Source organism: Salvia splendens, chromosome 18 (genome assembly GCF_004379255.2).
Source record: "Salvia splendens isolate huo1 chromosome 18, SspV2, whole genome shotgun sequence".
NCBI classification, from domain to species: Eukaryota; Viridiplantae; Streptophyta; class Magnoliopsida; order Lamiales; family Lamiaceae; genus Salvia; species Salvia splendens.
The window spans coordinates 16,272,508-16,333,455 of NC_056049.1; the positions used below are offsets into that span (position 1 = coordinate 16,272,508).

The following is a 60,948-nucleotide window of genomic DNA, read 5'->3' on the forward strand; positions in this document are numbered from 1 at the left end:
GATCGATCCCGAGTCCCAGGTGACTATTATCCTTCAAAGTCTTCCCCCTAACTTCCTGCAGTTCAAGCTCAACTTCGAGATGAACAAAAGGAACTACACCTTGGCAGAGCTGTTTACTGAACCTCAGTCGGCAGAGGACCTTATGGTCCAGGCTAAGGCGACCATGATGACTTCGCCGCCTCGTTCCTCTGGCTTCAAGCCTAGCGCGGGAAAAAGGCAGGTACCGAACTCAGGACCGGCCAAGATTGCTAAGGGAAAGAAGAAGAAGAGGGCAAACAAGAAGCCCACGGGGAAGTGTTTCAAGTGCGGAGAGAAGGGGCATTGGAAGCCAGATTGTCCTAAAAAGGGCAAGGCTACAGGTATGCGGCAAGCTTTAGTAGTCGAGTCATGTTTGACTTCGAAGTCTACTTGCACTTGGGTTATTGACACTGGAGCCACTGATCATATTTGTTTCGATCCTGACTTAATGCAAGTGACAAGACGGCTACGTGATCGTGAGATCGAGGTCCAGCTGGGCGACGCTACAAAAGTGGTGGTCGTAGCAGTGGGAGACATTTATTTGCGTTTTAGTAGTGATAGATTTTTGATTTTGAAGAATGTTTTGTTGATACCTTCTTTTAGAAGAAATTTAATTTCAGTTTCTAAATTAGTTTTTTATGGATATTCGATTTCTTTTAATGACAATTGCGTTATTAAGAAAGATGGTTCTTATATCTGTCGTGGTATCATGGAAAACAATCTGTACACAATCACATCTACACAGTTTAATAATCGCAAATCAGAACTCAATACAACATCGAAAATTTCAAAGAAACGAAAGGAACCTTCAAGTTCAATGAACGAAACGTACTTATGGCACCTTAGACTTGGTCATGCCAATGAAAGGAGGATCCATTCTCTTGTCCAACAAGATCTTATTAAAGATCTAGAGGATGAACCTTTTCATAAGTGTGAGTCATGCTTAGAAGGCAAGATGACCAAGAGGCCTTTACAGGCTAAGGGCAATAGGGCCAAGGAAGTACTTGAGCTCGTTCATTCCGATGTATGTGGTCTAATGTCTACTGAGGCAAAAGGTGGTTTTCGATACTTCATCACATTTATTGATGACTTCTCGAAAATTGAATACGTCTATTTGATGCGCCACAAGTCAGAGTCTTTTGATAAGTTCAAGGACTTTAAGACTCTTGTGGAGAAGTATCATGGTAAGTGTATCAAAAGCCTACGATCTGATCGTGGAGTCGGGAATTGAATCCTAACTGACTGCGTCGAGCACGCCCCAGCAGAACGGCGTGGCTGAAAGAAAGAACAGGACCTTATTAAACATGGTCCGATCGATGATGAGTTATGCACGACTACCTACTTCGTTTTGGGGACATGCCTTGCTTTCTGCAAGCCATATTTTAGACAATTTACCATCAAAATCCGTACCTACTACTCCTTATGAGTTCTGGACAGGTCCGATCGATGATGAGTTATGCCCGGCTCATGTATTGGAAAACGATCCAACTAAGCTAGGATCAAGGACGGAGGTATGTTTGTTTATAGGGTACCCCAGAGGAATGAAAGCTTATGAATTCTTTAGTCTCCGAGATAAGAAAGTTATTGTGAGCACTTACGCCACATTCTTAGATGAAAACTATGTAATGAATCATAAACCCAACAGTGAAGTGGCTCTTGATGAGCTAACTTCTGCCACAAATTCCATTAACCAAGAACGAGTACCAAGTGTATAAACAATTCCAGAAACTTCAACTTCTATTCCAAGAATTGTAGTGCCGCGCCGCAGTGGGAGGGTCTCACATGAGCCTGAAAGATACATTGGTTTGGGGGAATCTAAGGATCACTCCTCAGACAGCAATGCATTAGATCCCTGGAACTTTGCGGAAGCGCAAGCAGATATCGATCATTGCGAATGAGTGAAAGCAATGGATTCGGAACTACAATCTATGATAGACAAAGACGTCTACGATTTGTCCATCCTACCCAGAGGCTGTACTACCATTGGGAGCAAGTGGATATATAAACGTAAACGTGGACCCGATGGACGAGTTAAAGTCTTCAAGGCAAGACCAGTGGCTAAGGGGTATACCCAAAAGGAAGGTGTCGATTACGACGAGACATTCTCCCCAGTGGCTATGCTCAAATCGATCCGGGTACTATTTTCTATAGCAGCTTATATGGATTGGGATGTATGGCAGATGGACGTTAAGACTGTGTTTCTAAATGGTGGTCTTGAGGAGGCCATCTACATGGAACAACCCGAAGGTTATGCCATAAAGGGCAAGGAACACATGGTTCGGAAGCTTAAGAAGGCCATTTATGGCCTTACGCAAGCATCTAGATCATGGAACCAGTGTTTCGATCAAACTGTTCGCAAGTTTGGATTCGAAAAATGCCCAAGTGAAAGCTGTGTGTACAAGAAGGTTGAAAAGGGGAATGTAGTGTTCTTAGTTTTATATGTAGATGACATTCTTCTAATTGGAAACAATAAAAAGATGTTGTCATCAGTACGAACATGGTTGTCAAACCAGTTCGAGATGAAGGATATGGGAGACGCGGGACACATCCACGGGATCAAGGTTCTTAGGAATCGAGAAAAGAAGATGTTGTACTTATCTCAAGAACCTTACATCGAAACAGTACTTAGTCGCTTTAGCGTGCAGGACGCCAAGAAAGGTTTCTTATCTTTTAGACATGGCATCCATCTATCTCAAGAGATGTGCCCCAAAACGCCGTCTGAGATACAAGCAATGAGAAGAATTCCATATGCTTCGGCAGTTGGAAGTCTCATGTATGCTATGCTTTGTACGAGGCCTGATATTTGCTTTGTTGTTGGCATGGTGGCAAGATATCCGTCGAATTCGGGCCAAGGACATTAGACTGCCGTAAAGAACATACTCGAGTACCTTAAACGGACTAAGGACTATGCTCTAGTTTACAATGCAGTCGAGCTCTGTCCTTTGGGATATTCTGACTCAGACTTTCAAGCTGATCAGGACTCGAGAAAATTTACTTCAGGATATGTGTTCACCTTAGGAGGTGGAGCCGTAATTTGGAAGAGTATGAAGCAGAAATGCATCACGGACTCGACCATGGAAGCCTATGTGGCCGCTTCGGAGGCTCCAAAAGAAGCAGTATGGTTCAAGAACTTCCTTATGGATTTAGGTGTGGTTGTGAATCTGCCCATGAGCATCACGGTTTATTGTGACAATTCTGGTGTTGTGGCAAATTCGAAGGAACCAAGAGCTCACAAAGCGAGCAAGCACAGAGAGCGGAAGTATCATATCATAAGGGATATAGTGCAGAAAGGAGACATACAAGTGGTCAATAATGCGTCAGAGAATAACCTGGCAGATCCTTTTACAAAGGCATTGGCAGTAAAACCGTTTGAGGGCCACGTTGAAGGGATGGGAGTTCGACTCATTCAAGACCTCAATTCGCTTTCAGTATAAGTGGGAGAAATTTGACGTGTGCACACTATTTTGTATACTCGAAACCTGTTTTGAGTATAAGTGGGAGATTGTTAAGGTTTGTATACTACAAATCACCTTTCGAGTGATTGAATACTGTAAAACTCTAATAATTATTTTTCAATGAATGCAACAGATTATTTTTGTCATAATGTTGTTATGTTTTACATTTAATGGATGTTTATTGCATATTTAAATATATAAGCGAACATAACATAAGTCTAAGTCTTTGTTCTAGTAGACCGGTTGTGGGTTGCGCTCAATTTAAGGTACGCGGTCAGTTCTGAACAAAGAAAAATAAGAATTTCACAACCTAGGTAGACCTAGACTACCTATCGTGAAAGGTTGCAATGTCAGTACGATTATTTCTAAGCCTTATAGAAATATGATGACGTTGGTGTGGTATAGCACTGAATCAATCTAACAACAAGACGAGTCTTTATGCTATCTACTGAAAGACGAGGTCTTGATAATTACTTAATCAATGTACATTAGCATTGAGTATACGATATTGAGTATCTACTACTTTGACTTACCAAAGGTGCGGGTTTTTCGTCACCCAATGATCCAGGTGTATTGGGTAGTGGTGATCATTGTCTAGCGGTGCTAGGATTGATATTATGTTGAATCGTGCGCGAGGAGAGTCTCGTTTGATAACATCCACAAGAGGAGCTCGAAACGAGGTTTTATTATTCGGAACCTAGCTAGTTGGAGTTTAATTACTCTATGAATATTAAATAAGAGTTTCTTGCTAAGTCCACTCTTGGAGAATAAAATATGTTAATTAATTAAGTCCATAGCAGACATTAATTAATTAATGGATGTTTCTATCTTAAATGCGGGAAATGAATTAAACAAATAAAAGGAAACCCGAAATACTTGTAATTTCGGATTTGGAAAGGCAGTGCAATATTACTTCTGTAGTGGCTGCTTGTAATATTCCAATATATGCTTATATTAAATTGTGGGTTCAATTTAATTAGTAAAAAGCTAATTGGGTGAGGCCATGTCCAAATTCTTCCTTAGATCCCTGACTGTGCCCAATATGTGACTTAATATAAATAGGAGAATAAAGGAGACAGAAAACATAATAATTATTGCTAGAATTTTCGCCCCCCTCTAGAAAGAGAGAGAATTCAAAAATTGCTCCCTCCGTAAGCTGAGTTCTGTCTTCGTTATTCGAGTCCTAGTATTTTGGTGAGATTTTCCCACACAAATATCAGTATACAGTCCGGGACACCAATCAAAAGATCAGAGGTCGAGTACTGAAGATCTTCAAGTGGGGACAGAGCAAGTCATCATCGATTCTTGATTGAATCAACGAGGTAAATTGGCTAATTCTGTAGTGAGCATGTTTTAGGGATTTTATATGCTAAAGCATGTTTTAATTCAAGTTATGAGCATGATACATGTGATAATTACGCGAATAGAATTTGTCTAAATAATCTGCTAAATAGATCAATTTTATGTGATCGGATTTCATGCACGCTTCCCCTGCCAACCCCTTCATCGACAACCCTGTCTGACCTAGGCATGAGTAGCGACAAGGACAAGGATACCATAGAGGAAGCAGAGCCAGTATCACTAGTTAAGTCAGAAGGAAGCCCAACAAGGATTCCCGAACACATTGAAGACGATCCGGAGATCGGGTCACTAAACGCACATGCCGATGGAGAACCCCTACAGGCTATAGTAATCACTTCAGTACAGGCCACATGTGATGTCAAGCCTCATGCTATAGCAGTTTTTCCTACATACAATGGGAAGAGGTATGAAGGACCTTACGAGTTCCTTCATGAATTCTATAAAATTTGTAAAGCGAAGAAGCGGCCAGTATGGTCGAGTGAAGATGATTACAGGTTTAAGGCCATACCGTTCGTCCTGAAGGGAGAAGCGAACACATGGTTCATGCGTCTACCACCCAACTCCATCAGAACTTGGGTTGATTTCAAGTTAGCCTTCCTGGACCAGTTCTTTCCGTCAACCAAGACGAGTGCTTCTTCAGCCGAGAAAGAGGATAAATTGGAATTGCACATGGATAAGCTGGAGAAGGCACTCTTAACGGCAGTAGAGAATCATGTACCACCTTCCCCAACTGAAAACAGGCAAGTTATTGAGCCAAGAGGCCAGGATCCTACCTACAGTCAACTAGAGGATCTGGACAACATGGCGCAAGTCAATGCAGCTGGGCACTGGAATCCAAATGGGAGTTGGAACCCAGGGAAGCAGCGAGACGCGCCATGGTGGGAGCATCCAAATTTTTGATGGGGAGATGGAAACCAAAACCAAAACCAAAACCAAAACCAAAACCAGGGCTAGAATCAGTACAACCCCCCACAAAATCAGAACCCCTACCGTGGACCTGCAAACCCAGACCATCAATCCAATTGGCCAGGACAGACCCAAATCAAACCCCGCAGAATCCAAATTCGAGTTCCCCGTATGTACCGCCCCACCAGAGGAACTACCAAGGCCATCAGAACAAAAACTCTCAACCTCCACTCCATTCTCACCAAGACAACCCAAACCACTCAAACCGGTACAGTTACTACCCACCTAACCCAATTCAGCCCTACCCTACCTATCACTCAAATAACCCAACTTACCATCATAATCCGAACAGCCAGTATAACTCTTACCACCAGCCAGGACCCAACCAGTACCAGAATCCCAACAAGCCAAGAAGGTCGATCGAGGACATGATGGGAGAGCTACTTTCCTCACAGCAAAATATGAGGAATGACTTGCAGTCCAACAATGAAGCGGTGCAAGGGATGCAGAGTGCTCAAAAGGAACACAGGGCTAATATGGATATGATGAACAAGCAACTATCCCAACTGGCAAATTCAATGAGTGAGATGAAGGGGAACTCAGGGACACTTCTGTCTACAGTCCATATACCGGGGAAAGCAAACGTGAGCAAGGTCGCACTACGATCCGGAACATCATACAGGGGACCTGAGATGAAGAAACCGATAGGAGAGTCGAGTGCAAGGGATGAAATCTGGAGAAAACGAGTAGGAGGGCCAAACCCTCAAGTGATGGAACCAGTACAAATTGGAAAGGACTCGTGTGAGAGTGAAAAGGAAGGAGACCTACTGCCTGGGGAGAATGGCCATAATAAAACTTGGTCAGTTACTGAGCCCCTAACCGGAGCGGAAGGAGAGAATTTCGAAGAGATCACCGAAATTCCAAGGAGGGCAGCGAAGGGAGAAAAGTCGTTCCCATATCGCTTCGTAACAAAAAGAAAGAAGGAGAACCCCATGGATTATTCGTCCATATTTGGGAAGCTAGATGTCACCATACCATTCCTCCAAGCTGTGAAGCTACCCCCATTGAAGAAATTCATCAAAGATTTTATCTCAGCCAAAGCCAAGGAGGACGGGAAAATCATGGTGGAAGGAATAGCGTCGGCTATTGTTCAGGAAAAGCTCCCACCCAAAAGAGCCAACCCAGGTATGTCCACTCTACCCATAACCATTGAAAATGTAAAAATTGACCATGCAATGTGCGACCTAAGAGCATCCATAAATGTCATGCCTTTGGCAATATACAATCGTTTGAAGGGGGTGAGGTTAACAAGCACTAGGGTAATTCAACTGCCTGATAGGTCGTGCATTAATCCTGAGGGTGTCTTAGAGAACGTGTTAGTAAAAGTGCATGATTTTCTGTATCCTGCTAATTTTTTGTGTGATCAAAATGAGTGAACCTGAAGCCAGAGAGTCTAGTGGAATACTTATAGGAAGGCCTTTCTTGAGTACAGCAAAAACGATTGTAGACATGGCTGAGGAACCATACGCATAGATTTTCATGGTGAAAAATTTCACGTTCAATATTGATGAAGCTATGAGGAAACCCATTGACTCTGAGAATCTATGCTATGTTGATGTGATTGACCCCCTAATCCAAGAATACCTTGAGGCTGAGTTATTGCAGAAAAAACTTCTAGCCTTATATGTATATGAGCAAGCAGACGTGGACGCCGCTGCATGGTGTGAATTGATCAACAGTCAGGAGGTTACTGACGAGGAAGTCGAGGAAGCTATTAGGGACTTCGGTCAGAAGCCAGAGTTCGCAAGAACCACAAGTACTAAGCAACCGACCAGTACAGAAGGTACTGTAGAGTTAGAAATAGAAAGAGAAGATGAATCAAAGAGAAATCCTTTGCCGTCAGATACACTCCCCCCACAAGTTGAATTGAAGAAATTTCCAGCCAATCTTAAGTACGCCTACCTAGGGGAGGAAGATTCACTCCCAGTGATTATCAATAGCAAGCTGACAGAGGAACAGGAGGCAAGGCTACGGGCTGTGCTGAGCAAGAACAAGAAAGCCATCGGGTGGAGTCTGACAGATTTAGTAGGAATAAGCCCAGATATATGTATGCACCATATCAGGTTAGAAGAAGGAGCTAAATCAGCCCAGGATCCACAATGGAAGTTGAATATGAATATGCGGGAAGAGGTTTTGAAGGAAGTTCTGAAGTTGTTGTCATTGGGGATTATCTACTCGGTGACTGATAGCGAGTGGGTTAGTCCGGTCCATATGGTTCCTAAGAAGTTGGGGATCCAGGTGGTGAAGAACGACAAGAACGAGCTCGTACCCACCCGATTAGTTACTGGTGGGGATGTGTATCGATTATCGCAAGATGAACGCTGCTACCAGGAAGGACCACTTCCCCCTATCGCTCATCGACCAGATGTAGGAGCGGTTAGCTGGGAGGCAATATTTCTGTTTTCTAGACGGATACAGTGGCTACTTCCAGATCTACGTGGATCTTGAAGACTAGGATAAGACCACGTTTACCTGCCCGTTTGGAACCTATGCATATAGACGGATGTCGTTCGATCTGTGTAATGCTCCAGGAACGTTCGGTCAGAAGTACACCTACCTTGGAGAGGAAGATTCACTCCCAGTGATTGTCAATAGCAAGCTGACAGAGGAACAGGAGGCAAGGCTACGGGCTGTGCTGAGCAAGAACAAGAAAGCCATCGGGTGGAGTCTGACAGATTTAGTAGGAATAATCCTTGATGTATGTATGCACCATATCAGGTTGGAAGAAGGAGCTAAAGCAACCTGGGAGCCACAATGGAAGTTGAATCTGAATATGCGGGAAGAGGTTTTAAAGGAAGTTCTAAAGTTGTTGTCATTGGGGATTATCTACTCGGTGACTGATAGCGAGTGGGTTAGTCCAGTCCATATGGTTCCTAAGAAGTCAGGGATCCAGGTGGTGAAGAACGACAAGAATGAGCTAGTACCCACCCGATTAGTTACTGGTTGGGATGTGTATCGATTATCGCAAGCTGAACGCTGCCACCAGGAAGGAACACTTCCCCATGTCGTTCATCGACAAGATGTTGGAGCGGTTGGCTGGGAGGCAATATTTCTGTGTTCTGGACGGATACAGTGGCTACTTATAGATCTACGTGGATCCTGAAGACCAGAATAAGACAATGTTTACCTACCCGTTGGGAACCTATGCGTATAGGCGGATACAGTTCGGTCTGTGTAATGCTCCAGGAACATTCCAACGCTGCATGATTTTTTTCCAATTTGATCGAAGATAGTATAGAAATCTTCATGGACAACTTCATAGTCTACGGAGACTCTTTTGACTCCTGTGTACGGCACCTAGACGTGGTTCTGGAGAGATGCCAAGCAAGGAATCTGGTCCTAAATTTCAAAAAATATCATTTTATGGTTACGGAAGGTATCGTGTTAAGACATGTGGTGTCAGATAAGGGAATCCTAGTGGATCAAGCCAAGGTCGAAGTCATATCCAAGCTACTGTTCCCTACCTACCAGAAGGAGATAAGAGGTTTTCTGGGGCATGCAGGTTTTTATCCAAGGTTCATTAAGGATTTTGCCAAAATCGCCCAACCTCTTACCAGACACCTCCAGAATGAAGTCGAGTTTGTCTTTGACGAGCATTGCGAGACTGCTTTCAACCTCCTCAAAGAAAAGCTGATATCCGCTCCAATCATCCGGGCACCAGACTGGGATCACTCCTTCGAGGTGATGTGCGACACCAGGGACTATGCAGTGGGAGCCGTCTTGGTCAAAAGATTGAGGGAAAGAGATACGTGATATTCTATGCGTCGAAAACCCTAAACCAAGCCCAACGGAACTACGACACCATCGAGAAATAAATGTTAACCGTGGTGTATTCGTTCGAGAAGTTCCGATAGTATTTATTGGGGTCCAAGGTCATTGTCTATACTGACCATGTGGCTATCAAGTATCTGATTGGCAAGAAGGAATCAAAGCCCCGACTGATCAGATGGGTACTTCTTCTGCAAGAGTTTGATTGGGATGTGGAGCACAAGCGAGGAGTTGAGAATAAGGTAGCAGATCATCCAAGTAGAATCGTGCAAGAAGGGAGTAGCGAAGATGTTCAAGACAGATTCGCGGATGAACACCTGTGTGAAGTGGTTTTCTCTGGCAGAGGAATCGACTGGGAAGAAGTTATGAAGCTTACTGGCCAGGATATGAAGGGAAAAGAAAAAGTTAGCAGGAGCCATGGTTTGCTGCTCTGGCGAACTACCTAGTAACAGGGGAACTCCCAAATGAGCCTAGCGTTACAAGGGCCCAGAAGTTGAGAGTCAGAAGTGAAGCGAAATACTATTTTTGGGACGACACGTACCTAAGGAAGGTAGGAGCCGACCAAATGATAAGAAGGTGCATCCCTGACTGGGAGCAAAGGGATGTTTTGACGCCTTTCCACACCTTGGCCTGTGGAGGGCATTTCGGGCCCAGGAAGACTGCAAGGAAGGTCCTTGACAGTGGGTTCTACTGGCCGACGCTTAACAGAGACGCGTATGAGTTCTGCAAAAACTGCGACCGTTGTCAACTGACCGGTGGGATCTCTGCACGAGACGAAATGCCACAAGTTCCGGTCATTGTTTGCGAGGTGTTCGACATCTGGGGTATGGACTTCATGGATCCTTTTCCCTAATCCTACGGGAACTCATATATTCTGGTAGTGGTTGATTATGTCTCTAAGTGGATCGAGGCCAAGGCAACAAGCACATGTGAAGCAAGAGAAGTTGCCAAGTTTTTTAGGAGCAATATATTCAGCCAATTCGGAGTACCTAGAGCGATCATATCTGATCAAGGAACCCACTTTTGTAATCTCACCATCGAAGCATTGATGAATAGATATGGGGTTTATCACAGACTATCTAGCCCCTACCAACTGCAAAGCAACGGTCAAGCTGAAATATCTAACCGAGAAATAAAGAGCATCCTAGAAAAAATAGTCAACCCTTCTAGGAAGGACTAGAGCGCAAGGTTGGAGGATGCTCTCTGGGCTTACAAGCCGGCCTATAAGACACCGATAGGAATGTCCCCTTACCGCATCATTTTCGGGAAGATGTGTCATTTACCAGTGGGAATTAAACACCAAGCATACTGGGCAGTGAAGCAAGTTAACATGGATGCTAGAGCCTGTGAGGAAGAAAGGAAGCTGCAACTACAGGAGTTGGAGGAACTCAGATTGAAATCGTTTGATTCAACCATGTGGTACAAGGAAGGAACAAAATTACAGCACGACAAAAATCTGAGGACCAAAGATCTCCAAGTTAGCCAGAAAGTACTACTCTTCCAATCGCGATTAAAGCTAATTGCCTAGGAAGCTCAAATCAAAGTGGGCAGGACCATACATCATAACTGCCCTTCGTTCTAATGGAGCAGTGCAAATTTCAGGGAGTGCTCCTAACTCTGAACCTTTTATCGTAAATGGACATAGACTGAAGCTGTTTAGGGACAACACAGAGGTATGTGTAGTGGAAGAAATTCCACTACACGCACACCTTGATGTCTCTTAATGATCAGTAGGATAGAAATTTGAAATTCCACCTAGTCAGTATTTTTTAGGATAAAGTTTGCATGTACTGACCAAGTTGAATTTCAAATTGCCTAAGGTATGAGTGTAAATACTGTAAATATTTGGTAGCCTAAAATTTAATGTCAAGAAAGTAACCAAATTTGAAAATTCAAAAATATTTTTCGGAACTTAAATTATATTCGTAGTGCGTACTGACCAAGAAAGTTTCCCATTTGGTGCAACTCCGAAAATATATTTAAGCGTCCCCTTTTTTTTGTTTCCATACTCAGCAAATTGAAGGGGAAATTTGAATTACGGAAGTAATTGAATGAGAAGGAAATTTGAATTAGGTGTCCTTGGGTGCAGCTTTGCAGGCATAAGCCGCGACTGGGAGGGCGCGTGAGGCAGTGAGGTGACAGGCGCCATCAAATCAGCGGTGAGGATCTTCAACTGCCTTCCACCCGAAGCGTCGCGACGTGGAAACCACCTACCACTGGTCGAAACCCTCAAGTGCCTTCACCACTATTTAACCCCCCAACTGCCTGTTCCCTTCACCTCTACAAACCTTCGCCTGCATTCTCTCCCCCAAGACACAACCCCCATTGCCGATTACAAAATTTCCAGAAACTCCCCTATTTACCACTGGGAAAACCAAGACCAACCACCAATTCCAACCATGGGAAAAAATAAACCAACCCAGAAACAAGCCTCAGCAAAACCCCCATCGTGCAACCGAGAAGAACAGCCGGAAGTCCAACCATCAGCGGAAGCACAGCCGATAGTTCCACAACCACCACAGCAGACGTCAGCCCCACCGACAGCACCGATGGTCTCTCTCGACGTTCTAGTGGCATATCTCAAAGAGCAAAACCCTAACAAGGATTTGGGAACAACGTTGGCGGGCTTGAGTCAACTCGGCGGTATAGCAAGTGCAACTAGCGAAACGCCGATGATGTTTACCCCTCCAGAAATTCAAACCGCTGCAATTCCTCCGTCCACCGTCCGGACTTCATCAACCCCTACACCCGCCGATTCTTCTCAAAAAGAAACCGCACCCTCAAAAACATCAAAACCCTCCCCAAGGCACCCCCAAATTGAACCGCTGGACGTTAGCCCTCTATCAGCCTACCAAGATCCAGGAACGGAAGAGGAAAGCGCCGAAAGAGAAGGGCTGACCTAGGAAGAAAAGATAGCGGAGGAGAAGGGGATAGAAGAAGAGAAAGAGAAAATGGAAGAGGCGCCAGATGCGGAACCTGTAACTGAAGGTGAGAAGAGGGAAAAAGCGGATCTGAATGAAACGGTCAGGAAGCAAGGCCTAATGACTGACGAAGAGTTCCAGTCAATTCTGGATGGAGTAACCGCGAGAAGGGAGAATACTGCCGAGATGGCTGAGGGTCTGGACCTCGCATCGAAGGCAGTAGAAGACAGCAGTGCATCGGAACCGATTAGAGAACCAGAGGAAATAGCCCCCCAAGTCAGTAGCAAGGGTGGATGTTGAGAAACAAGTGGATCCGGAACCCGAAATTCCAACTCGTGAAAGGAGGCAGTAGCGCCCTCAGTGATAAAACCAAAAGTCGTCAGGAGAAAGTTGGTGCTGAAAGACGATCCTAAGGCAGAAAGGCAGAAACCCAAGCGTGTGTTGCAAAGATGCTTAGGGCGGGGAATGGCCAGGAAGGCAGGAGCCAACACTGCGTCTGATGTAGTGGTAATTTCCAATGAAGATGAGAGGACTACTCCTACAAACCTGAGGAGAAATCCCTATCGGATGCCAACATGGAGGACACCTCAAGAGAAACAGAAGTGATGCCACCTACCCTTACTGACCGGGAGGTGGGAAATCCTACAAGACCGGAAGAGGATACTGCCGAGGTGGCTGAGGGTCTGGACCTCGCATCGAAGGCAGTAAGAGACAACATACCAGCAGAGAAGGATTCCATCACAACTCTGGAGACCGAGCCTACCAACTAAAGAGAACCTGTGACATCGACGGTGAAGAAGCCAGACGATGATACTGAGGAGGAAAGATACTTGCAAGAAAGAAAAAGGAAGGGGAAAGCCCCTGTGAAAGCAAAGCAAGGCAACAAGAAACCCCGCACAGCTAAAATCGGAATATTGATCCGAGAGCCGGAGAGGAGGGATCCACCAGGCCGACTAGAGGCTAGCGATGACAAATACGCCTCTAGTGAAGAACTGGATTCAGAGAGCAACGTATCGTTGGAGGATGAGGAGTTCTAGGAGCAGCAACTGCCTGAGAACCACCGCGAGTTAATCCACCCCCCGACGGAGAGGCTGGAGTACTTGCCCTGCTAGGTCGATCTCGATGATGACCTGATGGAGGATATGAAGCATTACAACACCAAAAAGCTTCAGGATGCCTTTGATGATAAAGATGACAACAACAAACAGATAAAATGCGGCAAGGTACTCCACTTTCCCTCTATCGATGAATTGGCGCCCGTGAACCTTTTTTCTGTCATACATACGTGCATTGGGATTTGAATGGTTGTTAGTAAACGGAGACCCCAATATACCCATTAGGTTGGCAAAGGAATTTTTCGCCACCTTCAGGTTCCAAGTCACTACTGACCTGGATGAGGTGTCGATACCCTTCAGGGTATTTGGGAGGGAAGTGAGAATGAGTCTGATAGAGTGGACAGTTAGGCTTGGTATATGCAGCCTAGAGAAGGCCATAGGGCCTGAGTGGAGAAGTCGGGAGAAGGGGATCCCTCGGAGGCATATAGATTTCAATCCCCAGGAAGCGTTGGAAGAGTTAACCCACCCTGTTTCTAGGTAGTTTGCATGTACCCTATCCCCCTCCATCCATTTCAACAACCCTATTCTACGCCTCGTTCAACTCTACCTGGATTACAACCTGCTAGGACAGACAAACCTGCCGTCCGAACTTGAATGATCGAATTGTACCTTCTCTGGTGTGCTAAACGCGGAAGGAGAGTGCATCTTGGGTTCTGGACCGCCTATCAATGCCCCCTCATCGCCACTCATCCTGCAAGAAATCTATCCCTCTGTCGTATCTTAGGTGCCTTCGTGAGGAACAATATAGCCACGGTGGAGATGAAGAATTTGTCCCCCATGTTCATGATGGATCCTCCTGGCCTATTTGATACGCTATTTTCACCCGCACAAACACAATGTATATCAGGGAAGGCGTCACGCGTTTTTACGTCATGGGTGAAGCCGCAATCCCTGCGGGAAGAGTATTGGCTGGCCAGGGAGTCCAGGCCCAAGAGCTGAGGCAGGTGAACCTAGAGAGCGGTGGCGAAATTGGCCGCAGAGAACAGGGAGGCACGAGCAGAGTTAGCAAGGTTGGCAGATATTATGGAAAACATATTCAAGGAGATTGCAAGAAACAGAAGGAGCAGCGAGGCCGGGACGAGTGGCCAAGCTAGTAGGAGGGCTGAACCACGTGAATCGGCCGATGATGATGATGAAGGAGAGGAGTCTGACGACGACAGAGATGAACAACCCTAGGACGTACCAGAGGAAGGACCTGCACCACACTCCACTCCGAGAAGGAGTAGGAAAAATAAATGACCACCCACTTGACTGACCAGTTAGTCTTCTTTTTATTTTTTATGTCTTCCTTTTATTTTCGTTTTATTGGTTTCTGTCTAGGTAGAATAAACTGTATATATGTGTTTTAGTTTTTGTTTGCGCAAACTCCAATTCTCATCACTTAGCCTATTTAATAGTCTAAGTGTGAGGAGAGAGGTTTGCAAATTTGGCGCATGTTTAACTGTGTATATTGTATCTATGTATTTTCTTTGAAAGGGTAGGCAGCGGAAGTGTGCGTTCTAACGGATCACATAAAATTCTGATCTATTTAGCAGATTATTTAGACAAATTCTATTAGCGTAATTTTCACATGTATCATGCTCATAACTTGAATTTAAACATGCTTTAGCACAAATAATCCCTAAAACACGCTTGCTACGGAGTTAGCCAATTTACCTCGTTGATTCACTGAAGAATCGAAGATGGCTCGCGTCTTCTCCACGTGAAGATCTTGAGTGCTAAACCACAGATCATCTGACTGGTTCCCGGACTGTAATCTGATATCAGTGTGTGCTGATCTCACCAGACAACTAGGACTTAAATAAAGAAGACATAAATCCTATCTCCCGGAGGGGAGGGAAATCGTCCCCTGTGTGAATAGAGAGGGGGACAAAATATTTGGAAGAAAATACAAATGTATTTTCTGTCTCCTTTATTCTCCTATTTATATTTAGTCACATATTGTGCCCAGTCAGGGATCTATGGAAGAATTTGGATATAGCCTCCCCCAATTAGATTTTTACTAATTAAATTGAACCCACAATTTAATATAAGCTTATATTGGAATATTACGAGCAGCCACTACAGAAGTAATATTGCACTGCCTATCCAATTCTGAAATTACAAGTATTCCGAGTTTCCATTCGTTTGTCATCAATTTTCCGTGCTTAAGATAGAAACGTCCATTAATTAATCGATATCTGCTATGGACTTAATTAATTAACACATTATTATCTCCAAGAGTTGACTTAGCAAGAAACGCTTATTTATTATTCATAGAGTAATCAAACTCCAACTAGCTAGGTTCTGAATAATGAAACCTTGTTTCGAACTCCTCTTGTGGACGTTATCAAACGAGACTCACATCGCGCACGATTCAATATAATAGCAATCCTAGCACCTATAGATATTAATCACCACTACCCAATATACCAGGATTCTTGGGTTGCGGAAAACCCGCACCTTTTGGTAAGTCAAAGTAGTGCATAATCAATACTGTATGCTCAATGCTAACGTACATTGATTAAGAAATTAATTATCAAGACCTCGTCTCTCAGTAGATAGCATAAAGACTCGTCTTTCAGTTAGATCCAATTCAGTGTTATACCACACCAATGTCACCTTATTTCAGTAAGGCTTAGAAATATGCGGACTTACATTGCAACCTTTCACGATAGGTAGTCTAGGCCTATCTAGATTGTGAAATTCTTATTTTTCTTTGTTCAGAACTTACCGTGTTACCTTAAAGTGGACGACGCCAACAACCGGTCTACTAAAACAAAGACTTAGACTTTGTTACGTTGCTTATACATTTAAATATGCAATAAACATCCATTAAATGTAAAACATAAAAACATTATGACAAAAATAATCTGTTTCATTCCTTTGGAAAATAACATATAGAGTTTTACAGTATTCAATCACTCGAAAGGTGATTTCTAGTATACAAACTCTAACATTCTTATGTTTAGTATAACATTCTCCCACTTAGCCTATTGCATAGTCTAAGTGTGAGAAGTTTTAAGAGATAATATGTTTTTTCTGTTCTGTTTGTTTTTATCTTTGTGTCTGTCGTACTAGCAATCCTATTTTTCTATTTCACAGCCCGTACCTGAGGGCAGACACTAGTGAAGTGGGAGGGGAGAGATAATGGCCAGTATGACATGTGTGTATATGTGTTATGTGCTAGTTTCTTTTTTTAGGGTTATGTGTTAGTTTTTTTTTAGGATTTCTGTTCTAGGTCTTTTTAGGATAGTTTTTTTTAAGATATGTGTTTAATAAACCAGCTTAAAACTCAACTGTTTCAAATTGACGGTGAGGGGAATTGATGGAAATAGAGTATGCTAAACAATGGAAACCACCCCTCCCAGTAGTTCATAATCAGTATAGATGATGCAAGTATGAGAGAAAAGCCCAACCTTATAGTCAAACACAAAAGCCCTCTTAAATGGTGAGTTAAAAAGAAGAGTAGCTGCCACATAATGTCTAGGGTAAAGTGACTGCATGTAGCAAAATCCTAAGGGCATTAGGGAACCTCCCCTCCCAAAAAAAATCCTTCCCTTAGAACCCCTTTACTAGCCCCTCTTTAACCCCTATATAACCCACTTGAAAGGGGATGGCAGCAGAAGCATGCGTTCTAACGGATCACATATACGGATCTATTTTGCAGATTATTTAGACAAATTCTATTCGCATAATTATCACATGTATCATGCTCATAACTTGAATTCAAACATGCTTTAGCACAAAAAATCCCTAAAACATGCTTGCTACGGAGTTGGCCAATTTACCTCGTTGATTCTCCAAAGAATCATCGATTGCTAGCCCCTTCTCCACGATGATCTTCAATACTAGACCACGAATCTTCTGACTGGTGTCCCGAACTCTATTCCGACATCAGGGTGGGCTGATCTTATCGAAACACTAGGACTTGAATAAAGAAGACATAAATTTCTCACGGATGAGGAGCTAAAAATCTCACGGAGGAGAAAATCTTTTTGAAATTTTCATCCCCTCTAAAATTAGAGTGGGCGAAATTTTCATGACAATTAATTGTATCTATTCTGTCTCCTTTATTCTCCTATTTATAATAGTTCATATTGGGCCCAGTCAGGGATCTATGGAAGGCTCCCCCAATTAGCTTTTTACTCATTAAATTGAACCCACAATTTAATACAAGCTTATATTGGAATATTACGAGCAGCCACTACAGAAGTAATATTGAACTCCCCATCGTAATCCGAAATTACAAGTAATCCGGGTTTCCATTTTTATTTATTATTTATTTCCCGTGCTTAAGATATAAATGTCCATTAATTAATTAAAGTCTGCTATGGACTTAATTAATTAACATCTTATTAATTCCAATAGTGGACTTAGCAAGAAACACTTATTTATTGTTCATAGAGTAATAAAACTCCAACTGGCCAGTTTCCGAATAATAAAACCTTGTTCAAGCTCCTCTTGAGGACATTATCAAACGAGACTCTCCTCGCGCACGATTCAACATAATAGCAATCCTAGCACCTCTAGATAATGATCACCACTACCCAATATACCTGGTTCGTTGGGTGACGAAAAACCCGCACCTTTGGTAAGTCAAAGTAGTAGATACTCAATTTCTTATGCTCAATGCTAACGTATGTAGATTAAGAAATAGATATTTATCAAGACCTCGTCTTTCAATAGATAGCATAAAGACTCGTCTTGCTGCTAGATCCTTTCAGTGCTATACCACACCAACGTCATCTTATTTCAATAAGGCTTAGAAATAATCGGACTGACATTGCAACCTTTCACGATAGGTAGCCAAAGCCTAGCTAGGTTGTGAAATTCTTCTTCTCTTTTGCAAAGCATTGCTTAGAACAGACTGTAGTACCTTCAAGTGAGCGCAGCCCACGACCAGTCTACTAAGCAAAAGACGTAGGCTTTGTTTACTTCTTATGCATTTAAATGTTTATAAAACATCTTATAAACGCACAAGCAAACACAATGTAATAATATATTGATTCTATTCGTGCAAACAGCTCGAATAATACTGAATCGGGTCAAAAGTGGATTGTAGAGTTTTCCGTATACAAGCAAGATTCTATTCGTGCGAAGTCACTCGAAACATGCTTTTCAGTATACTAACCCTAACACCACTAGCCACTGGAACTATGTGTATGGAAGGCATGAGGCAGGGAGGCAACTGACCAACAAGGCGTACATGATAAGCCAACTGGAGGAGAAAGGCATGAAGAAAAGAAGAAAATGGACTGAGTGAAATACTTGGCTCCCAAAAAGAGATAAGGAAAAAGAAGAAAATAGCTAGGAAGACATCCGACCCAAGAAAAAGAAGAAGGAAGAAGAAAATCAAATAAGTGGCAGAGCCACAAAGAAGCCTACTGACCAGTTGAAGAAATCTAATCAAAGAAGATCAAGCCAAGAAGGTCACCCAGCCGAGCGCCTAAGTATACAAAACTCCCCCGCATCAGAATAAAGTAGTTTAGTTTTTGAACCTTAGAGCCTTAGGAACATTCACCCCAAACGTTACAAACCCACGACCCTGTTACAAACCTTTAAAGACCCTTAGGAGCTACTCGTAAGATCTAAATCCGAAGCATCTGTGGTCCAGCGTGTTGAGAGAAGCAGTCCTAACATCCCTGGTGAGGAATGAGTGACTAAGCAAATCTAGTGTTTGGGCGAGAGTTGGGTAATCTTGACGAGCGGATATACTGGCTAGGGAAGAAAAGGGGGGGCGGCAGAAGTTCAAGGCTGCTTAAGGCCGCATTGCACTCGATCCGAAGGGGAGGGATGGTTGAAAATATAGTCTGTTCAATGTGTTTTTAATGTGTTTTCTATGTTCTTCTCGTATCTGTTTTTTCTTTTTATTTTCAGTGTTTCTTTTCTTTTGCGCCAACAGTTTTTAGGTCGTTAGAGTATTTTTATTTTTAGTCGTTTTTTTAGTTTAGGGTCAGTTAAGGGAGTAACCAGGCTAGAATTCGACTTATTGCTTTTTGGTTTGTTCCTCCACGCTTGAGGACAAGCATGTGTTAAGTGTGAGCAGTTTGATAAGTCGTATTCTAGGCCTTGGTTACTGGTCAGTATGATGAGCTTAATGTGCATATTCTGCAAGAAAAGTTGCGTAAGTATCCAGGAAAGGGTACAAGTCAGCAGGAAAGGAATCGGGAGGCTCAAGTGAAAAAAGAAGTCAGAAGGGTGCAATACTGACCAGGATGCATGCCCAAAGGCTCGAGATGGAGAGGAGAAGATTGCTAGTAGACGACCAACTATTTAACGGGGGCAAAAGCGACAATGAACAGTGAAGAACAACTCTAATTTTGGGGTAATGACCCCTATAAATAGAAGGTCACATGAAGAAAGTAGGGGGGACTACTCATTTTTCGAAGGCACACTTAGAAACCGATCTCCGAAGTTCTAGTTTCAAAGCGGAGGCTAGTTCCACACCTCTCGTTCCTCGCCACCAGTCTTGATCACTTGAAGACCTCGGAATTCCACCGGGGATAGTTCACCGTCAACTCCTCCAGTCGTAGTAGTCGCCAGAATACTGTTTCATCGCCCGAGTGGCTAAACAATCTTTACTTGCTTTCTTAGTTTAACTTCGTATTTCGTTTATTTTCGTTGGATCTACTGTTGAAACTTATTCCTCTTGATATTTTTAAGTATCGTGTTGAGATCCAAACGCTATGATATGGAAGTCGGTTTTTATTCATCTTTTCGTTGCTATTGTGTTTCATTCTGCCTAGATTAGCTAGATCCAGTTGTCTGCAAGGAATTCCTAAGTGTTGATGTCTGATTTCGTTTGAGTAGACCAGATCTGAGTTGGTTAGCTAGGATTCAAAGTGTTAATCGTTCAATTTGAAGTTTAATGCATGAGATCTGTGATTACGTGACTCTCGCCACCATGCATGTTAGTCAGTATGTTTAATTCTTAGATTATCGGTCGTTAATCGGTTGTTTTAACTTTAAATTGTGGATCTTAATATGTGGAAAGTGTTGATTTGAGTTGTTATCTGTGGAATCTGTGTTTATCTGAATTTTGTGTAAACTTGTTGGAGAAGACAACATCCACATCTGATTTGGGGACCACTTTTACTTTTCAGCTACTTTATCCTTTGTCCTTCCACTTTTGTCAGACTTTTGGCGATCTGGCAGTTCATCAGCCAGTTCGGTTGGAGATCCGTTTCCATCACTGTCTACCTATATTTAGTAAACTTTCACTTTTCACATGCACCATAACTGTACCAGCCCACCTTTCACGTACCCAATCTGATCCCGATATGAGAACTTCTTACCAGTTAGTAGAGTATAGGTCCACCCTTTAGTTTGTGTCTAGGTAGAACCTCAACCCAAGCGTGGTAGCTAACCAAATCCCCTCAAGATTATCACCACAATCATAGAAAAGCAATCATCCATCTCAGTGGGATTCGACCCTTGCTCTCACTATACTAACCAGTAACGTGGGTTGAAGAAATTGTTGATACCAGGTTTTAGGTCGTCGTGTCAGCGACACAACTAGGTTGGGAATCACCTCCTGATCAGTTGAATACATGAACCTGCACAAACCTGCTCTTTCAGTAAAAGAGAGGAGGAGAAAGGTATGATAAAGTAAGAGAGAGTAGGAGAACGGTAGTTAAAGTAGAGTTAGTGGATAGTGAGACCTATATTATTTAAACAATATAACTTTCCAAAAATGGAATGCACATATTTTTTGTGGGATGAACGAAAATGGAAAATGGGACGGAGGGAGTATATTAAACCCACAACACTTTATTGTACTAAATATTATATGGAATTTAATATTGTAGCAACATTTGATTATTCGTACATTTATATATTAAATGTATTATTTATTAAAAAAAAGTTACACACTTAGAAAATTTAAAATACATTAAATATATTACAATTTGCACATAAATCCAAGAGTGAACTACAAAAATAGTCTCTGAACTATGAGTTTATCTCGCTAATAGTCTCTAAACTTTAAAAATATGTCCAGTAGTCCCTGAACTAAGTGTTTATTTCAAAATCGGTCCTTTTGCACTATTTTCTCCCGAAAATTCCCTTTTAGGCTGCTGGGCAAATTTCGTCTTTTCACATTTTTTACTTTTTCAAGTTGATATTGTTTCAATGATATACTAAATCTGATATTATTTCAAAACTATCTTCTTCTTCCCTTTGCCATCATTCATTTTGTTTTATTTTCTAAATATCATATTTAATTTTATAAAATTAAATTTAAAATTTAGATTTTTAAATATCAATAAATTATTTTAATTAAAATTAAAATTATTTTAATTAAAATTTAGTTTGAATGAAATTTCCATAATCCCAAGCAACCTCAATTGGAAGTCGAGAGACATTTAGAAAATAAATAAACAAAGAACACCTTGACTAACATAACTAGAAAATCTCGGAATGAAAATTTACAATGTATTCTTTCACTATTAAATATCTAATATTTACATCTAAGAATACCCATAGATAAATATCATCTTTTTCTTTATTTTTAGTAAATTGACTTCATATTTCAACTAGTACCTTATTCTCCAAAAAATTATTATATAAAAATAAAATTTATATTTTACTAATTTTTCTCTTCAGTTTTTCAAAATTACATAAAATTTGTTCAAATCAAAGTCTGACATTTATTCATATGAACAAGGAGTACTATGTCAATAGTCATACAAAATCGAAAATCAAAACTATAACCGATTATCTATATAAAACCTGATTAAAAAATTACCCATATTATTATTTATTGCGTAATCAGCAATTTCATCAACTAACTATATAAAACCATCAAAACCATCAAAACCATCAAAATATCTAAACCCTACGGACACATATTTTCCCAGGGCGAGCCTTAATATTTATGCAGTTTTGATTATTTTCTTATTTGTTTAGTGTGACGCAAACAAATTAACAAATTAATAATTTTAATTAAAAATAATTTATTGATGTTTAAAAATCTAATTTTAAATCTAATTTTATACCTGATATATGAAAAATGAAACAAAATGAAGGATGACAAAGAGAAGAAAAAGATAATTTTAAAATAATATCGGATTCAGTACATTATTGAAATAATATCAGATTGAAAAAGTTAAAAATGTGAAAAGACAAAATTGCCTAGCAACCCAAAAGGCCATTTTTCGGGAGAAAACAGTGCAAAAATACCGATTTTGAAATAAACACTTAGTTCAGGAACTACTAGAGATATTTTTAAAGTCCAGAAACTATTAACAAGATAAACCCATAATTCAAAAACCATTTTTGTAGTTCACTCTAAATTTAAAGAAACAAAAATAACTAAAATTGTGTTGCGGACTCAATTCCCACATTGGTTGTGAGAACAACTGGTATGGGGTATATAGACTAAATGACTCTCTCTCCTAACAGGCTAGTCTTTTGGGATGAGTTCTCATGTTTGGTCTGTATCAATTGGTGCTTTCATTGAGAGCCCAAATGACTCGGAGTGGTGGCCGTGCAACGAACTCGCCGTGACCAACGAGTACGTTTGGGCCGACTAGGAGTGGTGGCCCACAGAGTGGTGGCCAGGCAAAGAACCAGCCGTGACCAACGTGGCCGTGACCAACAAGGACGTTTGTCCTTAAAGGAGGGTCGAATGTTACGGACTCAATTCCCATATCAGTTGTGAGAACAACTGATATGGGGTATATAGATTAAACAGACTCTCTCTCCTAACAAGCTAGTCTTTTGGGATGAGTTCTCCTGTTTAGTCCGTATCAAATTGTATACTAAAAAAATGCTCCGTCATATACACATATGATCATCTAATTCATTCTCTAAGTTCCAAATGAGTATTTTTATTTCTTATTGTTTTATATGAAGATGTACTGTTTGATTCCATCAAACATTTTCATGTGCCGTCATTCGGAGTATTTTTCATTTAAAATACATTAAACATATCACAATATACGCCTTTTCCACTTGCTTCATGATTCATTAAAAAATAATTTCCTCAAAGTGACTCTTGAATTGTTTGCAGAATAGTAGATGAATTGTTTGCAGTATAGTATGTGACTCTTGAATTTTATGAATGAAGAAAATTTCATATCAAAATCTAGAACGGAAAATTTCATGTGAAAAAAAGTCCATAAAAATTTCATGTGAAAAAAAGTCCATAAATTAAACAATATTAGAACAAGTAAAAAATGTGAAAAGACGAAATTGTCCAAATGCCTAAAATAATATTTTTGAATGGAAAAATGTTAAAATGATTAATTTTAAAATAAGCCTTTAGTCCAGGACTATTTTAGATAATTTTAAAGTTCAGAGAGGATCGGTGAGAATCTCATTGTTAACAGTTTTTGTAGTTAATTCTTATTTTAATCGAGAGTATTATTCTAATTATAGTTAAACTATATTTTGTCCCCGTTCATTTTCGCCTGGACTATACGGTGTTTACTCGATGAGAAGTAAGATCTGAAAAACTTTTCAAAGTCTGGGATTTTTTTATGGTGACAGTATATACACACAACATTTGATCAGGAAAATGGATAGTGCCGCAAAAATGTGTTTGGAGTGTCTTCAACGGCGTATCGAAGCTGATTTTTCCGGCAGACTCACCTTCCTCCACAGCGTCTCCGACTGTCCGCTCCCCTTCGCCTCAGCGGCTGTCGTACAAGTTCTCTCCTCGTTGTAATATGTTGCCTTAGCAATTGACATATGATTAGTGACGACCATTCCCCCCCCAATCGAATGCAGGTCTCCAATGTTGGAAATTATCAATTTGATAACCACTTAGTTATCAATTTGATTAAGTTAGAAGCTTCTTATGGAGTTATCAATTTGATAACCACTTAGTTATCAACTTGATTAAGTTAGAAGCTTCTTACGGAGTAATCAATTTAATAACTACCTCTTAAGTAGTAAAATAAAAAATGATCTCTTAAAGTGGAAGCAAAGTTCAATATGATTACTACTTAATCTTCCCTAAAGTCTATAAATATGTGAGGAGGTTGAAAGGAGAAATCATCATAAACACACCAACATCACAAGCTCTCCTTTCACTCTCTAAACTAATTCTCTCATTCACATATAGCCACTTTAGGAGCATCGTCTCCTCAATTCTCGAAACTCCGAAAGTTCGCCGGTGCCTAGTGAGTTAGAGGTGCTTCTACTCACTTGGACGAAGTCGTTTTATCTTTGGAGACACTACGTCAATCCGTGAGCACTAGCTGGGGCGTAAATTGTCTTGCGGAAAGAGGGCTTTCCTCAACTCGACTTATCATTAGTACGGTTATTTTCTATTTTTGTTGTAATTTTTGTTTCACTTGTATCTGTATTGCTCTTCGGTTGTAATAGTTAGAGTACTGCCTGTAAACGGCTCGGGAATTTTCCCAATTTTATCCAACAGTCGCAAGACAATTTAGTCGTACTCTAGGTGATGTCGACCGAAGCTACAATGAACGGAAACCATGGAGTTGGAGGAAACGAACACCAACAAAATGGATCTACTTTTGCTACTCCCAAAACATCGGTGTTGACACCTGTTTCGACCTTGAGGGTGATGCCTCAGGCCGATAAGCCAGAGAAATTTAAGGGCTCTGAATTTAAACGTTGGCAACAAACGATGTTGTTCTACCTAACTACGTTAGGTGTTGCCAACTTCCTCACGGAAGATGCGCCAGTCGTATCTGAGGAAGAGACGGACTTCCATGTCCGGAATGCCTATGATGTTTGGCATCAAGGCGATTTCTTGTGCAAGAATTACGTCCTGAACTGCTTAGAGGATTGTCTTTATTCTATCTTCGCAGGGACTAAGACCTCAAAAGAATTGTGGGGGGCTCTTGACAAGAAGTACCGCGTCGAGGACGCCGGTACAAAAAAGTATGTAGTTGCAAAATTTTTGGACTACCAGATGGTGGACTCTCGTTCAGTGGTGGCGCAAGCCGAAGAGTTGCAAATCATAATCCATAATGTCCACGCTGAAGGAATGGTCTTACCAGATCAGTTCATTGTTGCGGCAATGATTGAGAAACTTCCTCCGTGTTGGACAGATTTTAAAAATTATCTGAAGCACAAACGAAAGGAGATGAAGCCTGAAGACCTGATTGTTCGTCTTCGTGTCGAAGAGGACAACAGGCGTTATCATCAGAAGCCGGGAAGCTCGGAAGAGTCAAAGGCAAATCTGATAGAGCGAGGAAGATCCTCAAAACGTCCCCGCCCGAATGAGAAAGATAAAGGGAAAGGGAAGGCAGTTGCCCGAAAGTTTGAAGGCAACTGCTATAACTGTGACAAACCGGGTCATATGGCGAAGGACTGCCGAAAACCCAAGAAAAAGAAAGCCAAGAAAGACTTGAACCTGATCGAGAAGAACTTCGATGAGGATGACTTGACGGCCGTGGTCTCTGAAGTGAACCATGTAGATAATCCAAAGTCTTGGTTTATCGACACTGGAGCGACTGTACATGTCTGCTCAGATCGAAATCAGTTTTCAACATACAAACAAGTCGAAGGGAAGAAGCTTCACATGGGCAACCAAAACTCATTTGAAGTTATCGGCTTGGGAGAAGTGAAGCTCAAGATGACGTCAGGTCATGAGCTGAAACTGAAGGATGTGCTGCATGTCCCAGACATCCGGAAGAACCTGGTTTCGGGTAGCCTACTTGTTAGTCATGGTTTCAAGTTAGTTTTTATGTCTGACAAGTTTGTATTGACTAAGTTTGGTACTTTCCTTGGAAAAGGTTATCTTTCCAATGGTCTGTTCAAACTAAATGTAACGGTTGTGCGCCGCACTCTGAAATTATCAAGTAATGAAAATGATGCATCTTCTTACTTGCTTGAGTGCTCCGATTTGTGGCATTGTAGATTGGGACATGTAAATTTAAATGCTATAAAAAGATTAGTGAATTTCAATTTACTAAAAGTCAACAAATTCAACTCACTTGAAAGATGTGAGGTGTGTGTTGAAGCTAAAATGACTAAGCTGCCGTTTCACTCGGTAGAACGGAGCACGAAACCTCTAGAGTTGATCCATACAGATGTATGCGATTTGAAAGTTGTGCAAACTAGAGGTGGTAAAAAATATTTTATCACATTTATTGATGATTGCACAAGGTATTGTTACCTTTATCTGTTAAGAGGTAAGGATGAGGCAATTGAAGCGTTTAAAGACTTAAAAAATGAAGCCGAAAATCAACTTAGTTGTCAAATTAAGTGTGTTCGAAGTGATAGAGGTGGCGAATATGTAGCCCCATTTGCAGAATTATGTCATGCGAGTGGTATAATTCACCAAACTACGACTCCTTATTCTCCACAATCGAACGGCGTTGCTGAACGCAAATATCGAACTTTGAAAGAGATGATGAATGCTCTTTTGATTAATTCAGGGTTACCCCAGAACGTGTGGGGGGATGTTGTGTTAACAGCGAATCATATCCTGAATAAAATTCCACTTAAAGGTAGGGATGTGACTGCTTACGAGTTGTGGAAAGGAAAGAAACCATCATATTCATACCTCAAAGTCTGGGGATGTTTAGCGAAGGTGGAAGTGCCTCTTCCAAAACAAGTTGCAATTGGCCCCAAAACAGTCGATTGTATCTTTATTGGATATGCACTCAACAGCTACGCCTATCGTTTCTTGGTCCATAAGTCAGTTGTGCCTGACATAGCTGAAGGAACGACCATGGAATCAAGGAATGCTATATTCTTTGAGAATGTTTATCCTTGTAAGAAGCAAGAGGACCATTCTAGTAAAAGAATGGTGGATGAAGCTACTAGTTCTCATTCTCTGGAAGGGACGAAGCCAAGTACTGAGAATGAAGAACCAAGACGTAGCAAAAGAGCCAGAGTTGCAAAGACCTTTGGCCCCGACTTTATTACTTTTATGTTGGATGATGAGCCAAAGTCACTAGCAGAAGCTCTGTCTGGCCTAGATACACCATTCTGGCTAGAAGCGATCAATAGTGAAATTGAATCAATCATGAGAAATAACACATGGGTGTTAGTGGACTTGCCAGAAAGTTGTAAGCCTTTAGGGTGCAAGTGGATCCTGAGAAGGAAATATAAAGCTGATTGTACTATTGATAAGTACAAAGCTCGCTTAGTCGTGAAAGGCTTTAAGCAGAAAGAATGATATGACTTCTTTGATACCAATTCACCGGTTACGAGAATCCCTTCTATTCGGATGCTTCTTGCGATTGCTTCATTGCACAATCTTGAGATTCATCAAATGGATGTGAAAACTGCATTTCTGAACGGTGAATTGGAAGAAGAGATATATATGGAGCAACCTGAAGGGTTTGTTGTACTTGGCCAAGAAAGGAAGGTATGCAAACTAGTGAGGTCTCTATATGGATTAAAGCAAGCGCCCTTGCAATGGCACTTGAAGTTTGACAAAGTGATGTTATCAAATGGATTTACTATCAACGAGTGTGATAAGTGTGTTTACATTAAAAACATAGATAATGGGTTTGTTATTGTGTGTCATTATGTAGACGATATGTTGATTATGGGCAGTAATAATCGCATTATCAACGAAACGAAAAATCTGTTGAAAAGAAATTTCGACATGAAAGATATGGGTCTAGCTGATGTGATTCTTGGAATCAAGATTGTAAGAGATCACGAGGCAATTACTTTGACACAATCTCACTACGCTGAGAAAGTGCTCAAGAAGTTCCGCTCATTTGATTGTGAGCCAGCTAAGACTCCTTTGGACCCAAATGTGCATTTGAGCATGCACACGGTGGGCCTATTGCTCAAGAAGAATATGCAAGGATCATAGGGAATATGATGTTTATCACAAACTGCACCCGATCTGATCTTGCATGTCCAGTGAACAAGTTGAGCCGATTTACGAGCAATCCAAGTAACGAACATTGGAAAGCTCTTCGTAGAGTTTTGAGATACTTAAAGTATACTCTCAACTTTGGGCTGCATTACACCAGATATCCCCAAGTACTTGAAGGGTACTGTGACGCAAATTGGATTTCTGATTCAAAAGACTCATTTTCAACAAGTGGGTATGTGTTCACTGTGGGGGGTGGTGCTGTTTCGTGGAAGTCAACGAAACAAACCTGTATAGCTCGATCCACCATGGAATCTGAATTTATCGCTTTAGATAAAGCAGGGGAAGAAGCCGAGTGGCTTAGAAACTTCCTAGAAGACATCCCATGTTGGAAGAAGCCAGTGCCCACAGTAGTGATACACTGTGATAGCCAAGCGGCTATAGGGAGAGCACATAATAGTTTGTATAACGGAAAGTCTCGACTTATACGTCGAAGGCACAATACCGTGAGGCAATTGATCACGAGTGGTGTTATCTCAGTTGATTATGTAAAGTCAAAAGATAACTTAGCGGATCCATTAACCAAAGGGTTATGTCGTGATCAAATGCTTAAGCTGCTAGAAGGAATGGGGTTGAAAACCACATCTAAAAGATGATTATAGTGGTAACCCAACCATACGATTGGAGATCCCATAGGCTTGGTTCAATGGGAAAACGAAGCTATATGAATCTAGTCGTAACACTCGGAAGATCTTAGTCTTCGCCCGTTCCTTAGAAAACATTGAGTGTTGTAACTTGCACGTGGTAAGAGGTTAAGTCTTTGACTTTTAATGATTCTTGGAAACCTCTAGGAGGTAAAGTATAGCAGGATACTCGAGAAAGAATCACCTATGTAAGTGAGAAGTGAGGGCCGCTTCAAAATATGTAAGATCACTTATGAATCCAAAGTGGTGTTCCATGGCTAGAAAAGGACACAAACGTGAGAACTGGCGAGTTTGTAAACAATATTGTGTCAATACTATTGTCTCGGTATACACCAAGGAGGAATGGTTCAAGGCATCACGTCCACCAGGCCGCCGATATGCCCGATCATATTGACTATGGAAGGTTCAAAGCCCCAAGCTACCATTTCAAATGCAATATTATTTCTTGAGAATTGAGGCTAGCATCTGCATACATGCATATGCATTCCTCCGATGGAGGTGTGACTAAGATGTTGGTTTGGCTTGTGAAGCTCTAACCAATGTGGGGGATTGTTGGAAATTATCAATTTGATAACCACTTAGTTATCAATTTGATTAAGTTAGAAGCTTCTTATGGAGTTATCAATTTGATAACTACCTCTTGATTAGTAAAATAAAAAATGATCTCTTAAAGTGGAAGCAAAGTTCAAGATGATTACCACTTAATCTTCCCTAAAGTCTATAAATATGTGAGGAGGTTGAAAGGAGAAATCATTATAAACACACCAACATCACAAGCTCTCCTTTCACTCTCTAAACTAATTCTCTCATTCACATATAGCCACTTTAGGAGCATCGTCTCCTCAATTCTCGAAACTCCGAAAGTTCGCCGGTACCTAGTGAGTTAGAGGTGCTTCTACTCACTTGGACGAAGTCGTTTTATCTTTGGGGACACTACGTCAATCCGTGAGCACTAGCCGGGGCGTAAATTGTCTTACGGAAAGAGGGCTTTCCTCGACTCGACTTATCGTTAGTACGGTTATTTTCTATTTTTGTTGTAATTTCCGTTTCACTTGTATCTGTATTGCTCTTCGGTTGTAATAGTTAGAGTACTGCCTGTAAACGGCTCGGGAATTTTTCCAATTTTATCCAACATCCAATTCCGACCTAACCACGCCGCCTCAATTCGTTTTCAATTATGTGCCTTATCGCACCATCGATTGCTTCTCAAAATACGTGTATGTTGGATTTCGCCTCTATTTAATTTTTCAAAGTTGGGGGAAATGGTTTTGTTTGCAAATTGAATGTATGCAGTGATGAATTTTGGGATAAATTCCACGAATGTACGTCATGGGAGATGATATCCGCCATTTGTACCCGGAAAAAAACATTTCCAGTGATGGGAAAGACGCGTGAGGCTCTCGCGTCTTTGATAAACCAAACACGCGATAGTCTCTTGCGTGTATACAAAACACGCGTTACTCTCATGCGAGTTTTAATTAAACACGCATCAAGCTCATGCGTGTTTGAAAACACCCGATCGGGTGAATTTCCAGTTTCAAAACACCCGGCCGGGTGATACGAACCTCTATTATTATTATTTAGTTTAGATATTATAGGGATTTAGCATATCTTTTTCTATATCTTTGTTTTCTTGTTCATTAAGTCAGTAGCATTATAAATAGGATAGACTGTTATCTTTTTTATTCATTCAATCAATATATGAATTATCATTCTTTTGGCTCAATTGAGTAGCAAACAAGAAACATCTCCTAAGGTTTCCGACGAGGCTGATCTCGCGCTCAACCGTCCCTTTTTGCCGTCCAAGTCACGACCCAACGTTGGGCGCTCGACAACGACGACATCTCGTTTCTTGATTTTGTATGGAAATCGACGTTAAGGATTTAGGTCCTTAACAACTGGTGCTTTCAATGAGAGTTGGCCCTCCCACCATCTCTAACCGAAGCTACACCGCTGCCCGACGGAAAACATTCCGCGCACAGCAACTGCTTTGGTTGTCGAGTCCCGCCTGTCCGACGAGCTCTAGCTGCAGGACAACACTACTTCTGCAACGCCGACGGGAAGGATTCCCGCGTGCCGCGTCGAAGTCAGACGATCATCATCCACCACAGCCACGCCTCAGTCCGTCAACATGTCATACGACTACGCCGGCTATCGCCGTCGTCAATACGACTTCCCTCAGGCCACACAGCAATTCTGTCCCTACCAGCCGGCCCGACCTCGCCGTGTAACCAGTTGGGACCCTCCGAGCATCCGGGTGGAAGTACTCCACCCGCCGTCGTGGCCTGATCCAGAATCACCCTACGTCTCACACCACTTGGATCCACCTGATCGTCGCCCACGGCCGAGATACTAGCCCATCGGGTACCGCGATCGCGCGCAAGAAGCCTGGCCCCGACACCGCGGTGGCTACGTCGAGAGGGGTGGCCACATATCTGATCGCGGAGATCAATGTTATTAAAAAGCGGCCATGGCGCCGCCGAGGCGCCATTGCGTGGCGGGTTTCGGAAAAAACGCCATCGCCACGAGCTGCCACAAAACTTTTTTATGGCGACCGCCATTTGCCGCCATGAGTGAGGCGCCATGGCGGTGCATGGCAGTTATGGCGTCACTTTTGGTTGGGCTGCCCCAAACCTCAGCCCAATTACCAAATAACACGGCCCAAATGATTTTTAACCCTTAACCCGGCCCAAACCCGGCCCAAATAATGAAATAAAATGCCAATTAAGTCAAAATCTAAGGTTTTTTTCATAGTATCTCTTTCCCTCTCAAACGAACCCAACCTGCTGTGCCCCCAGTCCCACTGCCCTAGTCACGTCGCCGTCGCCCGCCGCCGAGCGCCGCTGCCGGTCCGTCTAGAGCAGCCCACTGCCCAGATTTTGAAGGTAACCAAAATTGTACCAGATTTTCTAATTTGCATGCCCTTTTAATTATCAATTTTCTAATTTGCATGCCATTTTAATTAGGAATTAGGGTCAGATTTTTATAATTAGGGTGACATTTTTAATTAAGGTGTAGCTGTGCAGATTTTTAATTAGGATCACATTTTAATTAAGGTGTAGCTGTGCAGATTTTTATCATACTTCTATTTTTATAAATTTAGTAATTGCAGTAGATTTAGTAATTAAAAAGCATGCTTCTATCTTTTGAAATACAGTTATTTTAAACTTCTAATATAATATTATAATTACAAACCTATTATTATATTTATGTGACAGATTCATTCGAAAAAGAGAAATAGGCTCGAGCATCAAAAGATGCATGATTTGGTTTACGTAAAATATAACCAAAAATTGAATGAGAGGTACGACAAAAGACATACACTCGATCCTATTTCACTCGATTACATTGATCACTGTAATGAGTGGTTGGTTGGAGAGTTGGATGGTGCTGATGGTGAAGGCAGTGATAGAGTTTTTCATGGAGATTCACTTGATTGGGATACTGTCTACGAGTCGTCGGGGATTGGAGAGCCTATCACATATACTAGGTCTAAGAAAAGAAAAGAAGCTTCTACATCATCAAGTTCTAGGAAAGCCTCAAGAACCACAACCACATCTAGAAAAGGGAAAGGCCAATTAGGGAAAGGCAGATTGGCGACAGAGGTTGAAGAAAGAGAGCTTGTGGATGAAGAATTGGAAGATGAAGAATTAGAAGATGAAGAAATTGGGGATGAAGAAGAAGGATCTACTTCGTCGGAGGACGATGATATCGATGAGGATGAGGATAACTATCTTGTGGAGGATGACTATGTTGGGGATGGTGATGATTGAGGATGGTTTTAATTTAGATTTGATATGTATTATGAATTTGTGATGATGACTTTATATTTTTATTGTTAAACTAAGACTTATTATGGTAGGCATATTATATAATTGCTTATGAATTTATGCTTTATTTATTGTTTTACTAGTTGATGCTTGATATATTACAATTTTTTATTATTTTCTAATTTTTTAAATTTATATATACATATATTACTAATATTTTATTAATTTATTTATCGACCGCCATATCCCGCCATACTGATACGCCATATCCCTGTGACGGTTTTTGGGCTCACCGCCGTTAGCCGCCATACGCCATCCATAACATTGGCGGAGATCATCAGACCCAATTAGGGTTTGATCGCTACCCGCCAACCGCAACGCAGCGGCACCGCCCAACGTGCTGGGACCCACAGGCTCAATAGCAGGACCACGGCTACCCGACCGTTGACCAGCCCCGACGCTCGGAGACGTGCTGGGACCGACCTCGCCCTCGGGAGGAGGTGAGAGCGCGAGTCCAGCCCGCCTCCCACCAGCCCCGCTACTCCACTGAAAAGCCAATGCGGGACCTGTACAGTCAGCCCGCGCGTGTGACCAGTCAAACTCCAGAGCAGCCACGCCTGCCGCTAATACGGGTCTCCCAAGCGGAGAAGTCAGAACGGTCAAGGTTGGGTCTCTGCTGGCACTGTCCCGAGAAATGGGTGAGGGGACATGTGTGTAAACAACGCATTCTATGTTATGCGGATGATGGGGAGGAGTTTGAGGAGAACATTCAAGGTGAGAATTTAGCCGAAGAGAAAACTGATAATTCTCCCACGATAGTATTCGGTGATGATGTTCCCCATGACATTACCGATGTTCACAATGATGGCGCTCCTCTTGATGTTCAAAACAACGAGTCCCCTGGAGAGTTCCTCAAGAACAAAGGGATTGTAAAGAACGACAGTGAGCCACCGCAAGTGCTCGTTGGGGTATATGATGAGAAGATTGGTGAAAAGGAGGAGACATTGCTAGAAGATAAAGAGGAGGATGTGTCTATTGGTGAAGTGGAGAAGATAATCGTCTCACTCAATGTTGTTCAAGTGTCATCCAAAAATGTTGTTGGAAATTGTTGGGCAAGAAAGGAGATGGTGCTTACACCGATTTGCCCGTAATTGCTTGTGTCTATGTGGATTTGAATGTCGGTGATGTTCCAAGTATGAATCATCGATCAACATCGCTCGACAAAGATGCAAGGTTGATCCCTCCGAGTAATGACATGACATGCTTGGGCATTCTGGGAGGCATGGACAAGCTTTTCGATTTGGCAAGGAATTTTTCCGACAAAGTTGGGTCTCCTTTGTTGATTTTTTATGGAAGGGAAGAAGGGAGACGTTCATCTGTTCGGTGTGTGTTTGATTCAGGAGGAGTTGCCTCGCCGAAGCTTCTGCTTTCAACTCTTCTTTTTGCTTCGTGGTTCCCACCTTGAGATATTATAGGGATTTAGCATATCTTTCTCTATATCTTTGTTTTCTTGTTCATTAAGTCAGTAGCATTATAAATAGGATAGACTGTTATCTTTTTTATTCATTCAATCAATATATGAAATTATCATTCTTTTGACTCAATTGAGTAGCAAACAAGAAACATCTGCTAAGGTTGCCGACGAGGCTGATCTCGCGCTCAACCGCCCCTTTTTGCCGTCCAAGTCACGACCCAATGTTGGGCGCTCGACAACGACGACATCTCGTTTCTTGATTTTGTGTGGAAATCGACGTTAAGGGTTTAGGTCCTTAACACCGGGTGAAATATTTAAGACAGGAGGAGTCCAGAGAGAACACCCGGTCGGGTGATTTTAACTTTCAAATCACCCGGCCGGGTGAAATTCGTGTTTCAAAACACGCAAGAGGCTCACGTGTCTTTCCCATCACTGGAAACATTTTTTTTTCTGGGTACAAATGGCGGATATTATCTCCCATGACGTACATTCGTGGAATTTACCCATGAATTTTGTGCAATTGAAGGAGGCATCACAGAGTCTTCGTCTACCTATATAACACCGATACGCCACCCTGTTGCCGTATCACGTATCGGATACGTATCCGATACCGATACGCGACGGATACACCGTCGATACGTATCCTGGGCGTATCCGCGAGCTGGGCCGTATTGGGCCGAGAAACCTCAGATTCGATACGTATCCTTCGGCGTATCCGCGAGCTGGGCCGTATTGGGCCTTCATCCTCCTCTATCTGCAAAGATCTGAGGTTCTCCTCTTCGAAATCAACGTCCATCTCTGTCGAAGAACTTCGCAACTTTCAATTTACGAACTTCAATCCGATTTGGGAACAAAATTGACAGTTAATCGGATATGAAGAAGAAGAAGAAGAAGAAGAAGAAGAAGAAGAAGAAAGGGGAGGCGCCGCTATTGCCTCAACTAGGGATTGAAGAAAATTGGAAATGGGAGAATGAATTGGGCAAGAAGTAGTCACGATGGAAAAGGAGTATATTTGGGGCTCATTTTTTGGGCCAATTTATTACTCCATTAACTTTGTCTAATTTTGTAACTATAAATAAATATTTTGATCAATATTATTGGTAATATGGATAAGTATAACCAAAAAATCGATGTGGTGTAATCGACCATAAAAGAAATTGACTTTAGCTTTTAATATTTTGTAATTTTATTATTTTTATTTGTATAATAACATTAGAATATCTATTTTGTAATTTATTATGCACTATTATTATTTATTAAAAAAATAGTTAAAACGTATCCGCGTATCGGGTTGTTTGGGAAAGAGCCGTATCCGCGTATCCGTATCCTTCGGATACTGATACGCGTATCCGTATCCGTGCCGCATAGTCGTCTACTGTGAAGCAAGTTCAAGAAGAGGTCAGTGTCGGAATTTCTAGTGATACAAGTTCTGATTTAGATACTGCATCAACTGAATGCTTCCATTTCTCCAATGGTCGCGTCCTTGATGGTTGTGAAACGTGTAAAATTTCCCCTAGGTTTTCTTGCTCGAGGGCAATCACTTCATTGGCTCCAACTGCACTCATCGGCCATGCATCCTTTGAGTTATTTGAAGAAATTGCTTCGAGTTTCTCATCTGGCTCATTTGAACGCCAGCTTTTGCATTCACTGTGTCAACTTATAGAGGGAAAATCTGCTGGACGAGACGGTCCAAACTTTCTCAGTTTGCTGGGGCTGCCATCATTTATAGAGAATGGCTTTCCTGGCTGCATAAGGCATCCAAACATTTGTCCAATTCTAGGAATGCTAAAAGTCACCTACAGATATTTGTCTGGTGCTTCCAAAAACACCATTTACCCTCGAAAACATTATGCACTACAGCCCTGCTGCCTTACAATGTGATTGGAAGATACAATTACTTATGTACCAGCTGCTTTCAGCTCTATCTTACATGCATGGTCTAGGCATTGCTCATGAGAATTTAAGCCCCTCCAACATTCTGCTGACCGACACATCTTGGTGTTGGTTGCAAATTGGTGAGAAGCAGCTGCTGAACACTGTTTTGGATCCAAGTGGCAAGTCTCTTGATCTTTCTGTTGGTAGTCATTGTTTCAAAGGCTGTCAAACTCTGTAAATTGGCAATCTTGTTTCTATAGCTGGTGGAAAGGGGAGCTGAGCAATTTTGAGTATCTTCTCATTTTAAACAGATTGTCAGGAAGGAGGTGGGGTGAGCACACATTTTACTCAGTCATGCCTTGGGTTATTGATTTTAGTGTCAAACCTGATGAAAATAACATTGCTGGTTGGAGAGATCTTAGCAAGAGTAAGTGGCGCTTAACAAGAGGTGATGAACAGTTGGATTTCACTTACTCCACATCTGAAATGCCTCATCATGTGTCTGATGAGTGCCTTTCTGAACTCGCTGTTTGCAGTTATAAGGCCAGGAGGTTGCCTTTGAGTGTTTTAAGACAAGCTGTTCGTTCAGTTTATGAACCCAATGAGTACCACTCTAACATGCAAAGATTGTACCAGTGGATGCCTGACCAGTGTATTCCTGAATTTTATTGTGATCCACACATATTTAACTCTCTGCATTCTGGTATGCCTGATTTGGCGGTGCCTTCATGGGCAGGAACTTCAGAGGAGTTCATTAAGCTGCATCGAGATGCTCTTGAAAGCAATCGAGTTTCCCTCCAAATACATAAATGGATTGACATCACCTTTGGCTACAAAATGTCTGGTGAAGCTGCTATTGCTGCTAAGAATGTGTTGTTGCCAGCATCAACCTCCAATTTACCAAGGTCTACAGGCCGCCGCCAGCTTTTTAGCCAACCTCACCCTCCACGCCAAATTGCTCGTAGGAAAACTCATCACAACTACAATGGTCAACCTGAAAACAATAGTCAATTAGAAGTAGACTCTGTTAAAGGTGGGGATTTTCTTATCAAGACTAATCATTTAAATAAATTGGAAGAAGCAACTTCTTTCTGTGAGAAATCGTGGCATTTAGATCCTTGTTATAATGTTCATTCTAGTGACTGTTTGAAGAATAACACCAGTGAAAATGAAGTTTCGAGTGATATTGCTAGAAATGTATCACCTAGAAAACCTGACTCTACAAGGAACTACAGTGAGAAATCAACTATCGACTCAAATTCCCTACTTGAGAATATGGAGGAGGGTGATGACTCAGTTGGATATCAAGAACTAACACTTTGGAGGCAAGCGTGCTCCCCCAAGATAAATTCCAAAAGAGCTGCAGATGATATATTTTCTGTTGGGTGTATTTTAGCAGAACTTCATATGGGAAAGCCACTTTTTGGTTCGAGTTCATTGGCTTCGTATGTAGATAGTGGAATCCTACCATATACAGTGCAAGATATCCCCCATCATATGAAAGTTATTGTTAAAGCCTGCATTGAGAACGATTGGAAAAGGTTAGATGACCACCCCTTCTCATGTGCCTCCTTCATCCGCACCCCCAATTAAAAAGAAAGAAATGAATCCACTATAACAAAATAAATAAATACAAATCTGTGTATACGGCATGAATAGTCAAATCTATAAATTTTTCACCAGTGTTCTTTTAGCTGAACTGCTGCCTTTCCATTTACTTTCTTAGGAGGCCTTCTGTCAAATGCCTTTTAGAGTCTCCTTACTTCCCAAAATCAGTGAAATCATCCAACTACTTTTTAGCTGCATTTCACGGCCTCTCAAGAAATGATTTGCGTCTTCAATATGCTGCAACATTTGCAAAACGAGGAGCGCTGGAAAGAATGGGAGCTTTTGGTGCTGCGATGTGTGCTCCTTATTGCTTACCTCTCATAGTAACTTCTGCTTCAGATGCCGAAGCTGAATGGGCTTATTTGTTGCTGGCAGAATTCCTTAAATGTCTGAAATCAGAAGCAGTGATGAAAACTGTTGTGCCATCTGTCCAGAGAATTCTGCAGGCATGTTACATCACTTTTATTCATATGTTTCGTTCCCTCTGATTTTAACTTTATGTTGTTTTTGTTTTAGGGTGCAGGGTACTCACACTTGAAGGTTTCTCTTCTTAAAGGCTCATTTATGCAGGAGCTATGGAATAGGATTGGGAAACAAGTGATGATTCCGCGAATTTTTGATGATGATAAATGCTCGTAAAAATAAATTACGACACAGAGAATTTTACGTGGTTCGATTTACTGAGGTAAATCTACGTCCACGGGGAGAAATGGGGGCAGGTTTGTATTGCTTGATCTGCGAATTACAGCTTACAACACAGACTTGCTATATGATTATTTCTCTAGAGAGATTCTAACCCCTTCTATCAGATCTAAGTTCTATTTATATAATGAACTCAGATCATGGCTTGCATCACCACCCTAAGTCGTGGATGTCGTGTAGGTTATGGCCTAAGATCGTGGGTGAAGCGTAGGTCATGGCCTACGATCGTGGCCTGAACTGACATCACGTGGTAGTGGGTGTGTTGGACATCCTGTATGGGTCCACTAACTCCTTGTTCGGCCGAATACCGAGACCGAACTGCTTTGGTTGCCGATCTGAGAGTAGAGCTTGATGCCGACCTGAGAGCAGAGCTTGATTGGTTGGCTTTTACCGAGCTGTAGGCTGAGGCCGAACTCTTTGGTAATGCCGAACTGAACTCTTGGGCTTTGGGCTGGCCGAGCTGTCACTGCTATTGGGCTGGCCGAGCTGTCACTGCTATTGGGCTTGTTTAGTACGTACCCCATCACTACCCCCCCCGAAAAGCGAAGTGATTCACTTCGGCGAAGCGAGTCACTTCGGCATTCTGGAAAAGGGTACGGGGGAGGCTGAAGTCAGGGGACGTGCCCTGCGCGTGACTGCATTAAATGCGGCATTAAATGCGACAGTAAAATCCGGCCGTTGAATCCTGAAAAGGTGGGATATGAAACGGTGCGATGATTTGAAATCTTTTCCAAATCTGATAAATACCGTCTTTCTTCATCATTTGAACACCTTTGCTATTGGCTTCTTCTGCACTCTCTATCTTCTGCGTGAAAAATTTCCTTCCGCTTTCAAAAATTTCTTCAGACTACCTTCACCTTCAAAAAGTAAGAAAAATGTCTTCTTCTTCTTCTTCGGAGTCGGGTAGCGTTAGGAAAGGGGGTAAGGGGTCTTCTAGCCGGAAAGAATCCGGGGAGAAGACCGTAGAGTATTTTCACAGTATCTTGAGTAAGGATACTGTGATATCCCTTTACGAAAAATACTCTTTTCCTGGGGGGAAGGCGGTGGTACCTGACGGTGATCACAGGGCTGACTCCCCGCCGGAGGGTTACGTCACCGTGTACGAGGCCTGCTTAGAATGCGGGCTTCGTTTCCCCCTCCCTTCTGCCTTTATAGATTTACTAGATTTTTTTCAGCTTCCTTTAGGCCAGGTGACTCCGAACTCTTGGAGGCACTTGTCGGCCTTCGCTGCCGAACTCCGTAGGTTAGGAAGGGATTTGTCTTTGAAGGCGATCCTTAAATTCTTTCAATTTAAGAGGAAGGGGTCTTGGTTTTACTTGATCCCTTTACAGCCCTTTAGGGCCTTTTGTAAAACGAAGTGGCCGAAGTGGCAAAATCGCTTCTTCTACTATGATAGGACCGCGGCTCCTAGTTTTCCCTGGAGAGGGCCGGAGTCCGTTATCCGTCACCCTCGGCCTGAACCGTTGGACGAGCTCGATGGCGAGCTCAACAAGATTCCCATAGTTAGGAAACAATACACGGAGTCTGAGCTCGTCAAGGGCGACGTCGTGTTCGACATCTCGTCTTCGGACGAAGAGGCCGAGGGTGAGGATTTCTCTTTATCTTTATGCTCTACTGCTTTAACGAAGAAAATCTGACTTTGCTTTCTTGCTTTTTGGCAGTGTTCATGTTGAATAAGGCTATTAGAAAGTCCTCCGAGCTTGTGGAGCCGGAGAGAGAGAAGGCTACCAGCTCGGCGCTTGATGCCGAGAAGAATCCGAAGAGGCAAAAGACCTCTTCGGGTCCAAAGAAGCCGGAGTCGACTTCGGCAAGCAAGAAGGGGAAGACCCAGAAGCCCCCAAGGGCGCCAGAGAAAGACGTGGTCTTGGCGCCTCCTTCGGAGCATATCTGTGAGCCATTTTTATGGCCCACGGACTTCGCCGAGGTGAATTGTTTTCTTGATTCCTTGGCTTGGCTTCTGTCTTGTATTTTTGGTGCCCTCTGTTAACTTTTTTCCTTATCCATTTTCAGAGGAATGATATGCTCTCCAAGCTCGTCGCCGTCGAACTCTCCAAAGCGTCCAACGACTATGCCGAGATGCAGAGGAAATTGGCGGCTGCTTGTCACCGGGCCGAGCAGGCTGAGGCAAACTTTGAGAAAGCCAGGGCTGCTAGGATTTCGGCCCAGGATGAAGCTCAGTTTGCCAAAAACCAGCTCGTCATCCAGCGAGAGCAGACGAAACGGAGGGATGCTGCCGCCGTGGTTGCCCAAGGAGAGGGTCTCCGTGCCTACACGGAGAGACTCTTTTTGAGCAGCCAGTTCTCGGCCTTTGTCGGTAGTCTGGTAAGGCTAATTGCCGATAAGGGCGAGCAGGGGCCCGACGTCGTGCTGCCTCTGTACAGCCGAGAGATAGCTGCTCGGCTTCAGAATCTGCCGCTCCTTGAGGAGCTCGCTTCATCCTCGGTCCTGCTTTCTGCAGACCGAGTCCGGAGTTGTCGAGCTGATCGGGACGAGAACCTGGAGGCTATCTTTGCCTCCGTGGGACCCGTTTCACCCGCTTCGACTTACAACGGAGAGGGTGAGGCCGAGCCGCTGGAGCGGGAGGCCGAAGTCGAGCGAGCCGGGCATCCGGAGAAGGAAGCCGATCAGGAGACGCAGCAGATCGGCTACGGTGGCGCCGAGCAGGCTGGGGAGAGCAAGGAGGCAGAGGCTGAAGCTGAAGCAGAGAAGGAAGCTGAACCTCACCGAGAAGGTGGAGACGAAGCTAGCGAAGTATGATTTCGTCTCCCTTCTCTTAGTTTAGTTTCTTCCTTTATGTAAAATGGCCTTGAAGCCCTCCTTGTATAGAAAAATTTTTTTTTTTTTTTTTTCTTATGAATGAAAAAATTCTTCTTTCTGCTCTTGTGTCTTCGTATAGCCTTTCGTACTCTCTTACTCCTGTTGTGGTTTACTACCTGCTCGGTAAGCTGAAATGCCGAACTGACGTAGCTGCTTTGTATTCTTAACTCTCAAGGAGCTGGAGGTACTTCACTGGAAGCGGCTGTACTCTTCGGCTTTAGACGAAGCTGAGAAAAGAGCTATAGCCGATCAGACGAAGAATGACGAGCTTCTGGCTCGTTTAGTGAAGCTGGATGCCGATAATAAGGACTTAGAGTCCGATAAGAATGATCTGGAGGCCGAGCTGAATACGACCATTGCTGAGAGGACTGCGTACGAGGATTACATCCGTGTGCGCGGGGGAATGACCATATCAGATGTTCAGAGTCGAGTTGACGAACTGTGGGAGGAATATAATGTACTCCGGAGGAACAATGCGCTGGAGAGCTCGGCTTGCCAACAAGTCGTGACATCATTGCGGCGCTGGGCTTCTCGGTACAACATTGTTCTTTCTCGGCGCCCCTCCATAGAAAGATTCCTTCGGCATATCGCGCCAACAGATGCTCGCACTCCAGATCAAACCTCTGGTTCCCTTGTTCAAAATCCTACTCCCAGCCAACAACGAACTCCGGAACAGCCGGAAACGTCAAGACGAGAACGGGCTCAGGAGCAACCGGAATCGTCAAGACAGGGACGGACTGAAATTCGCCGAGGAGTTGTGACTATGAGCGAGCAAGATCAGCAGATGCTTCGTGAAGAGACTCTTCGCCGCCGAGGTGCTAGGGCTTCCCGGGCTCAGAGAAGAGGTGGCAGGTCGATTAGAGCATCTCGTCGACCTGCTTATTCTGCGGCTGCCTGGAACGCCCGAACTCAGCTTCACGAGGATTTTGTGAATAGATGGCTCAACTTTAGCAACCCTGGACAGTAGAATAGTCCTTTGTAATAGCGTAACGCCATCTCGTAGGGTAGCGGAGTTGTGTGCCGAACAAGATTTGAAAAATGAAATTTTGTTTTCGCTTTTAACACTGTATTTACAGCTTCGCGAAAAAATTTCATCATACTTGTCCTCGGTCTTATGAAGTGAACTTCTTTGACCGGACTTGTCTTTGGTCTGATGAAATAAACATCTTTGACCGGACTCGTCTTTGGTCTGATGAAATAAACATCTTTGACCGGACTCGTCTTTGGTCTGATGAAATAAACATCTTTGACCGGACTCGTCTTTGGTCTGATGAAATGAACATCTTTGACCAGACTCGTCTTTGGTCTGATGAAACAAACATCTTTGACCGGACTCGTCTTTGGTCTGATGAAATAAACATCTTTGACCGAACTCGTCTTTGGTCTGATGAAATAAACATCTTTGACCGAACTCGTCTTTGGTCTGATGAAATAAACATCTTTGACCGGACTCGTCTTTGGTCTGATGAAATAAACATCTTTGACCGGACTCGTCTTTGGTCTGATGAAATAAACATCTTTTGACCGGACTCGTCTTTGGTCTGATGAAATAAACATCTTTTGACCGGACTCGTCTTTGGTCTGATGAAATAAACATCTTTGACCGGACTCGTCTTTGGTCTTGATGAAATAAACATCTTTTGACCGGACTCGTCTTTGGTCTGATGAAATAAACATCTTTTGACCGGACTCGTCTTTGTGTTCTAATTTGGCGATTTTCGTCGCCGGGATCGAACTTTCCCTTGTCCTAATTCGGCGAGTTTTATCGCGTGGATCGGACTTTCCCAGTTAACCGAAGTGGTCTTATGCAGTAAACCTCTTTGACTAGACATGGTCGTCCTCGGTCTTATGAGGTAAACTGCTTTGACCGAACTTGGTCGTCCTAATTCGGCGAGTTTTATCGCGTGGATTGGACTTTCCCTTGTCCTAATTCAGGCAAGTTTTATCGCGAGAATCGGACTTTTGTTGCAGTTCGTTTCAGACGAAGTGCTTGATTCTTAAGCAGAATTGTGGTCTTGTATCCTCTTTAGAAGCTTTGACACACAATCGTGGGCTTGTTGCAGCTCGTTTCAGACGAACTGCTTGTTTAAGCTGAATTGTGGTCTTGTATCCTCTTTAGAAGCTTTGACACACAATCGTTGGCTTGCATGTTCTAAAAAGGGGATCAGCCTTTGAAGAACGAGATACCTCAGTTTTATTTGTAAGAGACGACACTCACATAGACAGACACAACGCACGTAGAGACAAGAACAAGTAAAAAACAAAGAAAACACATAAGACTGACTGACCGGACTGTCTCTTACAAATGGAACTTTTTGAGGTTGGAAACGTACCATGTTCGGGGTACTTGTGCTCCTGACGTGAGTCAATTTGCAAGACCCTTTGCCGAGGACTTCTGACACCCGATGTGGACCTTCCCATGTGGGTTCGAGTTCGCCCAGCTTTTCTGCTCGGCTTACTTCGTTGTTTCTCAAGACGAGATCTCCCACTTGAAATTGCAGCTTCTTCACCCTTTGGTTGTAATACCGGGCTACTTGCTCCTTGTACTTGGCTGCTTTTAGGCAGGCCAATTCTCTTCTTTCTTCGGCAAGATCTAGTTCGGCTCTCAGTCCGTCACCATTCATTTCTGAGGAGAAATTGAGTTCGGGGACTGGATATGCCGATCTCAACCGAATCACGGCTTCAGTGCCGTACACCATCGAGTTCGGCTCCGGTGTGACTTCGGTCATTTCGCCGGCCTCTGATTCCGGCTGCTGTGATTGCTATGCTTGATGGTGCCGAACTGATTGCTAGGCACTTTTAAGCGCAATCTGCGAACACACTTGCTCTTTTTCGATCACCTCGGATGACCGCTATCTCTCCTTTAGTGGAGAAGGTGTTCGGCGAGGATGCCTCTGATCGCTATGACCGGGCTTCTTTTTGTCTTCTCTAGATGAGCTGTCTAAAGACCGTTTTCGACGGTCTGCCTCATCGGCACGAGAAAACTTGTCCGCAATGTCCCACATCTCTTGAGCTGTTTGCGGACCGCACTCCACGAGCTTTCTGTAGAGAGCTCCGGGCAGGATTCCATTTTGGAATGCCGAAATGACAAGTAGATCATTGAGATTATCTACCTGTAGGCATTCCTTATGGAATCTCGTCAGGAAGTCGCTGATCTTTTCGTCGCGACCTTGACGTATAGAAAGCAGCTGAGCCGAAGTATTTCGGGCTTCCGCTTTCTGAAAGAACCTCCTGTGGAAAGCATCCATCAGATCTCGGTAGGATCTAATGCTGCCTTGAGGAAGGCTGTCGAACCACCTTCTGGCGTTCCCGATGAGCAGCTCGGGGAACAGCTTGCACATATGGACCTCATTGAGACCTTGGTTCGCCATATTATACTGATAGCGTCCCAGGAAGTCATGAGGATCCACGAGTCCGTCATAGGTTATCGACGGAGTTCGGTAGTTCTGTGGAAGGGGAGTTCGGGTAATATCGTCCGAGAACGGAGTCCTCAATGCTCCGTACATGGCGAACCCGACATTTCTTCGGTATGGAGGAGATGGAGTTCTCCTGTGATTCCGGTACCGAGGATTCTTTCTTCTGGAAGACATGACACTACTGCGGTAGTGACTGTCTCGTATGGAGGGAGAGGGAGAATCCGCCGTTTTTGTCCCCGGCTGCTTTTGGCTTTTTTGCAGGAAGGTTAAGAATTCCTCCTGCTTTTCCGCCAAAAACAGCTTGACAGCCTCGTTCAAATCGGGCTGCTGGGAAGACTCGGTGTGACGGCTTTTGGAGCGGCTTGTTCCTCCACCATGAGAACTGGTGGTGGATTTATCCCTAGGCTGTTTTCCCGTCCTATGGGATGGATTGGCTTCCTCCTGGTTCTCACGGGCAGGAATACGGGTACTCTGCGATCTGGTATGCATTTTTTGGGTTGAAAAAATGGTCAAAAATTCGCTTTATCACAAATTTGGTTCTCTGTTTCCCACAGACGGCGCCAGTGATGATTCCGCGAATTTTTGATGATGATAAATGCTCGTAAAAATAAATTACGACACAGAGAATTTTACGTGGTTCGATTTACTGAGGTAAATCTACGTCCACGGGGAGAAATGGGGGCAGGTTTGTATTGCTTGATCTGCGAATTACAGCTTACAACACAGACTTGCTATATGATTATTTCTCTAGAGAGATTCTAACCCCTTCTATCAGATCTAAGTTCTATTTATATAATGAACTCAGATCATGGCTTGCATCACCACCCTAAGTCGTGGATGTCGTGTAGGTTATGGCCTAAGATCGTGGGTGAAGCGTAGGTCATGGCCTACGATCGTGGCCTGAACTGACATCACGTGGTAGTGGGTGTGTTGGACATCCTGTATGGGTCCACTAACTCCTTGTTCGGCCGAATACCGAGACCGAACTGCTTTGGTTGCCGATCTGAGAGTAGAGCTTGATGCCGACCTGAGAGCAGAGCTTGATTGGTTGGCTTTTACCGAGCTGTAGGCTGAGGCCGAACTCTTTGGTAATGCCGAACTGAACTCTTGGGCTTTGGGCTGGCCGAGCTGTCACTGCTATTGGGCTGGCCGAGCTGTCACTGCTATTGGGCTTGTTTAGTACGTACCCCATCAACAAGCATACTTTGAGATAATACACCAGCTTATTATATCAAATTTGTGCATTGCTCCTCATAAAAGTTCAACATCTGCCTTTTCTGTTCTGCTGATTGGGTTTAGCGAAGAGCTTGGTGTGCCAGTTACAGTTCATCAGGTTTAGTGTCTCGTGATGAATTTGCAACCAAACTATCCTAGAAGGATTAAAATAACTCCATGTTTATGTACCGAATACTGTTATTCAATTGCGCAGACGATTTTGCCTCTAATGCTCTCTTTTGGAAAAGGAATATGCAATGACGGAATTGATGTGTTGATTAGAATTGGTATGTTCCTGATATTTGGATGCTAAACTTTGTTGTTTCCCAAAATGTGCAGTCAAATTACAAGGTAGTTTCTCTTGATATATAGGTGGACTTATTGGGGAAAAGTTCGTTGTGAAACAAATTCTGCCATTGTTAAATACTGTCGTCAATTCGTGTATCTGCACTTTGAGTGTTAGTAAACCTGAACCTGTTCAGAGTTGGGGCTCTTCGGCACTGATAGATTGTCTGACAACTCTTGTTCCTGTTTTGACAACTGAGACAATTGTTAAGGAGCTGACTGAGGTACGACTTTCGGACTACATATTTTCAGCACGGACTGAAGTAGTAACCAAAGTGAACTTTGAACTCATGCAGGACACAGATTCCCCCTACGTTAAGATTATCATGCACCGAGACATTGGAGTACAGGTGCGTCAGGTAATCCTCTTTTATATTCTTAAAGCTTGAAAATTATAAGCTATATATTTATGTTTTATTGGCATGTCATTCACACTTTGCAAGGATTGTTAGTACTTCCCTTTTTATATATTTTTTGCTCGTGAGTGTGCTTCCTCCTCTTATGTATATTAGGGCCTATCCTAATTTGTTGACTTTCAGTATTTTTTTTAAAATGTCCCCTGATTGCTTTTTCTCTTCAAAAACTCCCCAACTTTGCAGAAGGTTATGATTTATTTCCCACTTGATATAATTTGACATCAGAACGATGAATCAACTTGTTCGATAATTAGGCAGATCAACCCCCAAAAAATCCACCTCAGTTAAACTATAATCCATCTAAGAGTTTGGTAAGCTGACTCATAGTTTTGATGCCGAATTATGTCAAGCGGGACATAAATCAAATTTCACGCGAAATTGGGTTCTTGAAGAGAAAATGTAAATCCAGACATTTTTTCTGTCAAAAACCACTGAAAGTTGGAGAAACAAAATTATTTATTATGTATTAGTCCCTCCATCCCAAGGAAGATGACCCCTTCCTTGGGTGGCACGGGAATTTATGCAACTTTGTTTTGTGTGTGTGTAGAGGAGAGAGTAAAGTAAGAGAGAGGGAATAAAGTAACGAGAAAGGTGTTTCCATTTTTAATAATGGGTCATCTTGATTGGGATAAACTAAAAAGGAAAGTAGATCTTGATGGAGGGAGTATATACATATTAGTACCGGATAAAATAAACACTAGTTTTAGAATAGAAAACTATAGGTTGAGATATATTACATGTGTATAGTTGACATGAATTGTATATATAGTTGACATTATATGTGTATAGTTGACATTATATATGTGCAGTTGACATGAATTGTATATGTAATTGATCACAACCCTCTATATATAATTCCTACCAAAGTTGAAAAGACGACAATCATAATATGTAGCATTATTCCTACCAAAGTTGAAAAGACGACAATCATAATATGTAGCATTAACAGCTGCACTCCACCACCAATTATCAACCGCCTAGTAATTATTCCTCAGTTACTCCAACTTCAAGCTCCGTCAATAAATGACAACTCCACCTCCTAGTAACAGTTGCCTGTATTAATGCATCAGTTTCACAGAGAATAAATTATGGTTTACGGTTCGTCATTCCTATTTTAAACGATGTTTTAACCTTATCTTTCCCTATATATATGCATACAACTATATGCTCGGAGCTTTGTCCATTAGGCAAGTTTCTTGCCCGGTAAATAAATGATTTGCTTAAATGAAGAAAATGATTTGCTTAAATATATGAAAATATATTTGCTTGCCTATAACAGACTGATACTGTAACGCCCCACTTTTTGAACCCTAATTTGTGAACCCGAAAGTACTGGTTTTAATGATATTATTTTCGCGAAGTCCGTGAATTAATTATTGGTGGATTAATTGTTGTTGGACTAGAAACTGTGAAACAATGACTGCGCGAATTTAATTAATTCCTGTCCGTGAGGAATATTTATTGGACTCAATTCCGTGTTGGATCCGATAAATTGAATAAATAATATGAAAATCTAGTCTGTGATAAATAAATTGCGGACTGCACAATTTAAAATAAAATACAATGGACCGCGAATTAAACAAATTTAAATAAAGATCCTGCTAATATCTTCCTCCTCCGTGAAAAGATATTCCTCCTCCGTAATCTGCAAATAAATACCAGATAAATGCAAAGTAAGTCAAAAAGAAAAAGAAAAAAAAAGAAAAGAATTCGAATCCCCCTCCCTCAACCCACGTTGAAACCGTTCCCCTCTATCCCACAAATCTCTCCCATATCCCCAACCCCCTTTTCTCTATATTAAATCCTGTATCAGTTACTTCTCCCTCACCAAACGTTCTCTGCAGCCAATCTACCATCTTCAACTTCTATCCAAGGTAAACTATGATTTATCATTTGTATCTAAATTTTCTCCGGCTTCAGAATCTAACATCAAATTGTTGCTTCCGGCAGTAACCAAATCCTCCAGCTTCAAGAACCATTTTTTTTTCTCCTTCCTCAACATCCGTCTGCAATTGAAGGTAACCACCTCTCCCATCCAAATATCAATTTCAATTTCTTACTGCTGCATCAACACATCCTACACTACCGATTAACTCAATCTGAAATTCAATCTCTAAATCGCATAAATCAAAGCAAACAGAATTAAAAAAAAATCAGACTTTAATTTATGAAATCAAATTAACAACTTACGTCGGGGCTGTTTCGGGGCTGTTCGGGTTAGTTTCGGGGCGTTTCGAGGTGGTGACTACCCGAAGGTAGGGTCCCCTGATTTCGTCGTGACGGCGGAGGATCGACGGAGAGACAGCAGCAGCGGCAGCCTCTTCCTGACGGAGAGACAGCAGCGCCGCGACGGTGGCAGCAGCCTGGCTCTGTGCAGCGGCGTCGCGTCTCCCGGCAGCGACGACGGCGGCTTCCGGCGAGGAGCACAGCAGCGACCTTCCAGCGGCGAGCAGCGACGCGGCGGCTGGAGACGGTCGGTGCAGCGACGGAGCAGCGGCCGACGGCGGAGGTGGAAGGCGACGCCCGCTCGGAGAAGAACGACGGGAAATTTGGGAGTTTCTTTTTCAGACAAATGAGAGATAGATGGAGACGAGAGAGAGAAATAGAGGAGAAGATAGGCGGTGGGGAGGGGAGAATATAAAATGAGATGGGCTTGTCCCTAATTAAAATTTTGGGCCTTTCATGAATTGTTTTTGTTGGGCCTTTTGTTTTAAAGATTGGTCTTAAGATTTATTTAAGGTTGGGCTCCATTTAATTGGTCTTGGGCTGTAGAATTTAATTGAAGATATAAGGTGGGGAATTAATTAAGTTGAGCTTTTAATTAAATCCTTGGGCCGATAAATAATAGTGGCAAATTATTTAATTCCGGAATATTTCAACGAACGAATAATTATATCCTAAGTCCGAAATAAATATAGCTCGAGGGGAAAATGCTTGCGATAATTTAATTACTTTTATTAATTTTGGGGATTTTATTTTGTTATCATGGAGAAAAATACGAGGAGCTAACGGAGGAATTAGGTGCATAAGCGGCCGCCGAATAACCGAAAACCGAAATAAACCGAGATAAAAGACTTTGCGTAGGATGCATGCATTTTCAGTTAGTTGTTTGAATCAATGTGTTGATTTATCTATCATATAAATTGTTAAAGGTGAATCATCGCATGGGAAAGAACGTAATTTCAAATTAAGCACTCGAGGTGGGCTTTCTTTTACTAAACTCTTTTACGTTTTCAAAAGTATGATCACGGTGGAATAAGGGTGGTTTAAATTGTTATGTCATGCCATGGTTGTTTTGATGATGAGATTGTTGCCTGATGCCTAGTTTGTGAGTTCGCTCCATTAGGCTATAGGGCTATGTTGTGATTGTTGCCTGATGCCTAGTTTGTGAGTTCGCTCCATTAGGCTATAGGGCTATGTTAAACGAATTCGGGTCTGAGTAGGGCCGCAGACCCTATCAGGCTAGTGTACACAGGTGAGATCGTGAGCCGTCCTTGCTAGTCGGCCGGTCTCGTGGGCGAATAGTGTGGCCACACTTTCGTCGCACCATGGAAAGAGGATGTGATTGAATGATTGATGAGAATGTGGTGAGATTGTTTTGACTGGCCAGTCTATGAAATTGTTTTGTGATACTCGATGATATTTAATTTCTAAATGTAAAACTCGAGTTCACTATGGTATGGATGACATAACTTTCATCAAAGGTTTTCGGCATAAGCCCACTGAGTATATTAAGTACTCAGCCCTGCATGTGTTTTCCCTATATGCAGGTTGAGTGGCGACGAGCAATTGGTGGTGTTGAGCAAATTTAAAATTGAAGCATGCTTTGGTTAGTTGTGAACTACGAGTGACGTTGTGTCTCCACACATGACGTCACTCTTTCTCTTGAACGCTTCCGCAGAGACAATGTTATTACTCATCAACCCTTTTAGCTTTGAACCTATTTATTTGGATAATGTCAACCTCTTGGCCCCTTTTTATGTAAATATTAATTATTGGTCAAACTCTTTATTGAAACCCTAGTTTCTTTCGTCTGTTTATTAAGTTCTTTTAATCACGATCGCCCGTATTTATTAACCCTAAAGGGCGGTCGTGACAGTTTGGTATCAGAGCCAGGTTTCTTTCCGCTCTGGACCCAAGAGTCTTTTGGAGTCAAAATCTATCCTTGTATTAATTGGCTAAAGTGTTAAACCTCGAAGGCTCAACACCACAACTCGTCACGCCCAACCACGAAAAAGCGGTAAGAACATTTTGGCGATTTTTTTAAAAATGAATTACCGAAAATTTTGAAATTCGGTGGAAAAATGGTTCCTTGCAAAAATGGCAATTCTGGGCCTATTGGAATTTTAAAGTAAATGCTATGGCTTTGGAAAATTTGTGGTCATACGAGACGCGACAAACTATGGGACGTGAGACACTATGGAAGTATGTTATTGAAGGTGTTGAATGTGATGGATATTGAAGTATGAAAATGAATCGCATGCTTGAGACGGGGACTTGTTATTACATGTTTGAACTGCGAATTTAATTTGAATAACATATATGTTGATTACTTGAACGGCGAAGATTTAAATGCATATTTTGTTGAAATTATATGAATTTGGAACTATGAAACGCAAAGTATGACGCGTGTGTAGTGCAATTATGTGATTGTGTTATATAGATGGACATGAATTGCATGATTTATGAAATGTGATTTCCATGGACGGGGGATAGATTGAGTTATTATTTTTTTAAAAATATTAATATATGCTGGATGAAATGCTATGGAATGCCAAATGGTTTATATGGATAAACATGTTTGACTGCGCAATATATGAATGGCGTTTTATGTGATGATAATTCATGATTGATGAAGTACGAGGTATCGTATAAAATCATTATGAAGGTGAAATGTGGAATTTTGAACCTTGTCGCAAACGTAGAACCCATATGAAGCTTGAATTAAGCAACGATCGAATATGTGTTGAAGTATGAGACTATGAACTATGTCTGGAAAACATAGAGTGCCTAAGAAGTATGCTAGACTGAACGTGCTTGAACATAGTTGTAAATTGATGACCACAATATCACTTTCCTGAGTGATGGGACAAACGAAAACATATACTTCGAATTAGACGGATTATTGTAATTGCCTATTGTCTTCCCTGGATGATAAGAGCAAAACGAAAGGAAGTTTCCAACGAGATCAAGACAAGAAGAAATGTTAGGTGACGCATCCTTACAACAACGAGAATTTGGTGCATGCAATCAAATAAAGTGAATGCAATCGTGCATAACATGTTAATGCGACGACGCGCTACAAATATGACAACACTTATGACACGTTCAGGCCGGGAGGGTTATTACCATGTTTTAATGAGAATGACCGCTAGGGCGTGCCAAAAACAATATGAAGATATGACCTTCAAGGACAATTAATTGCTGTAACGACACCAAGAGTCTTGACTTAGAATCTAGAATTTTCGAGAACGCTTCTATTATCTTCGGGAAATGACGGAGTGCCACCTTTGTAGCTAGAATGGATGAATTTAATTGACGGTACTTACTTGGATTATCATAAATTTCTTTCTATGAAGCTCCTTGACAATGGTATTCTTTTCGTGCATTTAGAACTTTTGATTGACCTGCAATTTGCAAGTGATGCATCACTGTTTCCTTTTAATGAAAGTAGTGACTCATTCTTGTTCCTCTTGAGTTATTTTCGGAGCCATTTTAAATCAAGGGCAATTTCAATAGTGCTCCTCATGTTAAAACTCATTCTGATCCAAGTAAGACTGTTAAATAGATTTCTAAATTCTTGATACAAGACTCTAAAGAAAGACGATGGCTCGATCTCTGCAAACACATATGAGGAATAAGTTTCAAGAGACACATACAAAATGACACACCAACAACATGAGGAGTCGAATGTTTTCGCATCTATGCTTAGCTGTAGCAATCAGCCAAAGAATCGAACGTTATACCACACCAGACATTAGGTCTTGAGAAACAAAAAGCTGAGAGAAGCCGTGCACATCAAATGATCACGTTTTGCGGCTCATAAATTTATGTAAGTGGTTGATCAAGGGATATACGGATAACAACTTAGAGTCGGAATATTAAGGTCGTCGCATGAGATCATCACTGTACGATAGTATTGGAATGAAAATACGAGCACCCTGATAGATTATGATATACGAACGAAGGTCGTAGACGAGAGAAAATCATCCAGCAAGTGGCGAAATTGAATCAACTAAAATGGGAAATAATCGAAAGGAGAAACGCGTGCAAGCACCATCACCATCACCTCCTCCACCTAAGCCAGAATGGCATATTGAATGGTTTTGCTAAAGCAAAATCCTCCTATCTTCGATGGGATAGGAGAGCCAGCAAAGGCCGAGACTTGGATATGCGCTTTGGAGCGTATTATCACAGTTCTGATGTGGAACGATGAGGAACGAATGACTTGTGTGACCTATGGGTCAGCCGATATCTGGTGGGATACCAAGAGGAAGACTACGCCACGAGATCAAGTGGGTAGAATGACTTGGGAGAACTTTAAGGAGGAGATATATATCAAGTACGTACCAACGAGCTACCGAAAAGCAAAGGCGGCTGAGTTTTACAACCTAACCCAAGGGCGCATGTCGGTGACTGAATATGATCGAACACTCTGCGATATGACTCGGTATGCACCTGAACAAGTTGACACCGACAAGAAGCTAGCCGATAAGTTCCGTGAGGGTCTAAGGCATGAGATAAAGATGGCACTAGCTAGTCGTGGGAGACTTACATACGCGGAAGAGTTGGCCCTCGCACTAGATGTTGAGGCAACTATGCCCAAGGAGAGGGCGATGTGAAACACTACACTGGCACTGCCTCTACCACATCATTCTCGAGAGAAGAGAAAGTGGGATGAAAAACAGGACCCACTATGAAAACAAGAGTTACCAGCCCACCCAAAATCGACCACAGTATGGGAGTAGATAAAATTTCTCTAACCAGAGGGGTGACTTTCGACCCAGACCACCACAATGCAATGTGTGCTCCAAGTACTATTTCGGAGAGTGTAGAATGTAGAACACTACCAAGTGCTTTAACTGTGAGGGAAATGGCCACTTCTCTAGAGAGTGTCTGAGCAAGAATGCGGGGATGGGGTCAAGGCAGAACAATCAAGGATTCTGTCAGCAGTCGAGGGCACCACCGGCTGAACCAAGGATGAATTGTGATCAACCTCCGCGACAACAACAACCTCACCGCCCAAGACTTCCCTCCCAGGCTAGAGCATATGAGCTGAGTTTTAGACAACCCAAGACTGAACAAGGACGGGAATTTGGAAGGTATGGGCAAACTCCTCGATACGGGCGCATCACATTCTTTCATATCAGAACTCTGTGTGGACACATTTAGTTGCCAGCAAATAAATCTGAACATAGGATGATGGTGACCTCACCAGTGGGAGAGGTAGTAGAGATTTCTCGAACATGCTCGAACATAGAAATTGCCATGGGAGAACTTAGGCTAGTCGCGCACGACTTACAAGTTATGGCCATGAAGGATGTCGATGTAATCTTGGGAATGGATTGGTTGACTGCAAATTTTGCTACAATTCGATTAAGGAGAGACAAATATCATTACAAGCCCCTGGAAAGGAACCAATCGTGTATCATGGAATCACGATGAACAGAAAGACGTCTATCATCTCCGCGTTCCAAGCCACTACGATGTTGAGAAAAGGGTGTCCTGCCTATCTGGTCTATCTACAGGGAGATGAGAAGGAAGAAAGGAAAGTGGAAGATGTCGCGGTGGTACGAGAATTTCCAGACGTCTTTCCTGAAGCTTTGCCTGGCCCACCGCCAGATCGGCAATTGGAGTTCACGATCGACCTAGAGCCAGGGTCGGCACCAGTGTCTAAGGCTCCATATCGAATGGCACCTAAGGAGTTAGAGGAACTCAAGATACAACTTCAAGAGCTAATGGATTTAGGTTTCATTAGACCCAGTGTGTCACCGTGGGGCGCGCCTGTGCTTTTTATGAAGAAGAAAGATGGATCGATGAGAATGTGCATCGATTATAGAGAATTGAACAAGATGACTCTCAAGAACAAATATCCACTGCCGAGAATAGATGACTTATTCGATCAACTTCGGGGAACTGGGTGTTCTCAAAGATGGATTAAGGTCCAGATACCATCAGTTGAGAGTCCGACGAGAAGACATACCGAAGACTGCTTTTCGCACGAGATATGGTCACTATGAGTTTGTGGTGATGCCGTTTGGGTTGACGAATGCACCTGCGGTATTCATGGATTTGATGAACTGAGTATTTCACCCATACTTGGATAAATTCGTTTTGATATTCATAGATGATGTACTCGTCTATTCGAGGAATGAGAAGGAACACGAGGAGCACCTGCGAATCGCTTTGGAGACATTGAGGAGTGAGAAACTATATGCCAAATTCAGCAAATGCGAGTTTTGGCTTAAGGAGGTGAACTTCCTTGGTCACATTGTGTCAGCAGAAGGAATCTGAGTGGACCCCGCCAAGGTTGAGGCGGTACAACAATGGAAAGCACCCTCAGCACCAAACGAGATTCGGAGTTCCTAGGCTTGGCAGGATACTACCGAAGGTTCATAGAGGGATTCTCCAAGATAGCGAGACCCATGACCCAACAACTCAAGAAGGGGGTAAAAGTCAATTGGACCCCGGAGTGTGAGGCCAGTTTCCAACTGTTGAAGGAAAAGCTAACTAGTGCACCGATTCTAGCTGTGCCAGAACATGGAGTGAACTACGTGGTATACACATACGCTTCGAAGGTGGGACTTGGATGTGTGTTGATGCAGAACAACAAATTGATTGCTTATGCATCACGACAATTGAGGCCACACGAGTTGAACTATCCAACCCACGACTTGGAGCTAGCAGCGATAGTTCACGCCTTAAAGATTTGGAGACATCATCTCTACGGAGTCCGATGTGAGATCTTCACGGATCACAAAAGCTTGAAGTACTTCTTCGAGCAGAAAGATTTGAATATACGGCAACGAAGATGGCTCGAATTGGTGAAGGACTACGATTGTGGCATCAATTACCACCCCCGGCAAAGCAAATGTTGTGGCGGATGCTTTGAGCCGGAAAGATCATTCACAGCTGGCTACTTTTATCACCAAAGAAGAAATCTTGATTCGCGAGTTTAACAAGATGCGTTTGGAAGTGGTGAGGGCACCTGAAACAGTGGAAGCCCGAATCGCCACTTTAGTCGTTTAACCTGATCTAAGGTCGAGGATTATTGAAGCACAACGGATGGATGCGAACTTGGAGGAAATTCGGATAGAAGTGCGAACTGGCGAATCTGGGAACTTTAGTGAAGAGTGACAATGCCCTTACTTTCGAAAGAAGATTTTGCATGCCGGATAACGAGGGGCTCAAAAACGAGGTGATGAGTGAAGCTCATGAGACACGTTACACCGCTCACCCAGGAAGTACGAAAATGTATCAAGATCTGAAGAAGTCCTTTTGGTGGAATGGTATGAAGAGGGACATAGCGTCATTCGTCGAGAGATGTTTAGTCTGTCAGCAAGTGAAGATTCTACATCAACGACCGTATGGGAAGTTACAACCACTAGAGATTCCCGAGTGGAAATGGGAGCACATCGCCATGGATTTTGTGACCGGGTTGCCAAGGACTCTGAGAGGGAACACCGCCATTTGGGTAATTATAGATCGACTTACCAAGAGTGCGCACTTTATACCGACTCTCATAAGCTATGGGTCCAACAAACTAGCTCAAATATACATAAGGGAGATAATTCGATTGCATGGAGTTCCAGTGACTATCACGTCCGACCGTGACCCAAAATTCACCTCAAGATTTTGGATAAGTCTACACAAGGAACTTGGAACCAAATTGAACTTCAGCACGGCATTTCACCCGCAAACCGATGGACAGTCCGAAAGAACGATCCAAACTCTCGAAGATATGCTGAGAGCCGTGGTACTCGACCGAGGGGGAAGTTGGGAGGCAGCACTACCATTGATCGAGTTCGCCTACAACAATAGCTTCCAGGCAACGATAAACCTGGCACCGTATGAGGCATTATACGGAAGAAAGTGTAGATCACCGCTCTACTGGGACGAAGTTGGCGAAAGAAGAATACTTGGACCTGATGCAGTTGAAGAGATGGTGGGAATCGTGCGGCAAATTCGGGAAAGGATAAAAGAAGCTCAAGACAGACAAAAATCATACACGGATGTCCGACGAACTGATTTACAATTCCAAGCTGGCGACAAAGTTTTCCTGAAAGTATCCCCATCAAAAAGAGATAACACGATTCGGCGTCAAGGGCAAACTGAAGCCGCGATTTATTGGGCCTTATGATATTCTTGAAGGACCCGTTGCATACCGTTTGGCGCTACCACCAAACATTGGAAATGTTCACAACGTTTTCCATGTGTCGCAGTTACGAAAATATATGTTCAACCCGAAACATGTGATCCGTTTTGAGGAAGTCGTGTTGAATCCAGACTTGAGTTACGAAGAGAGACCCCAATCTATTTTGGACCGAAAGATCTAGAATGTGAGGAATAAACCTGTTGCTTGTGTGAAAGTGCTATGGGAAAATCATGGGCATGAAGAAGCCACGTGGGAGAATGAGGATAAAATGATGGAATTGTACCCAGAACTCTTTACTTGAGGGTAGCAAATTTCGGGACGAAATTTCTGTTAAGGGTGGTAGGATGTAACGCCCCACTTTTTGAACCCTAATTTGTGAACCCGAAAGTACTGGTTTTAATGATATTATTTTCGCGAAGTCCGTGAATTAATTATTGGTGGATTAATTGTTGTTGGACTAGAAACTGTGAAACAATGACTGCGCGAATTTAATTAATTCCTGTCCGTGAGGAATATTTATTGGACTCAATTCCGTGTTGGATCCGATAAATTGAATAAATAATATGAAAATCTAGTCTGTGATAAATAAATTGCGGACTGCACAATTTAAAATAAATACAATGGACCGCGAATTAAACAAATTTAAATAAAGATCCTGCTAATATCTTCCTCCTCCGTGAAAAGATATTCCTCCTCCGTAATCTGCAAATAAATACCAGATAAATGCAAAGTAAGTCAAAAAGAAAAAGAAAAAAAAGAAAAGAATTCGAATCCCCCTCCCTCAACCCACGTTGAAACCGTTCCCCTCTATCCCACAAATCTCTCCCATATCCCCAACCCCCTTTTCTCTATATTAAATCCTGCATCAGTTACTTCTCCCTCACCAAACGTTCTCTGCAGCCAATCTACCATCTTCAACTTCTATCCAAGGTAAACTATGATTTATCATTTGTATCTAAATTTTCTCCGGCTTCAGAATCTAACATCAAATTGTTGCTTCCGGCAGTAACCAAATCCTCCAGCTTCAAGAACCATTTTTATTTCTCCTTCCTCAACATCCGTCTGCAATTGAAGGTAACCACCTCTCCCATCCAAATATCAATTTCAATTTCTTACTGCTGCATCAACACATCCTACACTACCGATTAACTCAATCTGAAATTCAATCTCTAAATCGCATAAATCAAAGCAAACCGAATTAAAAAAAAATCAGACTTTAATTTATGAAATCAAATTAACAACTTACGTCGGGGCTGTTTCGGGGCTGTTCGGGTTAGTTTCGGGGCGTTTCGAGGTGGTGACTACCCGAAGGTAGGGTCCCCTGATTTCGTCGTGACGGCGGAGGATCGACGGAGAGACAGCAGCAGCGGCAGCCTCTTCCTGACGGAGAGACAGCAGCGCCGCGACGGTGGCAGCAGCCTGGCTCTGTGCAGCGGCGTCGCGTCTCCCGGCAGCGACGACGGCGGCTTCCGGCGAGGAGCACAGCAGCGACCTTCCAGCGGCGAGCAGCGACGCGGCGGCTGGAGACGGTCGGTGCAGCGACGGAGCAGCGGCCGACGGCGGAGGTGGAAGGCGACGCCCGCTCGGAGAAGAACGACGGGAAATTTGGGAGTTTCTTTTTCAGACGAATGAGAGATAGATGGAGACGAGAGAGAGAAATAGAGGAGAAGATAGGCGGTGGGGAGGGGAGAATATAAAATGAGATGGGCTTGTCCCTAATTAAAATTTTGGGCCTTAGATGAATTGTTTTTGTTGGGCCTTTTGTTTTAAAGATTGGTCTTAAGATTTATTTAAGGTTGGGCTCCATTTAATTGGTCTTAGGCTGTAGAATTTAATTGAAGATATAAGGTGGGGAATTAATTAAGTTGAGCTTTTAATTAAATCCTTGGGCCGATAATTAATAGTGGCAAATTATTTAATTCCGGAATATTTCAACGAACGAATAATTATATCCTAAGTCCGAAATAAATATAGCTCGAGGGGAAAATGCTTGCGATAATTTAATTACTTTTATTAATTTTGGGGATTTTATTTTGTTATCATGGAGAAAAATACGAGGAGCTAACGGAGGAATTAGGGGCATAAGCGGCCGCCGAATAACCGAAAACCGAAATAAACCGAGATAAAAGACTTTGCGTAGGATGCATGCATTTTCAGTTAGTTGTTTGAATCAATGTGTTGATTTATCTATCATATAAATTGTTAAAGGTGAATCATCGCAAGGGAATCGTGATCGCAAGGGAAAGAACGTAATTTCAAATTAAGCACTCGAGGTGGGCTTTCTTTTACTAAACTCTTTTACGTTTTCAAAAGTATGATCACGGTGGAATAAGGGTGGTTTAAATTGTTATGTCATGCCATGGTTGTTTTGATGATGAGATTGTTGCCTGATGCCTAGTTTGTGAGTTTGCTCCATTAGGCTATAGGGCTATGTTGTGATTGTTGCCTGATGCCTAGTTTGTGAGTTCGCTCCATTAGGCTATAGGGCTATGTTAAACGAATTCGGGTCTGAGTAGGGCCGCAGACCCTATCAGGCTAGTGTACACAGGTGAGATCGTGAGCCGTCCTTGCTAGTCGGCCGGTCTCGTGGGCGAATAGTGTGGCCACACTTTCGTCGCACCATGGAAAGAGGATGTGATTTAATGATTGATGAGAATGTGGGGAGATTGTTTTGACTGGCCAGTCTATGAAATTGTTTTGTGATACTCGATGATATTTAATTTCTAAATGTAAAACTCGAGTTCACTATGGTATGGATGACATAACTTTCATAAAAGGTTTTCGGCATAAGCCCACTGAGTATATTAAGTACTCAACCCTGCATGTGTTTTCCCTATATGCAGGTTGAGTGGCGACGAGCAATTGGTGGTGTTGAGCAAATTTAAAATTGAAGCATGCTTTGGTTAGTTGTGAACTACGAGTGACGTTGTGTCTCCACACATGACGTCACTCTTTCTCTTGAACGCTTCCGCAGAGACAATGTTATTACTCATCAACCTTTTAGCTTTGAACCTATTTATTTGGATAATGTCAACCTCTTGGCCCCTTTTTATTTAAATATTAATTATTGGTCAAACTCTTTATTGAAACCCTAGTTTCTTTCGTCTGTTTATTAAGTTCTTTTAATCACGATCGCCCGTATTTATTAACCCTAAAGGGCGGTCGTGACAGATACAGTATCAGACATTCAGACTGATATATGGGCGTACCATATGCATTCGCTAATATCTCAGCATAAGAAGCGTATTACACAATTGACATGATAACAATGAAGAAGTTGCTGGAAAATAATGGGGGAGTTGAAAGATAGATGAAAACGAAGATAGAAAATAAACAAAGATAAATAAAATAAAAGATAAATACTCCTACTATAACTAAGAGGCCATCCTCTGAAAAGGCCACAACAAAAGTAGTTGAACTAAACTTCATTTCTGAACACTGCTAAAGTACAGAGCAAAGCCTTATATATAACACCTTGATAAAAGACTCCAACTTGAAGAAAACTAAAAGCTAAATACTACTCCCTCCGTCTCGGACTACTCGCACATTTCATTTTCGGCACGGAGATTAAGGAATGAGTGTATAGCAAAGTCAACAATTGCGGCTGTAGGTGATAATTTTTACTAAAAATGGAAAGAATGCAAATAACTTGGGACGCCCAGAAAGGAAATAAGTGCAAGTAGTCCGGGACGGAGGGAGTATTAAACTCAAGGATATAAGCTTATCTCTAACAAACTAATAGTAACAATTACATAAATAATACTACCTCCTCTAGCTCGGGTTTTAAGAAATGTAAAGAAAAGTGGCTGGATAAAATTAGTGGAATGTGGGTCATACTTTTATATATTATTTTTATAATTAAATATGAGTCGAATGTGGAGTTCAT

The 60,948-nt window shown here is 42.4% G+C and overlaps 3 protein-coding genes and 1 long non-coding RNA gene across 4 annotated transcripts; all 4 read left to right on the forward strand.

Moving 5' to 3' along the window:
- The first annotated feature begins 32,270 nt into the window (after positions 1-32,270).
- Positions 32,271-32,875, forward strand: LOC121777978. Its single transcript, XM_042175324.1, has 2 exons — positions 32,271-32,630; positions 32,718-32,875. Exons 1-2 carry the CDS (start codon positions 32,307-32,309, stop codon positions 32,820-32,822), a joined length of 429 nt encoding a protein of 142 aa, XP_042031258.1. The 5' UTR covers positions 32,271-32,306; the 3' UTR covers positions 32,823-32,875.
- Positions 32,876-36,193: 3,318 nt separating this feature from the next.
- On the forward strand, positions 36,194-38,377 carry LOC121776806 (protein GFS12-like). The gene is made up of 5 exons (XM_042173971.1): positions 36,194-36,351; positions 36,429-37,709; positions 37,895-38,222; positions 38,293-38,300; positions 38,347-38,377. Exons 1-5 carry the CDS (start codon positions 36,194-36,196, stop codon positions 38,375-38,377), a joined length of 1,806 nt encoding a protein of 601 aa, XP_042029905.1.
- A 7,609-nt stretch (positions 38,378-45,986) lies between these two features.
- Positions 45,987-46,387, forward strand: LOC121777979. Its single transcript, XR_006045570.1, has 3 exons — positions 45,987-46,044; positions 46,141-46,213; positions 46,299-46,387. It is a non-coding gene; the product is annotated as an uncharacterized LOC121777979 (long non-coding RNA).
- A 6,620-nt stretch (positions 46,388-53,007) lies between these two features.
- Positions 53,008-53,529, forward strand: LOC121776807. Its single transcript, XM_042173972.1, has one exon. It carries the CDS (start codon positions 53,008-53,010, stop codon positions 53,527-53,529), a length of 522 nt encoding a protein of 173 aa, XP_042029906.1.
- Positions 53,530-60,948: the final 7,419 nt, after the last annotated feature.

Bases quoted from the DNA above. Each gene is read 5' to 3' on its own strand.
- LOC121777978 (XM_042175324.1), top strand. From the start codon at position 32,307: ATGCATGATTTGGTTTACGTAAAATATAACCAAAAATTGAATGAGAGG. The intron at 32,631-32,717 runs GGGAAAGGCAGA...GATGAAGAAATT, and splicing joins GAAAAGGGAAAGGCCAATTA to GGGGATGAAGAAGAAGGATC.
- LOC121776806 (XM_042173971.1), top strand. From the start codon at position 36,194: ATGTACCAGCTGCTTTCAGCTCTATCTTACATGCATGGTCTAGGCATT. The intron at 36,352-36,428 runs GTCTCTTGATCT...TTGTTTCTATAG, and splicing joins GTTTTGGATCCAAGTGGCAA to CTGGTGGAAAGGGGAGCTGA. The intron at 37,710-37,894 runs GTTAGATGACCA...TTACTTTCTTAG, and splicing joins ATTGAGAACGATTGGAAAAG to GAGGCCTTCTGTCAAATGCC.
- LOC121776807 (XM_042173972.1), top strand. From the start codon at position 53,008: ATGGTTTTGCTAAAGCAAAATCCTCCTATCTTCGATGGGATAGGAGAG.